This window comes from Colobus angolensis, unplaced genomic scaffold, assembly GCF_000951035.1.
Source record: "Colobus angolensis palliatus isolate OR3802 unplaced genomic scaffold, Cang.pa_1.0 Scaffold440, whole genome shotgun sequence".
NCBI classification, from domain to species: Eukaryota; Metazoa; Chordata; class Mammalia; order Primates; family Cercopithecidae; genus Colobus; species Colobus angolensis.
The window spans coordinates 471212-543300 of NW_012117822.1; the positions used below are offsets into that span (position 1 = coordinate 471212).

Sequence of the window (72089 nt, forward strand, 5' to 3'; positions counted from 1 at the left end):
AGTCTTTAATCCTTCCTGATTTTATTTTTGTATAAGGTGTAAGGAAGGAGTCCAGATTTAATTTTCTGCATATGGCTATCCAGTTATCCCAGCACCATTCTTTAAATATGGAATCCTTTCCCCATGCTTGTTTTTTTCAGGTTTTTCAAAGATCAGATAGTTGTAGATGCATGGTCTTGTTTCTGAGATCTCTATTCTGTTTCATTGGTCTGTGTGTCTGTTTTGGTACTAGTACCATGCTGTTTCAGTCACTGTAGCCTTATAGTATAGTTTGAAGTCAGGAAGCATGATGTCTCCAGCTTTGTTCTTTTTGCTTAGGATCATCTTGGCTATTTGGGCTCTTTTTTGGTTCCATATGATTTTTAAAGCAGTTTTTTCTAATTCTGTGAAGAAAGTCGATGGTATTTTAATGGGAATGGCACTGAATCTATAAATTACTTTGAGCAGTATAGTCATTTTTATGATATTGATTCTTCCTATCCACCAGCATGGAGTATTTTTTCCATTTGTTTGTGTCCTCTCCTGTTTCCTTGAGAAGTAGTTTGCAGTTTTCCTTGAAGAGGCCCTTCACATCTCTTATTAGCTGTATTCCTAAGTATTTTATTCTGTTTATAGCAATTGTGAATGGGAGTTCATTCATAATTTGGCTCTCTGTTTGCCTATTGTTAGTGTATAGGAATGCTTGTGATTTTTGCACATCAATTTTGTATCCTGAGACTTTGCTGAAGTTGCCCAGACTGCTGCTGATTTTGTATGACAACTCTGCATGCTATAACATAGCTATTTATTTTCTGAAGCTCTCTGATACATTTTCTTGAACTCAAAATCTTCAGTCTTGCAGAACATTTAACATTTTACTGTTTACCCTTTCAAATATCAAAATGGTAATATATCATATTAGGTAACCTGTTTTACAAGAGAATGAGACTTTCTGAAAATATGGTTCATCATGCACAAAATGAAATGAATGTAAGAGTCCTAGGTAAATATTTCTCAAGTGCAAGATTATCAAAGGAAGGGGAAAAAGAAGAATAAAGTAAATTATTTAAATTGGGACTGATTTCTAGATCACAGCAGATGGTAACCTAAGGGAAAGAGATGACTCACCATATCTATTTAGAGAAAGCCAGTGAACAGACTGTTACACATCCTCTTATGAGTTTGTTTGCCTGTGAACTGACCTAAGATATCTACCAAATTTATTAACTGTCTTATTGAAACAATGGCTTAGTACCAAAAGAGGCAGGAAATCACTGTTGACCATCTTTAAACACCCATCAAACTAAGGCCCAGGAAAGAAGACAGTTCCAAGGGAGTCATTTTCCAAGTTAGCAGCTGCTTATTTGCTTATATAGCTCAATCTTCTGCAGTGCTGTCCCCTATGAGAGCTGAGAACTTCAACCACGTCAATGGTTACACAGAACTTGCCTTTCTATCAGTTTCCATCATAACTCCAAGCACACCAAACATTTAATGAGATTCATAAGGTCGTGCTGCAGACCATGTTGCCCTTTTAGACTTGTTCCTTTCCTAAATCTTCACTTCCTATGCACATATTCTACATATGTCCCATGTTACCTCAAACCTTGGTACCATCACCCACCAACACATTTAGCATTCTAGTTAGGACACTCATGTGTCTTTTAGAAAGATTCATGGATTATGAGGTGCTTTTGGTGTTGATGTTGGAGTTCCACTCTGTCACCAGGCTGGAGTGCAGTGGCGCAATCTCAGCTCACTGCAACCTCTGCCTCCCAGGTTACATACCTGGGTTACCCACCCATACCTGTGAAAGGCGAACAGCCTGACTTTTTAAAATAGTCAGTGATTAATGCTGAAGATATAACCTATAGTTACAGAGCGGCTGGCTTGGTCTTTGAAATGTAAACAGTGATAATTTATGAATGGGTTAGTCATCTTCCCGTAAACATAAGAGATAAAAGCAAGACTATCCTGTGTCATATGTACCCTGTGTCATAACACATTCATGCTACTGCATTCCTTGTCTGTTGGAACATTCATTGATTAGTATTTATAGGTGTTTCTTGTAACAAAGTTTGGCTTTGGGCGTGGTCAGGTAAAAATAAAATTTAAAATATCATAAAACAACTATGTAGTGCCCAACAGAACCTTAGGAAATATTCTTTTCTTCATGTTTCTGCCCTGTTTTGTATTGCTCTTGTCTTATCTGGTAGAATTGTCATTCATGTCAAATAGTGAGCCTCATTATGATGAAAAATGAGTAGCCAAAATATACTCACATGGCACCAGAAGAACAGGGAGTTTGCCTTTTTCTAGCTTTTTAAAAAAGTTCAGTGAAGACAAGCTCAATCCAGCTGGGAATTCTGTGGGTCACAAGCATTATTGGTGCAGAACTGAAACCTTGGTGTAGAACAGACTCTCAGAAGATTTACATTCAAAGTTCACCTGGAAGGATATTTTTGTTTACATTGTTTTAAGGCTTTTCCTTTGAAGGTTATGATAGATGCTTAGTGATTTTTTATTTTGTTTTTTGTTTGTTTGTTTAAATCAGTGATACTGAAGTGATGTTGGAGCGTCAGAGTCTGGGGTAAATACCTGAGTTTTGTTGTCTCGCGCCAAGGAAATTGAGTACGCAGACACACAAAAAGTGAGTTTAGGAGTGGAGGTTTAATAGGCAAAAGAAAGGGAAAGGAGAATAGCTCTCTCTCCTGCAGAGAGAGAGGGGCACCTGTGTGGGACGTGTGGGACGTCCAGCCTGTAGCAAAGTGCACCGGATTTTGTAGACTGACTTGGCTTATTTTCATTATACATTCTTTAGACAGTTTATAATTTTTCTTTATCTTTATTTATTTTTAAGACAAGGTCTTATTCTTTTGTTCATGCTGGAGTGCAGTGGTGCAGTCACAGCTGACTGCAGCCTTGACACCACCAAGCTCAAGTGATCCTCCTACTTCAGCCTCCTAAGTAGCTGGGACTACAGGTGTATGCCACCATGACAAACTAATGTTTTATTGTTTGTAGAGATGGGGTCTCATTCTTTTGCCCAGGCTGGTGTTGAACTCCTGAACTCAAGCAATCTTCCCACCTTGGCCTCCCAAACTGTTGAAATTATTGGGGTGAGCCACTGTGCCTTGCCTTACATGGTTTTCATTTCTTCAGAATCAATGATCTGCGTCTGCAAAGCGTATGGATCACCACTGATTTACGGGGATTTGCCATTACTGAGTTGACTTGTAGACAGAAAAACAAACTGCCTTTGCTGAGCCATTTAATTTTTCCCCATATTTTTTTCTTTTGTGAAAGTCTTTAACTGAAGATCCCTGCTTTGCCTCTGGAATATGCCTGCAGTAGTTTTTGTTGAGAAATTTGAGTTTGGGAGCAACTGTTCCTGTGGGACTCTAGAAGAGCTGGTTGCTATTCCAACAGATACCTGAGTTTGGCCTTGTTTCAAAATTAGATTGCTGCAATCTAATTTAGAAGATGCAGGTGAAGTTTTCCTTTCAAGTTTTGCTGGTAATTGACACACGCCCAGACATTTCTGCCCATGAGCCATAACCTCCATTATCTTCATCCTCTTCTCCATCAGTTTTTAAAACAACCTAAATTACCCCGATAACTTTATCTTCTGATAGTTTTATCCCTCAATACTTATTTTTTTCAGTCTTGGTTCTGGAAAGGGGATTATGTCTCCTGTAAGTTGCTAACTACTTCTGATTCACATAAAAGTATAGTAGACCTCCCCTTCTCTGTGGGGATACATTCCAAGATCCCCAGTGGATGTCTGAAATCATACATAGTATTGAACATATACTATGTTTTTGTCCTAAACATACATATTTATAATAAAGTTTAATTTACAAATTTGGCAAAAGAGAAGATAATAACTAATAATAAAATAGAGCAATTATGTAACTATATGTTGTAATAAAGTTTATGTGACTGTAGTGTCTTGCTCTCTCTTAAAATATCTTACTGTACTGTACTCACCTATTTTCTGATTGTGGTTGACCACGGATAACTGAAACTTCACAAAGAGAAACGGGGGATAAGGGAGGACTACTGTACTGCTTTATACACCTGATTTGTGTATCTATTTAATTGGCAGCCTATCTTATTCCGTGGCAATTAACATTGAAACCTTTAAATAAGTACCACCACCTGCCTTTGGACTTGCAGATGCCCAATACGTCTCAAAAGAAAGAGGAGCAGCACCACAGGTAACATCACTGCAGGTTTTCCCGAGATGAGAGATCCTCCTGCACACAATGGAGGTCTCAGTCAATGAGGTCTTCGGGTTCCAGTTCAATATCAATCACACCCCTAGAGGGCGCTGCTTCCCTCGGCGGTTTCCTTGATGGTTTGCAGCTCAGGATCATATCTCCTTTTACCCCGGGAACCTGTGAAAATGCTGGACTCCTTTTGTTTCAGGGTCTGGAGCTGGAAATGACAAGGGGTAGCCCACATCTTCCTGTCTTCTGTCTTCTGCCATCACCTCACTAAAACTAACAAGCAAAATCAGAGCCAAATGACAAGACAAATTGCTTCAGGTTCTAGGAAGCCGCCCAGTTCAGTTCACTCTGTGGGTTCATAATAGGTTAAACAATTTCACTGAACTGTAACTTCAACAACTGTACCCTAAATCTGAAGTCTAACATCTTTGATAATAACGTAACTTCAGGCAAGAGTAGTTTCAGTGGGGAAATTTTCACAATGTCATCAGGAAGTTTTTCAGCTCCCAATTCTTGCAATTTCCCCTTACTGGCACAGTGGATCTTGAACCCAGGTTCAATATCAGGCTGGGCACCTGAGTCTCCTGTGTCCTGGAGTCACTGGCCCCAGCTCCCAGACCTTGAGCCAGCCATCAGCTGCATGTTCTGGCTAAAAGATTTTTAACATTAAATGTTTCTTAGATGTACTTTAGTAAGTTTTAAAAAATCACATTCTACCATGACCAATGGTTCTTTGTTTTGGAAAGATGCAAATAATTTCCAAACTGCCTTTTAAATCTCAACACTTTTAAAAATCAGCATTTAAAATATATGTGTTGCCCCAATGCATATAATAGAGAACTTGAGGAGTTCTTTTTTTTTTTTTTTTTTTTTTTTGAGACGGAGTCTCGCTCTGTCGCCCAGGCTGGAGTGCAGTGGCCGGATCTCAGCTCACTGCAAGCTCCGCCTCCCGGGTTTACGCCATTCTCCTGCCTCAGCCTCCCGAGTAGCTGGAACTACAGGCGCCCGCCACCTCGCCCGGCTAGTTTTTTCTATTTTTAGTAGAGATGGGGTTTCACCGTGTTAGCCAGGATGGTCTCGATCTCCTGACCTCGTGATCCGCCCGTCTCGGCCTCCCAAAGTGCTGGGATTACAGGCTTGAGCCACCGCGCCCGGCCGAGGAGTTCTTATAAGTAATAATGTTTATACCTAGTTCTCAAATTATGTTTTATTTTCACCATCTTCTTATAAATCCCTATTACTTGAAAATTAGATATCTGACTGGTAAAAGGAGTATCCAGATATGCAATGACTATTTTATCCATATTAAAAGAATAAATTTTCATGTTTGAGTTTTTACAATGTATAAAAAGTCACTCGTGGTATGGTAAAATATCAAGTACATGAATTAAATTGTGTTTGAGAGATTTTGGAACCAAACTTGGAAAAAACTTTGAAATATGATGGCTAAAGTTTTAATAGTTTTTGTATAGTTATTAGTCTAGATAAAAAGAATAAAATGCTTTAAAAAAATTGTTCTTTCATATATTTGCAAATGATTTAGTCTTCCATATTGGCTAGTATTTATTGAGTGCTGACTATGTGCCAAACATTTTACCTGCACCAATTCATTTAATCCTTAGCACAACTTTATGAGGCATGTACTCTTATTATCCCCATTTACTAGAGAGTTTAAGTATCTTGTTTAAAGAAGTCACACAGCGAGATAGCAGTTAGACTTTCTATGACTCAGGCTTCCTGACTTCAGTGTCTGTGCACTTGTTTTCATTATGTCTGTAGTAGCTCATGTCTCTTACCCTTCAAATGCACTTACCTATGAATGTTACATTGGAAATATCCACTCAGTTACCTCTAAAGTATAAAGTCAATGAAGAAAGGATGCTCCTTGATCTTATTCTTATTTAAGAGATAGTATAACTTTGTATTAAGAACACAAACTCTAGAAGCAGACTGCCTGAGTTTACATCTCAACAATGTGACCTTGACCAAGCTACTCAGCCTAGAAGTGTCATGATTTGTTTTACAAAACAAGGATGATAATTATCATAGCACCTACCACTTAATAGATTTTGAGAATCAAGTGAGTTAGTACATACTACTTGGAACAGCGCCTGATACCACAGTAAACTTCATAAGCCTTTTCTTTTTGATATTATTCAATATGAAGGCACAAGTTGCTTCTTGCAAAGTACAAACCTTTCAAGTGTCCATGCTAATCATAGTTAACAATCATTAAAACAACAGCCCAGATTGAAGCGGTGGGAACAAAAAGGGAGAAAAGTGGTGTTTAATGCTTCTTCCACCACTTAGAGGCCGAGTTATTCAACTTCTCTAGGACACAGTATCAACAAAGAAAGGACACTAAACTACTTTTCTGAGGCAGACTGAGCCAGTTTTCTTGCAGTCTCTCTCAGGCCTATGATATTTATTATTTTCACTGATTTCTTTTATTTGCCTATGTGTATTTGCTGAGCATCTGTCATGTGCAAGGCACAGTGCTAGAAGCTCCACAAGATGAAAAAAAATGAAATAGGATGTAACTACATGGATCTCTTGAGACTACTGGTGATAGTGACCCATAAAGCTCGGGGAGTCTGCCCTCTAGTTGGGGGAGGATGTGGCAAGTCACAGTCACCGTTAACAGGCTGCAGTAGCAGAGGAGAAGTGCAGTCTGTGCCAGTTCAGAGGAGGTAGGAAGCATAATGAGTGGGGAGCATTAGGAAAAGACTTCAAGGTGGAGATGCCATTTAAACTGAGCTTTAGGAGTTAGATAAGGGACATTCTGGCTGGAAGAGAATAGAGTTGGAGGTAGGGAGATGGGAAAGCGTAGTGTCTTCATGAAACAGTGGTCTTCCAATTTGGATGAAATGAAGAATACTGGAAGATAAAGCTAATTTAGATTCAGAAGTCAGGTTAAGAAGATTAGTTTGCTTATGAAGAAAGAGAAAACCTTTAAGTTTTTAGCATGGGTGTGAAGGTTTATAGCTCCACTTTAGGAAGATTAAATCAACTTAGTATGTTGACTCCTTTCGAGTCCAGGAGCTTGAGAGAATCCTGGTACCACTGATGGAAAATAGGAAATCTAGAGGAGCTGGTTTGCTTCTCTCACTACCAAATTCAGATTTATATGTATTTAATTTGAAGAACTGTAGAAATGTTGGACCGGACTTTAGGAGAAGGGACAGAGGAGAGGAAACAGAGGAAACAGAGCCAGGTACGACCTCAGGGATGTACACATGGAATTAGTTGGCAGGAAAGAGAAGCCAGTTAGGAAAGAGAGAAGCAGCAATCAGTGGAAGCAGTGGAAAAGCAGTTCTGTGTTTGGGGGTAGAGGAGAAAGAACTGCAGAAATAAATGAAGACCCATTAAATTGTAAGCTTCTTGAGAGTACAGGTTGCTGAGGTTGTTGTAAGACAATCTGTTTATTTAAATATTTCCCACGACAGGCATGGTACAGTGTTTCTCACATTCTTGGCACTCCGTGAATGTTGACTTAGATCTATATTGTGCAGTGCCACACAAGGTTTGAGGAGAGTAAAGACTGAAAAGACCATTTGTCTTTATGATCAGGAGATCTTTGGTTATTGCTCCTGTATTGTGATTTTCCAGCCTTTCTGTTTTAAGAAATATAAAGAACAAAGATATTATTTGTATAAAAGATTAAGGCATATACAACATTGTGTCCAAGCCATGTGTTCTGTTGGACCATGAATGTAAAAATGCTTTGTTTTGTAATAGCACATATTGTCCCTCAGCACCCTGCTTGTTTGTATGAACGTCAGTATGTTTGAGAATGTGTGCAGGAAGGTGGAGGTAACCAAGCTGTCCATATCTAGAAAAGTCCAGTGTGGTGGGTGCACACAATGAAATAGTAAGCCACATCAAATGCCCTGTACTAGGTGGAATATGGTAACGCAGTTGTATCTTGTAAACATCATGTCCAGTGAAAAGCAGTAAGAAACACAAATGAGTAAAAAATATAGTAAGTGAGAAGTATAACAGAAGTAAAAAGTAAAAAAAAAAAAAAAGCACCTTAGTATAATATCAGTGTAAATAAAAACAAACTTAAAATAACACTATTCAGCATAACACAAAGACACATACATAGCCAAAGACATATTCATTAAAGTGGATGTCTCCTGGGGGTAGTGAGAGAATAAACATTGGAATCAGGATGAAGGGGAAAATCAGACAAAACAAGAGAAGGACCTTGAAAAGATCAATGATGAGGTATGTGATTAATTCATGTTTTATACTAAACATCAAAAGAATGAAGGGAATATGTGGTGGAAGTGTTTTTTGTTTTTTCAAATCTCAAAACACAATGCAATAAAAGGTTCAAATAATGACAGTAATACCATGTAGGTTTAATATTTATTATGCTCATTGGCAAACAAAAACACAGAAACAATATAAATTATCTATAGTAAAATTCATGCATATCATAAGGGCTAGTAATTTGTACTTCAACTATATGGCTTAAAGTGACATTAGGTGTGTTGGGGACAGCAAGAAGGGTGGGGCTACTCATCGTAGTAGCAATAGAAGAGTACACAGGGTGCCACCCACAGGTTCTTCCAACACAAAGAAGCTTCCAACTGGTAGAACTCAACTAATACTTAAGACTGTCATCTAAGGCATTACTAACACTTGTGACTATTTTCTAGGGCATCGGATATTAGGCAATTAGCAAGCAGGAATACAGTACTTACATTAGCATTCTAGCTCAATAGTTACATTTGTTACTCCTTAGCAATAAACATGTGTGTTCTAGCAAATTCATCTGCTACCCATTCAAATAATGAGATTATCTCTCATCAAAGTGAAGTCCAACTTGAACATATCTGCAAAAATATCCCCAATATATAATAATTGGCAGAAAATATGAATAGAGGATAAAAGATAGTTTACTTTTGTATAGCATGCAGGAACCATGATTTCACATGTAGTGAAATCAATCAGATTTCTGCTTCTTTCTCATTCTTTTTAAATTGAAAATTAGAACCGGCAAATTGTGCACCCCCACCCCCACCCCATCGCATTGAAAGCCTCACTGAAGGTCTGGAGAGACAAGGCTCAAGGTGGTATCTTTTCGCCTTGACGGCTGTCAACAACAAATAATTCCGTTTGTTCCATCGACAGTTTCTTAAACCTGTCTTGAAAAGAACAACAGTTATCTTCATCCTCTGTCTCAGAGATGACCTCCATCTTCTGAATGATCAGTTTAATGACCTCATGCTGCTTTTTCAGGAGAAAAGTGAGTTCCTTCAGCCTAAAAGGTCATACACATTTCATGAATTTATTTTCAGTTCTTCTTTTAGCCCTTCTGAATGTGGGAAGGTATAGGTTTTAACCTCGTGGTAGTCACAATCCTTCCAGGAAACACACATTTTTGAAGTCTAAATCATTTTTCCCAAAGTTACACTGTTAGTTCATGACTAGTTTATTTTTGTTACCAGTTTACAGATAAGAAACTATTACAGGAAAAGCTTAAGCAGCTTGCGCAGGGTCACAGTTACTAAGTAAATAGTTGAATAGGGGTTTGAACTCAGGTAAACTAACAGTAAAACCCTCAGGTTTAATTACCACCCACCACATAGTTACTCCAAAGATCTTCAAAAGCTTTCAGAGGTTTGCTTTATGAATTCAGATGAAGAACACAGTTTATGATACTGCCTCCAAAAGAAAGGAAATCAGAATTTTAATTTTTATTCACTTATTACTGGTGATAGTGGCAAATAAGTTGTTGGTTCTCAAAAATGCCTCATGACTCTCAATACACTACCTACAGCCATCAATAAAGCATGTCTTAATATGTACAAAATAAATAAAAACCAATATAAAATATAACCTTATACTGCACAGTATTATTTATGAGTTTTAAATTTCTCAAGTTCAGAGAGAAGGAAAAATGTGTACTGGTATTTCTGCTTTAATATTTCAATTTCTAGAGATGTATTAGCATTTGGTATTTCTTGTCTTATTTCTTGAGTGGAAAATAAAAAATAGAATAGACTCTGTGGGATTAAAAAATAATAGTTACTAAAATCGAATTCAATTCAGGAATTATTTCTTAAGCATGTTCCAAAATTCAACCACCACTGGCACAAATATGCATAAAGCACAGCTACACCCTCAAGGAGCAGATTGTGGAATCTGCGAAGAGAAACAGGCATGTGAAGAACGAGCTATGAAATGAAGTAATACTTTTTATCAGAGGAAAAAATGTACAAATAGAAAAGGAGTAAATTAAGGTAGGAAATTGTTTAGAAAGGGGCTTAGCTGAATTGTTCTATGCATTTTCATGAGAAATGCCCATCACTGAAGGTGGTATTCCATACGAGATTCATTGTTAATTATCTAAAACTGCACTGCACATTATCCCATACAACTCAACCAATCAATGAAGTTTCACCTGGATAAATTTCTGAAATGTTATTTTAATACATTTTGTCTTACTTTAGCATCTTTTAAACCATAGGTTGACTTGAGAGGGTCAAGGGCAGATGTGAAATGACCAGGAATGAGGTAATTCTAGGAGTCCAAGCAAGAGAAAATGGTGACTTGCACAGTCCATCCAGAAAGTCAAATGGGCCAGACTGAGCGGAGAAGGAGGTGGAGGTGACAGGTCAGGGGTGGCTGGTTTGCACAAGCAATGGTCTTGCTTAGTCTTTGATCACTTCATATACTTTCTACAGTGAACATTCCAACTGTGTGTGTGTGTGTGTGTGTGTGTGTGTGTGTGTGTGTGTGTGTGTGTGTGTGAGACAGAGAGACAGTTAGGCTTTTTGTCCCCAACCAAATCTCATCCTGAATTATAATCCCCATAATTCTAATTATCCCCAAATGTCAAGGGAGAGACCAGGTGGAGGTAATTGGATCCTGGGGGCAGTTTCCTGCACACTGGTCTCATGATAGTGAGTGAGATCTCATGAGATCTGATGGTTTTATAAGTGTCTGGTAGTTTCTCCTGCATTCATTCTCCATCCTCCACCTTGTGAAGAAGGCCCCTTGCTTCCCCTTTGCCTCTGTCATGACTATAAGTTTCCTGAGGCCTCCCAGCCATGTGGAACTGTGTCAATTAAACCCCTTCCCTTTATAAACTACCTAGTCTCAGGCAGTTCTTCATAGCAGTGTGAAAATGGACTAATACAGTAAATTGGTACCGGGGAGAGTGGGGTACTGCCATAAAGATACCTGAAAATGTGGAAGTGACTTTGGAATTGGGTAACAGGTAGTGGTTGGAACAGTTTGGAGGGCACAGAAAACAAGAAGAGGTGGAAAAGTGTGGACTTGTTGAATGACTTTGACCAAAATGCTGATAGTGATATGGACAATGAAGTCCAGGCTGAGAAGGTCTCAGATGGAGATGAGGAACTTAGGAACTGGAATGAAGGTGCTTCTTACTATGCTTTAGCATAGGGACTGTCAGCATGTTGCCCCTGCCCTAGAGATCTGTGAAACTTTGAGAGATGATTTAGAGTATCTGGCAGAAGAAATTTTGAAGCAGTAAAGCATTCAAGAGGTACCCCGCATGCTCTTAAAAGCATTCAGTTTTAGTCATCCACGAAGAGATGGCTTGGAATCGGAACCCATATTTAAAAGGGAAGTGGGCATAAAAATTTGGAAAATTTGCAGCCTGATAATGTGATAGAAAAGAAAAACCTATTTTCTGGGGACGAATTCCAGCCAGCTGCAGAAATTTGCATAAGCAATGAGGAGCCAAGTGTTAATCCCCAAGACAATGGGGAAAATGTTTCCAGGGCATGCCGGAGGTCTTTACGGTAGCACCGCCAATCAGGCCCAGAGGCCTAGAAGGAAAACACAGTTTTGTGAGCCAGGTCTGGGGCCTTGCTGCTTTGTGCAGTCTTGGAACTTTGTCCCTCACGACCCACTTGTGGCTAAAAGGGGCCAAAGTACAGCTCAAACCTTTGCTTCAGATGGTGCAAGCTCTAAGCCTTGGCAGGTTTACATGTTGTGTTGGGCCTGCAAGTACAAAGAAGTCAAGAACTGAGGTCTGGGAACCTCCGTTTAGATTTCAGATGATGTACGGAAATGCCTGAATATCCAGCCAGAAGTTTGCTGCAGAGGCAAAGCTCTCACGAAGAACTTCCTGCTAGGGCAGTGCTGAAGGGCAATGTGGGGTAGGAACCCCAACACCGAGTCCCCACTGGGGTACTGCATAGTGGAGCTGCGAGAAGAGCGCCACCATCCCCCAGACCAGAGAATGGTAGATCCACTGACAGCTTGTACCACATACCTGGAAAAGCTGCAGAAACTCAATGCCAGCCTGTGAAAGCAACTGGGAGGGGTGCTGTAACCTGTAAAGCCTTAGGGATGGAGCTGCCCAAGGCTATGGGAGCCTACCTCTCGCATCAGTGTGACCTAGATGTGAGACACCAAGTTGAGTCACATGGAACTTTAAGGTTTAATGACTGCCCAACCAGATTTCAGACTTACATGGGATCTGTAGCCCCTCCGTTTTGGTTAATTTCTACCATTTGAAACAGGAATTCTTACCCAATGCCCGTACCCTCATTGTATCTTGGAAGTAACTAATTTGCTTTTGATTTTACAGGCCCCTACGCAGAAGGACTTGCCTTGTCTCAGATGAGACTTTGGACATGGACTTTTGTGTTGATGCTGGAATAAATTATGACTTTGGAGGACTGTTGGGAAGACATGATTTGTTTTAAAATGTGAAAGGGACATGAGATTTGACAGGGGCCAGGGCTGGAAAGACATGGTTAGGGTTTGTTTTTCCACCTAAATCTCATCTTGAATTATAATCCCCATAATCCCCATAATGCCCACATGTCAAGGCAGAGACCAAGTGAAGGTAATTGGATGATAGGTGCAGTTTCCCTCATGCTGTTCTCATGATAGTGAGTGAATTCTCACAAGATCTAATGGTTTTATAAGTGTTTGGTAGTTCCTCCTGCATTCATTCTCCTTCCTGCTGCCTGTGAGAAGGTGCCTTGCTTCCCCTTTGCCTTTCACCATAATAGTAAGTTTCCTGAGGTCTCCCAAGCCATGTGGAACTGTGAGTCAATTAAACCTCTTTCCTTTATAAACTACCCAATCTCAGGCAGTTCTTTATATCAGTGTGAAAATGGATTAATACAGAGTGTGTGTGTTTGTGTGTGTGTAAATGTGTGTTCTTTATTGTATATTATAAACACTTAGCTGTACATACACACATATATATCTACACAGAAATGTAAGTGACATGTGACTAGGAAAAACAAATAAAGTATATCTTTGCTGTAATAAAAGATACTGAAAGGGTAAGGTTGGTCCCCTACCCATCTACTCTTACAGGGACAGTGTGTATTTAACACAGATGCTATGGATGAGCCTCCCAAAAGATGAGGGCAAATTTCACCCTCTTGTCACTTAGTCCTTTCACATCTTAAGTTAATCATATTCATTTTTTTAAAGCATAGCTATTTCTTTCGCATTGGCAGAGATGGCTCAAAGTCTATAAAATGACCCCCTTAGGGATAACACAAGGAATGGATGTCAAGCAGTGTCAGGTTATTGATGTTATTTGTTATGTGTACTTACAAATAATGTCCCACCACATCTGGGTTTGTTGGGATATATGGTGGTGGATTTCTGATCCACTTTGCGTATGCAACAGCATGACAGCATTGTTTCTAAGCTGGTACGAAGTTCCACCTAAAATGCATTTTGGATTTATTAACAGAATCATTAATTAGTATCTGAAATTCTTATATGGCATAGAGGCAATCATTAGTACAGCAAAATGAAAACTGATTCCTACTTCCTGACTTCTGGACAGCAGCTGGGCTGACCTCTCACTTTCATTTCAGAGGATTCTATGAGAGCATTAAATGACCCTGTAGTAAATGCATGCTACATGTCCCCTTCTGCTGTGAGCTCAGACATAGGTTTCAGAATGGATGCAGAGAGTTGCTTAAGAAACAACTCAGGGGAAGTAGCAGAATGGCTTCCTGGTTTTCCAGTTGATGCTGCTTTTGATCCAAAACAAGGCACAGATAACAGGGGGGTACTAGGATTTGTGCTGTTTACTTTCAGGGAGCAAAGTAAACAAAATATAGCATTGCACTTTTCAGCTCAACTCCACTGGTACTGCAACTGAGTGAGCTTCCCCAAGATATTTTCTTTGGTACTATTGCTTGTATTATTCTTTTTATTTATTCCCCAATGTATTTTAAAGAGGTATTAGGGCATTTATGAGGTATTGCTGACATACCTACCAAGAAGTTTATACATCCCCTCTCCATATTGACATACCTGGAGTCCTAAACATCATCTTTGTGACACTAATAACCTGCCATTAGCTCTTCCTACCTTCGATCTTTCCCCACTAAACCAAGATAATAGCAGATCACCATAAACACCATTTTCATTGTGGAAGAGCTGATAATAACCCTCCACTAACTTACAAAGTAACTTGAAGCACTTCATCCTTTACTGCCTTTGGTAAGGTTATTCTCTGCTAGTTTTGAATAAACCCCCCTGTCATCTGGAATGATTTAATTGCCCATTAACATGAATGATCCTTACAGGCAAGGGGACCTTGGGCCAGTGCCTTGGCCATTCTCCCGGTTCCGATGTGGCCCTTTGCTCTTGCTGGCCCCTCCTTTCAGGATGGTATTGATGTCCTGTTAGATCCCAACCATCTTTCAACACTGACTCATCTCACCCCCTCCATGTAGCATTCCCTTATTTTTGCATTTTTTCTGTACCGCATAATCATTTAACTGTTTTTGTTCTCTAAATGTTCAGATCGCTCTGTATCTCTGCATAATATACAGCCATGTTGTGCAGTGTAGAATTTAAGAATGGTTCTCGGTTGATTTTCGATATTTCATTTTATCAATGCCTAGCTGGTGTGCTAAGTAGACACAGTTGACTTAATAGTCAAGGATCACATCCCTCTGTTTCCTCTGGGCTCTCATGCTAAGTTGTATTGCCCTTTGTATACTATATGTATTGAAACATTGTTTTTCAATAAATAAATGCTAATGTATGGCTGAATGAATAACAGAGAAGAAAACTGTGACAAATAAAAGTGAAGAAGAAACAAGAATGAAGAGAAAGTTATATCATAACATGATTTTTCTCTCTCTCAAACTGGCCAAAATTTCTTAATGCGCATAGTCAACTGGTCACCAAATATCCTTGAAGCATCAAAAATGCCCATTTGAATTTGAAATTTAAAGACATTTCAGTCAAGAACAGGAAAATAACTTGGTGTTGTATTACAGAAAAGTACCTCACAACATTCAATAGCTGAGGACCTAGCCAAGAAACTTTGACACCAAATTTTACATCAAATTGTCCATAAAAATGAGAGAGATGTCACAAGAGAACAAAACCACATAGATTCTGTTAAAACTTCAGCATAAATCATGCTGTGGGGACCTTGTGATTCCCTGCACAAAACAGAAGAAGCTCCTTTAAACAGCATGGATAGGATGCCAGTGACGCTCTTGATCTAACAGCTAGCTACCTGGGTGGCCACAGGTTAACATAACAAAAGATGCTCAGGAAATTTCTTAATTTCTCTACTAAAATTTTTCTAGGACATTTTTTCATCATCTTTGATTACAGCAGGTATAACAGATAACTTGCAAACAGACACACAGGATGTGACTCCTCAAGATTCAGAAAACATCCATGCTAAATAACTGTGCTCTCAGAAAAGGAAGTAATTATAACTGTGTTAATTTCAGTAAGTTTAAATTAGATGTAATGCAGACAATGCCTAATTTAGGATGGTTCAACTCATGCTTTTTTGACTTTATGATGGTGTGAAAGTGATACACATTCAGTAGAATCTATACTTCAAATTTTAAACTTTGATCTGTTCTGGGCTAGTGGTATGTGGTACTCTCCTGGGATGCCGGCCAGTGGCAGCGAACCACAGAACCCAGTCAGCCACATGATCAGGAGGGTAAACAGTCCAACTCTACGGTATAAGCGGTGTAAATTTATAACTGGCTTTCTTACAAAATTCCCATTTTTGACTTACAGTATTTTTAACTTATGGTGGCTTTACCAGAACATAATACTATCATAAGTGGGGAAGCACTGCACTTACCTGCATAGCTATCCTCTTCAAAGATGCATGTTTCTGGACCTCAGCAATGTCACCAACTGCCAAACCAATCTGAATTATGACACAAAATTAAATCATTACAGTTGAAGGCCCACCTAAAAATGCATGTAAGGTCTGTCTTAGTCCATTCAGGCTGCTATGACAAAATATTTTAGCTTGGGTAATTTATAAATAGCATAAAGTAATTGCTTACAGTTCTGCAGGCTGGGAAGTTCAAAATCAAGACTTGGGCAGAACTGGTTTCTCGTGAGACCCCATTCCTCATAGGTGGCATCTTCTATGTGTTCCCATATGGCAGAAGGGCAAAGGAGCTAATGAGCTCCCTCATAGTTCTTTTATAAGGGAACCAATTCCATTCATGAGGGCTCTCCCCTCCCGGCCTAATCACCTCCCAAAGGCCCCACCTTCTAATGCCATCTTCTTGGTGATTAGGTTTATATATATATATATATATATAGTGTATATATATATAGTATATATATATATATAGTGTATATATATAGTATATATATATAGTGTGTGTGTGTGTGTATATATATATATATATATATATAGGATGGGACATAAAAATTCGAACCATAGCAAGGTCTCTGTGGCTAAAGTGGGAGAGTGGGCAGATGATCTACTAGTAGTAGCTGCAGAATACTTTGGTAATACACCTTACAGAAAACTACAAGGCCTATATACCTCTGCAACGGTGATGGTCACATTTGGAAGTTCAGTACTCTTAAGTGTTATGAAAACTTAAGACACACAAATTAATCTGAAATTCATTTAAGATAATCTGTTATTTTTTGAAAGGACAGGGATGATGTGATATCACATGCAATTGGGTGTAGCCACACAACATGGTGGGAAACTCCAAGAGTTTAGTAACTAAGGTAGACAAGAGGGATTTAACAACATGGAAAAAAATACGAAACTGAGAGAATGATACATATTATATCTTACATATGTTCAGAAGGAAAACATATACTATAGGGGCAGGAGAGGCTCTGGTGAGAAACCAGAAATGTATGGCTAGATAGAATTAGGTGGGGGGAAGCTGTTAGCTCAGTTCTACTCAATCTGATGAATTCGCTCATTTCACTCACTCATTTATTTTTCTGGTACTTAGTTCCTGCCTTTGCTGAGCCAGCATCTTGCATGCTGCACCAGAAAGAAACATCAGTGACTGCTCTTGAGGAGCTCAAAGTCCAGTAAACTCTATGAGACGAGGGATCTGTCAAGCTCACCACTGTATGCCCAGTGCTTAGTATAGAGCAGGGCACATAATAGGTAAACAAAACAGACACAGAATGAATGAAGAGAGGGAGAATATATTCGAGGGCTTGCAAACTAGCACTGAGAACTGGATATAGCCAGGAAATAGGTTTTACTGGGCAGGATAACATTTTTTTGGTTTTTCATTTGCAAGTCTTCAGCCGGGTATTCTCACCAATTTACAACAGTCCCCATGAAAACCAAACATCTTTGATTTTTGCCAGGCGTGGCAGCTCACATCTGTAATCTCAGCACTTTGGGAGGCTGAGGTGGGAGGATCCCTTGAGCCTAGGAATTCCAGACCAGCCTGAGCAACACGGTGAAATCCCATCTCTACAAAAATACAAAAATTAGCTGGGCATGGCGGTGAGCACCTGTAGTTGCAGCTACTAGGTAGGCTGAGGTCTGGGAGGATCATCTGAGACTGGGAGGTAGAAGCTTCAGTGAGCCATGATCACTCCACTGCACTCCAGCCTGGGTCAGAGGCTGAAATGCTATCTCAAAAAAATAACCCCAAAGCTAACCATCTCATTCCTGCTGCTTCACATATTTTAGAAACTTACCTGGGGTCTGAAGACACTTGAGCTTGTAAGCCATAGAAGAGATCAGTTATGAACTTTTAATGGTCACTAACATTTATCAAATGCTTATCATGTGCCAAGTACTGTTTTAAGTCCCTTGTATTAGCTGATTTAATCTTTGCAATAATCTAGAAAGTAGGTTTCATTATTATTATCTGTTTGTATCCTCAAAGCTATGGTAACACAAGGAAAGAGCACCCAACAGAGTAAGGTAATTGGAAGTCTACCCCAAAGAAATGATACTTGTGCAGTTTTGAAAGCATAGCATTAACCCGTGGTGGGAGGATTTCCAGGCAAAAGGAAGAGCCTATACAGAGTCTAGGCAGCATGAAGGAAAGTGTGGCACACTCAGGGAGTGTGCATTTCTGGGTAGTTGGGAAAGATCTTGGTAAGATCCAGCTCACAGAGACCTTTGCCTGCTATGCTGATGGGTTTGGACTGAATTAAAGCTTTTGAAGAGGTATGGAAAAAATATTTAAAAGAGCCACTGATGGGTTCAATTTTTCATTAACAGAACATCACTCTGGTGACCATTTGTAGGAAGAATGAGACGAAGCAGTGACATAAGGTGGAGATGCTCTTGAGGCTGCTGCAGCAATTTGGATGAGGAACCATGACAGTCCAAGCCAAATGGAAGCAGATGTGAAAGCCCAAGAATTATTGAAAGAACTGACGAAAAATGTGGGAGAGTGAAATAGAGACTATCTGCCAATGATCTGAGTAGGATGACTAGGAGATTTTACTGAGAGGCAGTGGAGATTCTGGAGGAAAGATAACATTAGTCTTGGCTCTGTTGGTTTGATTTTCCTCCAGGATATCCAGGTAGAAATGCACAATGGCTGCTGGATGTGTGGATCTTCAGAATGGGCCAACCTGCACTACTGCTAAGCCCAATTTTCTTCTGGATAATTATCTTCCAAAACATAAACAATTATCAGAGAAGAATGTGGGCTTTATGTCATTCTCCATTATTCCTATGGCCATCCTTTGTTTTTCTAGGTCACCAAAATAAAACTCTGGAGTTGATCAAATAAGTGGATCAAAATACTTATGAGCCTGAATAATTTTTTTCTTCCCAGAAGCACTAACTAGCACATTCCCTGGTACATAGTCAGACTCAGAGAAAGCGTGTGGAATATGTGCATGTGTGCCTAAATGGATAAAGGAAAAACAGGCATGAAAATGCCAATAAGGGTTCTCCATAGACTTAGAGTGGGATGCACCTTTGCCCACATCAGCCAACATGTTCATGGCTTGAGCAGATTCTCTAGAGAATTCCATGTGGAAGGGCACTCTCATGTCTGCTGATACTGTCTAGGCTTTGACTGGGTTCAAGGTGACATCTGAACATCACAGACGCCCTCTGCATGAGAGACTTCCCCACTTGAATCTCTGGTCAATGATAAATTCAAGCATAGAGGCAATAAGTTCCATAAAATCTCTACCTCACCTCTGACCCTCTCTCCAACTCCAAAGCATCACATAGCTTCATCTTTATTGCTTTTCCCTGCTTCTTAATTCTTCATAGCATTCATCACCCCCATGACATTATGCTACACAGTTGTTTGTTTATTTAACTTCCTATTTTGTAATCACACTAGGACTGAATATTGGTTTGCTTTCTTCACCACTGTTTCCCAGAACTTGCAACAGTTCATGGTATTTAGTAGATTCTCAGTATTTGCCAAGTGCATGCATCTTTGCACGCCCTGAGCCTCCTGATGTGCCTGGTGCTCCCCAGGCACCAAAGGAGTGTTGAATGAATAGATTTTGTAGTATATCCTTTCTCATCTCCCCGGTGGAGAAAGGTTAAAGAAGTTAAAAATAATTATCATTATAAAATGTTTCAAATGATCAACAAAGAGAAAATACAAGAAAAAACTACTTACAACTAAATTCATGAGGACAATTGGGGCAAATACAGTGAAGGAGATCAGCTGTGCAAAGGACAGAACTGGATACGCCAATTTATTCTTCAGAAATGGTTCTAGGAAGGACTCTTAACAATTGATATTTCCTTGTATCATGATGAAGTTCTGTATTATAGACAGCAATGGAGACTAAAGGCATCCTGAAAACAGACAGTGAGGTAAAAGTGAAATGCAAAGTGTATACAATGAAAAAATGTTTCCTGGAGAGTAGAATGATAAAATTATATTCAGAATACTTTTTAAAATTCATAGGTATATAGCTCCTGAAATGCAGTGATAAAATATTAATAAACAGTGGCAAAGTCATCAAAAGTATATTTTCTGCATAAAGAATAAATCATCATGCACTTTACATAAACTTTTTTTTTTTGAGATGGAGTTTTGCTCTTTTTGCCCAGGTTGGAGTGCAATGGTGTGATCTCAGCTCACTGCAACTTCTGCCTCAGCCTCCCAAGTAGCTGGAATTATAGGCGTGAGCCACCGTGCCCGGCCTAAACTTTTTGACAATGGAAAACATTACTTAACAAGACCCTACCTTTTCGTAGGGTTCAAAAAAGGAAAATGATTGTTCTAAAATCATTTAAAAGATATAGCAGATGAAAAATACTAAAGTATTAAAATACTGTTGTTATGTAATTATAAATTTTCTAGACTATTTAGATTTACATATAAATATATATTTCCATAATTCACAGTGACAAAATCAACTACTGATACAGCTGCCTTGCCTGTAAATTCAGGAGTATGTAAAAGCTAAGTCCAAAAGCCCAAAGAAGGAAGCAAAATACAACTGCAGACTTCAACGAAGTTTTACAGATTACCTCCAACATAACAATGAAAATTTCACATTTCTCAAACCTAGGAAAATGAAAAAATAAAATTTATACTCACTTTTTTGTCAAAGTGTATTCATACAGTGAAAATATTTGTCATGTATTAAATTAGGTATTAGATTTCATAGATAGATCATTGAGGCCGATTATTTTGAAAAAGAAAACATTAATTGAATAATCCTATCTCATTTTCAATGTGTTAATCAAACTTATTTTTTCTTACTATTGTTATCTAGTTTTAGATCCAGGGTCATGCTTTGTCACCAATGTTGGAGCACTGTGGTGTGATCATGGCTCACATGATGATCATGTGATGATCATGGCTCATGCAACTCTGGCCTCTGAGGTTCAGGTGATCCTCCTGCCTTAGCTTCCCAAGAGCTGGGACCACAAGCATGTGCCACCAAACCTGGCTAATTATTGTATATTTTGTAGAGAAAGGATTTTGCCACGTTGCCCATGCTGGTCTCAAACTCTTGGGCTCAAGCAATCAGCCTTTCAAAGTGCTGGGATTATAGGGGTGAGCTACTGTGCCTGTCCCTAAGGTTATCTTAAATCATTTTACCACTTGGCAACTGGACATTACTTCAACTGAAGTAGGAAAGACAAATAACAGCTCCCCAATATCAAAGAAAATGGTACCAAATTGGTAATCAAGAAATTAGAGAGATTAATGGTATGCTACATCAAGCAGAGATATAACTGAGTTCATGAACTGGAAGACACCTAATGCAGGGTATACAACATATGATTTGTATTTGATCCTTTTATCTCCTTCAGTTTTCTTTTCTACCCACTGCATCCTATATTGGGAAATGTCTGGATAGATAATGGGTTTGGTTTGTCATCTGGCCACTAACTTGTACTTTGCATTTGGCAAAGACAACTTGTTAAAAGAGGAAATCACAATCTTATAAAGCTGAAAGGGACTTCAGCTAAGTTCACAGAGATGTCTAGTAACTCACCAAAGTCACTAATAATCCTCTTATTCCTTAGCCACTGCCTTTCTTACCATACCACATCCTCTCCAAGAGGGCACGCTCACCTTTGTGTCACTGTGCTCCTGACACAGCAATGCAGACGACATCGTAGAAAAAGCATGCCCCCCGGAGTCAGAAAGACTTTGATTAAATTACCTATGTCATGACCAACTAGCTGAGATCTTCAGCAAGTTACTGAACTCAGTACTTCAGCTTCTTTTAGACAATGCGAGTAACAACATTGGCCTCGAGTAACAATATTGGCCTCGTTATGGGAAAGATTATGTGAAATAACATGAAACTGTCAGAGGCTGGGGGACTCAACCTTTTTTCTCTCTCTAGAATTAAATTATTTGGGCTTATTTTTTCTTTTATACCACTTTGATCCCACATACTATCTATCAGTTCACTTTGAGTATTTTAATGCAAAGTAAATGCTTACATATAATATGAGGTAAAACAAGAATAGCTAACACTTTTTGCATTTATTCTCCCCATTTAATCTATATTTGTCTATATCAGTGTTCTTGACCTGGGCTCCCCAGATGACCCAGGAGACATCTGGCATTGTCTGCATACATTTTTGATTGACACAACTGGAGTGGGGTGGATACTAGTGGTATCTAGTGGGTAGAAGCCAGGAGCCAGGAATGCTGCTAAGCATTTTACAATATACAACACAGTTTCGCTCCACAAACAAAAAAAAAAAAAAGAAGGAGAAGGAGAAGGAAGAGGAAGAAGAAGAAGAAAAGAAGGGGAAGAAGGGGAAGGAGAAGGGGAAGGGGAAAGGGAAGGGGAAAGAGAAGGAGGAGGAGGAGAAGGAGAAGGAGAAGAAGGAAATGGAGAAGGAGAAAGAGAAGGAGAAGAAAGAATTATCTGGCCACAAAATTCAATAGTGCCGAGTTTGAGAAACCCTAGTCTACATTCTAAACTCTGGAATCATGCTCCAGCCTTTCCTTAATAGGGTATACAAAAACTTCACATTTTGAAAAAACTGGAAAAGGAATAAGCCAGTTTCAAATTTACACCACTTACAATAGTTTTTCTTCTGATACCAAAAATGCTTAAAGATGGGGAAATCATTAAAGCTTGTTTATCTTCAAAGATACAATAAGAAATTAATCCAATAGAAATAAACAGCAATTGCTCCACATTGCCACTGCAGATGGGCTGGTATTTCAGTGAACAAGGGTAGCACAAAAATGAGGCCCATCGTGTTGATAATCCATTCAATACTATTGTTAATATCCATAAAGTAATTCCTTTTCTGGGATAGAAAAGAATAAAAAAATTACCACATATAGAGACCTTACATCTATGGATGATTATATATATGTACCCAGTAATAAAATTTTTCTAGCTTGACAGCCATCTGGGGAGAATTTTAGGACCAAGGAGTAACCTCACGACATCCTGGATTGACCTCAGAGCCCCTGGGGTATAGATTGGTGTTGGAGATGGCCCAGAGTCCTCTGTTAACCCGGTGTTGTTGGAGTCTGTTGCCTAAGGAAATCTTACAAAATGCTGGGATTTCCCTGTGGAGACCACTCTGCAATGATAAAAATGCAAAGAATTATTGTCATCAAATTTATAAATGCAAATATCTATGTGCTTATATGATGCAACAAAGAAAATTTTCACACAAAGTGAGTTGTTGTATAAAAGACATATGATTTATAAAAGTAATATTCATGAAAATATACAAAAATAATTATAAAAGACTTTCAACCTCCATACTGAGAAATGAAGGATCCATATCATTTATCAACCAAAGGGAGGACCTGCAGATAATTTATATACTTGGTTCTGATCTGAACTTGGCTCACTCATTAAAAAAGTAGAAGATAAAGTAAAAATTATGCTACAAAAAGTTCCAAAATTGTATTGAAACTTAGAATTTTATTTAAAAGAAAAGAATTTCTGCTAGAATTCAAAGAAAGACCAATTTGAAATGGAGTCTTGGGCCAGATGACTTCTTTATAAACTTTTACATTAAAAATTATCAAGTTCAAAATCTAACCATTATGTTAGCAAAATGTTTAAAAACTATGGAAGAGAAAAGACTGAAACATCACTCATAATAACCATTTGTAGCCAGGCAGATCTTTATGGACTAGTAAAAGTGGAACATCTCTTTTATAGATATATATAAATATATCAAACAGGCAGTGACCTTACCCAAAATCATGTGATTTCTACATTTTGAAACATTTATGCTTGGTATTTCTAATCTATATGTTAGTCAAACTATGTGAATTTATTATGACATAATATTATCTCAAGTAATAGCTTACCAATTAATTTATGTTCTGCATATTAAAATATTTGCAACTTTAGAAATGCAAAATGTATTTCATACCTGTTGAAAATGTGAACCACTTCTTTGACATATCCTAATATACATGAGCAAAAAACTAAAATCATACGAATTGTTATTAGACTTGAATTCTAAAACAAAAAAGGATAAGGCACATAGTTATGAGGAATATAAAACACTTTAACATTTCCATAATTTTCACTACTAATTTTTTTACTTATTTTGCTTAATTTATACTGTCTACGTTTGAATTAAACAGAAAATTTAAATGATGCAAATACTCATTTACTAGAGACGAACACACCCACATTTCATAAGGTCCTTATTAAGAGAAGTTCAAAAATTGCCAATGGAATTATAAAAGAGTATGAATCTGTAGACCTACATAAAATTTTCATTGTGGTAAAATACATATAACATATAAAATTTGCCATTTTAAAAGTGTTACATTTTACATGTACATTTACATTTTAAAATATAAAATTCAGTGGCAATAAGTGTATTCACAATATTATACCACCATCACCATTATCTAGTTCCATAACTTTTTCATCTTTTCAAATGGAAATCACATACCTAGAAAGCATCTCTCCCCATTCCCATGCCCCACAGTCCCTGGCAACTACAAATGTGCTTTCTTGTAGACCTATTTTAAAGTTATACACTTCAGCATTTAAGCTAGCATCTAATAGATGTCAATTCTCTTTAAATTAGTTTACAAAATAATTAACTGACCTGTTTGTTTATATTCCCTCTCATTCCACAAAGGATTTTAGAAGAAATTCATACCATATACAAATTTTTACAGGCTATCTATAGTAATCAAAGTCTTGATATTTCAGATTTATTATGGTTTAGTATTCCTAAGAAAAAACACACTTTTTATAATCCTGTATTTTAAAAAGTTAAAATTTGAAACTACTGTGTTATCTAGTATTTCTGAATAATCACTAGTTTTATTGATGATTCCAGCAGCACTGAAAGCCATTCCTGGTTTTATTCTAACAAGAAAGGTCATAGGTATGAGACCAAGACAGTAAAATCTTAGATTTATCATATGGGCTATAAATCCATAAGCCAACTTACAAAAAAATAAGCAAACCTCAGAATTGAGTCATTTTAAACAAAAATATTTACTTAAGATACCTGTGAGAAAAGTGGTAGTGATCCCTTACAGAAACCTAGTTTGGAAATTAAGTGAAGTTTGAAATCAAGTAAATCCTCTAATTCACCTTTTTCATTTTCAGAAAAGGAATCTCAAGTTCTGAGGAAATTATGACTTAACAAATTAATGAAAGAGTAGGGTCTTTAGCCCACATAATCAGACACAAAGATGAACGCTCTTCCCAGAACACACCTCTCACTTCTATGTCCACTACACTATAGGCTCCAAAGTGCCTCTCCATGTTTGACATAATAGTTCCTTCCCATTCCCCAAATAGTCCATTTAATGTTAAAGATAAACAAATTGTAGGCTCTAGGAAGTTTCTTCATGTCTTATATAATAATTTTCCCCCACCTCCTAAATATTTCATTGAATGACAAAGCTAAACAATGCCAGTATTTCAAAAACAATAGTTGCCTTTGATGCTTATTCTTTTTAAAGTATAAAACATTAAAATAACAAAATCGAAAACATTAAAATACCATTAAAACATAATTGTTTTGAAGACTTTTAAATAGATTCAATAGGCACAACATTAAACAATAAATACTACTGAATACCCACCATTTTATGAGTAAATACTCTTTACACACAGGATGATGGAGAAGCTTTGTGCGGTTATATTGTAGCACTGCTTGAGAAATAAAGAAAGAGTAATAAAAATACAATAATAATAAACTAATGAGTATAAACTAATATTTTTATTGTCTGGTTTTATAACTTTATTTTGATATTGTAAAAGTGACATTTATTTTAGTAAACTGGAAAAATTAAAAATTATGTCAAGATTAAAAAAGCAGAATCAGTTTGCACAAGTACAATTATTTGACACAGTTTGTCACTTTAGATGTCTGACTGCTTAAGATAACATAAGTTTATTAATCTTATATAGGGTTACAACAGGAAATGAGATTAAAGGTAAATTATCAAGATTTATATCCTCATTCTGTCCTTGAAGGAATTCAGGCTTATCTTTCTAAAGTTTTTATATAATAGAATACACATGAATATCTGTTAAGTTAAATCTAGATTATAAATTTTCATTAGAATTATTTGTAACTACTAGTATTTAGTTAAAAATTAGTTTTTAATTATTCAAGAAATACATAGAGGGACAAATGTCAATAAAGTAGCAAAACAGGAAGTCCCAGACCCTCCTTCCTCCATAGAGATATGTAATTAAAAACAATACACAGACCATTACCTTTGTGAGCAATGCAGAACCCAGTTAATAGATTCCTAAACTCTAGGTGAGCTGGTAGCCAAAGAACCATTATCAAAGATAGTAGAAAAATTTATGGCCTTTACTCACAACAGTTCTTCCCTCTGGCACACCACAGTGTCACTGGGAAAAAAGCTTCCAACTTCTGGCTTCTCCCTGGAATAAGAGAAAGAAAAGAGTGGAAGATCCATCCAATGTTCTGACTTCTGAGAGGCTACCCAAGAAAATGATTTTTATCTTGCCTGAATCTAAGCTCTGAAAGGAATAAGTGCCCAGAGGGGATCACTGATAACAAAGTAGGTCACTGGGACTTAGCCTAGTGCCAGAGAAGATACAGTGTCACAGACAGATACTAGGCAGTGTCCCAGTATCATGACTTGCTACAGTACCAGAGAGGCTGTAGTACCACAGACATATACTGGGGGGAGGTCCTAAATAAAGAGAGGTAAGCCTCTTCAACTAGATTACAAGCACAAGCCCAGAGAAGATGAATCCCTAGAAAAGGCTTGAGAGGTGTCCAGCATTTGTAGCCAGGCAGAAGAAACGATGAGTGAATTCAAAGACAGGATATTCAAAATTATCAAGTCAGAACAGCAAAAAGAAAAAAGAATGAAGAAAAGTGAAGAGAATCTAAGGGATTTAAAGAAAACAACAGAACAGCATACACATTATGAGACGTTCCAGAGGAGAAAAAGAAGATGGAGGATTAGAAAGCCTATTTGAATAAATAATGACCGAAAATCTCCCAAATCTGAGAAAAGAAATGAACACACACATTCAAAGAAGCTCAAAGAACTTCAACTAGCATAAATTTAAAGTGAGCTATTCTGAGACACATTATAATCAAACTGTCAAAATTCAGACAGAGACAATTTTGAAATCAGCAAGAGAAAAGCAAGCTATCACATACAAGGTAACTCCAATATGATTATCAGCAAATTTCTAAGCAGAAACATTGCAGGCTAGAAGACAGTGGAATGATATATCCAAACTACTGACAGAAAATAAAATGATAACCAAGAATATTATAACTGGTAAAAACTTTTTGGTCCTTTAAAAATAAAGGAGAAATAAGCTTTTCCCAGGTAAACAAAGGGTGAGAAAGTGCATCACCACTAGATTGGCCCTATAAAAAAATGCTGAAGAGAGTTCTTCAAGTTGAAATGAAAAAAATGCTAAACAGCAACACAAAATCATACAAAAGTATAAAACTCTCTGATAAAGGTCAATATAGAGACAATTATAGAATTCTGTCATAAATGAAAAAATTATTTTTAAATCTGGCATAAAAGTAAACAATAGCATAGAAAGTAACTCTAAATCTATGTTAATGAATATGCAATTAAGAGGCAGTATTACGCATCATCAAGAACATAAAAGTGGTCGTGGATGGAGTAATACAAAGGAGTAGAGTTTTTCTATGCAGTTGAAGTTAAATTGTTATCAGTTTAAAATATATTCTTACACATTTAAGATATTTGATATAATTGCAATGTTAACTGATAAGAAAATATGTATATAATATGCATGAAAGGAAACAGTAAGGGAATCAAAACATATCACTACAAGAAAAATATCAATGAAACACAAAAGAAGGCAGCAAGATAAAAGAGGCGAAAGTGCCACCACATACTGAAAACAATTAATGAAGTGGCAATAGTAAGTTATTTCCCGTCAGTAACTACTTTAAAAGTAAATTGGTTAAAGCCTCCTTTTAAAATACAAAGATTGACTGAATGGATAAAACACAGGATTCAACTATATGCTGTCTACAAGAGACTCAGTTTAGCTATAAGAACAACACACTGAAAGTGAAAGGATGGAAAAATATTCCATCCTTTCACATATTCCATGCAAATAAGTAGTATGTAGTATTTCTTTAAAAAGATAAGGAATATGTGGTATGTACATACAACGGAATATTATTCAGCCTTAAAAAAGAAGAAAGTTATGTCACATGCTTTAACAGGGATGAACCTTGAGAAGATTATGGTAAATGAAATAAGCAAGTCACAGAAGTACGAATACTTTAAGATTCCACTTACATGAAGTACTTAAATTAGTGAAAATCACAGAAACAAAAATAGAAAGTAGTTTCCAAGGGCTGCGGTAAGGATGAGGGGGAAATTAGCTTTAATAAGTATAGGGTTTCAATTTTGCAACATGAAAGAATTCCAGACATTTATTGAGTAACAGTGTGAAAATAATTAACACTTCTGAACTGTACATTTAAAGACAGTTAAGACCGTAAATTTAGCTTTATGTTTTTTGCCACAATCAAAAAAGAAAAGAAATACATAAACAAATTCTTTTTTAAAATACTGAAACATTGGGTAAGGCCCTACTTCTCACTGCACCTATGCCCCAATTCTGGGCATGATGTCATTTCCCCAGTAGTATCATCATTACTAACTTGTTATTCATCCTCCCAAATCCTTTTCTATATTTCTGAACACAAACATCCATGTACAAAAACTTACATGTAGTTATAGAAAATATGATTACTTTGTATTTACGTTTTTACTCAACTTATGTCTTCCACTTGCTTATTTATTCAACATAATAGCCTGGAAATATATCAAAGTTATTTAAAGATTATCAGTAACATTGTTTTTAAATACTGCTTCATATTCTACTGTATGGATATAGCAGTTTATTTAGACTGTCCTTTATTTAGACTGTTGATTAATACCACTACTGTTTAACATTTTGCAAGTAAAAATGATGCAGCCAGGATGGTCTTCTTAGCCCCTGGAGAATATTTTTTTTTAATTTGATAAGTTATATCTTTTATTTCTGGAAAATTCTCAGACATTATTCTGCTCAATTTTTCTCTCCATCTTTCTCTCTCTTTAAAAATAAAAAAAAAAAATCATCTTTCTCGAACAACTTTTTGGTAGAAGTTAGGGTTTCTTGTTTTAGCTTCATTGTATTAACTTTGATTTGTTTGTAGTTTTCAAAATTATTTCACCAAACAACTTCTACATTTTTGCACTGAATACCCACCTACATTTTGGAAAACCTTCTGCTGTAATTTTCATCAGCACTGTATTAGACTTTTTCTATTTTGGTGTTCATAAAAATCCTCTGAGAGGCTTATTTAAAAATTAAATTCCTAGCTCTAATCCCAAATATTCTGGGTTAGTAGGTCTAAGATGGGCCTTAGGAACCTTCATTTTAATAAACGAACCACAATAATTATGATTCAAGCAGCCAGAGATTACAGTTTAAAAACTAGTACTGTGTCAGCAACTGAATATTTCTAAGTTCACTGTTTTTATTTTCAGCTTATTCCTACCCCAACCATTTGAAAAGTAATTGAGATATATTTGTATACAATATTCTTGGGGAATTAAAGAACCCCCTGTTGCAAATATTCATTGTCAGTTGGATGCCCAGTGGAACCCATAAAGCTACATATCTAGCTATTCTTGGGGGGAAAAAAAACCTGGCAGGATCTAACTATTGTATTTTGAGATCTCAACTAAATTTCCATGTAGATGTGACTTTTTTTCCATTTAAAATTAATGTTTTTCTCAAGCTAAAATGAAAAATTTGGAAACATATTTGTAAGAGGAATTCATTTAATTAAAATGTTACTAATATTCAAAAACTATACTAGAGACACATACACATAGTTGTTTTCCATGTGCGTTCACTAAAAAAATCCTCTTATTATGTTTCAAAATCTTGTAACTCTGCTTTTAAACTAATAACAAATATGGCAAACCTACCCCTTAAGGTATATAAGTACAATGTAAGTTTAAATAGCACCCAAATGAGGAGTAAATAAGACAAAGTATCCAACGTGTTTGTAGCTGTGCTAATAGAGTTTCTAAGGAAACTCTACTCTTGCATGAACCATTAATGAAAATATCCTCTCACTGGCTCCTGTTTGTCTTAATCTCAGTATCTGATTTCTTATGTTCTCCTGTTTGGTTCATCTGACTTTCAAACTTTCTATGCAAAATAATTTCCCATCAGGCCATTTGCCTTCCTGAAGAGCCCCACTCAGCTCACTTATATCTAAGGTAAGGTTTGCTAAGTTATTAAGACATCATAAAATCTCGTGCTGGTTTGACACTGAGTGCATTGTATTTATCCAAGTGAGCGTATTTAATTTAAATTATACTTGCCCATTGTTATATATTGTCTATTTCTTTTTAGATGCCACATAGATCTTATTTCCTCCTATCCTTATTCTGATGGTGGAGACCAAAAAAAAAAAAAAAAGATACATTTTCTTTCTGATAGAAGTATTGCCTATTTTAAAAATTAAAATTAAGAAACACATACATATGCAACAATTGTTATAACTGCGGTGTAGTTACTATTAGATCACTGGACTATTGATTATGAACTATACAAATAGCAAAATGTAACATACTCCAGGAGAGCTAAAGTTCTCACAGCAAAGGTGAGTCAGTTGCCATCATCAGTGTTGAGGGCCTAAAATCCCCATGAGTCTGCATCCTTCACACTCCAAGTGCTGAGTAAGCCTTGTAGATTTAACTGGTGATGGCTGCTGCCATGGTCTGTACCAAAGACTTCAGTGTAGAGAAATGAACTCATTGAAGTTGAATGAAAATTCCTCACTGGCCTTGAGCAGTGTTGCCCAATAGAACTTTCTGCAGTGACAAAAATGTCTTCTACCTGTGGTGTTCAATATAAGAGCTGCAAGTCAAATGGGCTACTGAGCACTTGAAATGTGTCTAGTGTGACTGAAAAAATTATAAACTTCATTTAATTTTAACTAGTTTTAATTCAGGTAGCCACATGTGACTAGTGGCTCCCATATTAGATAATACGAGTCTAGATGAAAATTTGCAAATCCAGTCCTCAAATCTGTTTTGTTTGCATGCACACAATTTTACTTTGCTGTCAATATTTACGCAAGTATGGGCTGCTGTAAGCATTCAGTGTATGAAGTGACTTCAGAATTCACACCAAGAGTGGCAGCTCTTATTTCTATATTGAAAGGACTTAGGATTAGTGTCCAGAAGCTACATGAAATTAATAACCAATCTTCTCTTCCTCCAGAAAGCACAGGCCTTTGCAGTATCTTGGAGGGGAGCTTGTTGCCACCCAAAATCCAGACACTGAAGGAAAAAGGGCCCAAACTCTACACTTTTGGTCAGAGATGCCCAGAATAAGGTTGTATGCCAAACACAGTCAGCATTTTCATAGACATATTTTTAGAAATTAGTTAAGTGGTCCTTAGTTTTAAAAATGGTAACTCTTCTGAATAGAAATAAAACCAAAGACATTCATGATTGGGCTTTAATGTTTCTGGCTGAACATTATCATCTTCTGAGGGTAGGCCTTAACTTATGTAATGGCAATTGAACTAGACATAGTCTTTATTCTATCTGCATTTGTGTCTGAAATTGTTTTGAGGAGGTCTCAAAATTCTTTACATAGATTGAAACTTGGGGTACTCTCTTGTTCTGCTTCTGCAGAAGCAGAAGGAAATAATATTTATTTCTTGTGTGTATTTCAATGTAAATTAACTGTAAAAAAGCTATAAAGCATTTATATGCTTATGACAACCCTAAGATAAATGTGTCATATAGAATATGAAGAGTTACCTCCACGAGGTCTATTTGTGCACCATTGTCCAGGCACATTTTGATCATTTCCAAGTCACCATTTTGCACAGCCAGGTGGAGAGGACTGGCTTTCCCATTATTCACAAAGTTGATGTGAGACCGTCTGCTATACCCATGCTCTTCACCTTTATAAGAAAATAGCATTCAACATAGCAAATATATAAAATAAATAATAGGGAGGGTTTTTTATTTTTATTTTTTAAAAAGGAAGGACACTGAGACACATACAAGCCTATGGTAAATTTGGTTAAATATTTTTCAAATTAATAGCACCCACCAGAGTAGACTTATTTATAGTGTATATATGGAAAAGCCTCTACTCACCAAGCTTTAATATTATTTCCATGCATTCTTTGGAACCCGAAAGTACAGCCTGATGAATAGGAAAAACATCCAAATGTATTTGATTTACATGGCTTAGCTCCTTTGTTAAGCTGAAGAAAAGACAAAACTAAAAATGACACCAGTTAAACCCCAAATCACAAACTACATTGTATGTCTATGTAAAAGTACATACAGAGCTTTATATATTATAAAATCTAAGCATGAAAGTAATTTTGAACTAAGCAAAGATTCTGAAATAGGGACATTTTATATCTTCCAAAGAAGTAACAGTATAGATGCAAAAATATAAACCTTGATACCCCAGCAAACTAAAGTCAACATATTTTTCAATGCAATTAATAAAAATTTCAAAGACATTATCATGACTTCTATACCCATTTTCAATTTCTTATGCAAATAAAATGACAATGTTTCCCAAATGCTTTTCCATTTATGTAAAATTAATAAATGAATATGCCAGCAGTCTTGTTAAGCCATGAAAATCAAGTATTTTCACTAATAATAGTTCTTCACTAAAAAGGCATTAGAACTAAGTGTTATATTACGTTGATAATCTGAGCCAATCATTTTAAACTACCATTTTCTATAGATCATTAACCTTTAGTTTTATCTTAAGTACTTTTAATTATTTCAAAAGGAAATATTTTGAGTAAACAGAAATGTGTGTAGAATCAAATACCACCTGCAATCTCAGCTTTTAGAGATAGTTTAGTTTCTATAATATATAATAGCTCAGAAATAATATAGTCCAGAAATGGAAGGTGTACTTTACAAAATTATATTATTAAAGAATATTGTTGGCCAGGCACGTTGGCTCCTGCCTGTAATCCCAGCACTTTGGGGGGCCGAGGTGGGTGGATCACCCGAGGTCAGGAATTCGAGACCAGCCTGGCTAACATGGCAAAACCCCATCTCTACTAAAAATACAAAAATTTGTGGTGGCGCGCTCCTGTAGTCCCAGCTACTCAGGAGGGTAAGGCAGGAGAATCGCTTGAACCCGGGAGGTGGAGGCTGCAGTGAGCCAAGATGTGTCACTGTACTCCAGCCTGGGTGACAGAGTGAAACTCCATCTCAAAATAATAATAATGATAATAAAAAGAATATTGTTAAGTAAAAGCTTTTTGAGCAGTATTATCATACACTATACACATAAAAATTAAATTTGCAAGGAAGTCAGACTTTAAAAATACGTTGTTTTCTGGAGGACTTTCAACTTTACTATTTCTTTATACCAATTTTCCTTTGGTTAATTTAAGGTTCTTTTCCTAAATTATTGGTTTGAGGGTTAATTAATTTATTTTTATTCTCTTTATCATTTATTCTCTTTTTGGTCCAATCATGAAAGCTTAGAGTATTTACCTGTCTCTAAGTACATCTAGTAAAAGTGCTAAAACATATATGTATGGTACATTTAAACATTAGGCAAATATTTTAAAATTATTTTATCTCATTTTCTTACTCTCTGGGATGGCAAAGAGGCAAAATCAAGTGGTAAAAATAAAGATCCTGGTCTGGATAACATGCAAGTGATTAAGGAATATTTGAAACAAGGCTATTTGCTGGGATTCTAACAGCACACTCAGATAGAGCACTGCCAGAAGCAGGAGGAAGTCATGTAGACAAGCATCTCCATCGCTTCACTGGACCACACCAGGAAGCCTCACCGGAGACAAGGCTGGCTCTACTCTCAGGCATGTGGCTAAGAACCTTTGTCACTTCATCACTCAGGGCACTGTTTTTGGGAACACGTGGCCATAATTTCTTCAGGTCTTCAGGAGTGGCTGTGTTTCCTTTGGCTTTTATTTTACAGGCCCGATAAGTCTGGAACTGACTATATTCATCTTTCCTTTGACAATTCAGAAGCTCAGAATCAAATGTACGAACCATCTTTATAACCTACAGGCCATTATACTTTGTATTTTGCATTCTATCTTGACCACCAGCTTCATCTTAATTTTTCCTGCCTATCTTTTCTTTTCACTTTGAATTTCTCATGGTTTTCATTACTGCTTTCCTATTAGTCTTCTATAAGCAATCTCAGATCCACTTAAGGCAGGGAGTGCATATACAAAAACACATAGAACAATTTTTTTTTCTGACATAGTTTCTGTATTTTATGTTTTTCTAAGGAGAAAAACTTAACAGCTTTTGTAAATAATAATAATCCATGTTGTATTCATGAAAAGATAAAGAAAGCAGAAAGATATGAAAAATATACAAACCAAAATCTGCAGTGCTTCACTATTATTTTTGGTGCATGCAATCATCACAGCTGTGTTTCCATTTTCTCCTTCCAAATTAACATCAGTACTTCTATGCTCGAGCAAGACCTACAAAAAAGTGGAGAATAATTGTCAAAATTTTACAGATTTCCAAATAAAGTACTTGTCTTCCACTAGATTTTAAATTCTCAGATGCCAGGGACCATGTCTATTTATCTTTTTTCTTCCTTCTCCCACACAATCTAGCACAACATTCTGCACACTGTGGGTACTAAGTAAATTTCTCAAATAGATGAAATAACCATGATTTCAATGTCACAACAATTAAGGTGATAATGAGTTGTGGCATTGTAAATAGAGTAAGAATTGTAGATACTAGTTATCATAGCTTCACTTAATACTTCTGACTTGTATTAGTGAAGCTATGTTAACTAATATTTTCAGAAAAATAAATTTATGGAGCCATTTAGAATGTGTTAGCAGTGAAGGAGGAAGTCAGGAAGGGAAGAAGGAAGAAAGTAAGAGAGACAGAGAGGAAGGAGGGAGGCAGGAAGGAAATGGTTTCTTTTCCCCTTCTAGTCTAGGTAAAATTTTTCTTTTACCTAGATTGCAAGCATCCTAGGAAATGTCAATGGAAACTCTATTCTCTTCAGTAAACAAAACAGAGTTTTGCATAACACTTTGGTATGGCTTAACTCAATGAATTCAAACTTGGTCTGGAATGGAAACTTTTTCTGCAATGTAAGAAATTAGCATCCTGGCCAAGCACAGTGGTTCCTGCCTGTAATCTTAGCACTTTCGGAGGTTGAGGCAGATGGATCATTTGGGGTCAGGAGTTCGAGACCAGCCTGGCCAACATGATGAAACCCTATCTCTACTAAAAATACAAAAATTAGCTGGGCTTGATGGCACAAGCCTGTAGTCCCAGGTACTTGGGAGGCTGAGGCAGGAGAATTGTTTGAACCCAGGAGGCAGAGGTTGCAGTAGCTGAGATCATGCCACCTCACTCCAGCCTGGGAGACAGTGCGAGAAAAAAAAAAGAAGAAAGAGAGAAAGAGAGAGAGAGAGAAGGAGAGAGGGAGAGAAGGAGAGAGGGAGAGAAGAAGAGAGGGCGGAAGGAAGGAAGGAAGGAAGGAAGGAAGGAAGGAAGGGAAAGAGAAAGGGAGAGAAGGAGAGAGGGTGGAAGGAAGGAAGGGAAAGAGAGAGAAAGAGAGAGAAGAAATTAGCATCCTGATAAAATGGTCAAGTAATTTTTCTGATGAAATTTCACTGAAGACCTGTTACTGCCTCATCTGGTTGATGGCCAGCTGAATTTTGCCCAAGTATCTATAGATCTTTGACAAGTCTTTCTTTAATATTCAATGTAATAAAATTATCTCATCTAAATATCTTATCAAATCTTTAAACTGGCCTACTAGAGGCTTTTTCTCTTGCAGAAAGACTATGACAAACAATGGCATGTCCTTATAATTAAATAATGTTAAAAGAATTTATTAAATAAGCTGTTTCTCAAAAATATTGACTTCTTTAAAAAAGTATACAACTTTTTACCAGAGCCTCTTGTTAACAGAACATTCCCCATGTGAGTGTCAGTAAATGAATTAGGTTTACTAATTAGCTCTGCTCATAAATGAAAATTAAACTGAGATTTTAGTACATAAAAATATGTGGGAAAATGATGGAGGAATTAAAGGGAAATGAGAACACAAGGTTCCTTCCATGGACTATAGGCACCTTTGCATTCTGTTCTTAAGAAGCTGTAGATTCATATGGAAAATAACCTATCAAAGAAGAGGCTTTTCTCTCTTTGCCCTCCTAGAATCATAGACTATAAATGTGTAGCATTTATTAGGCTGTTATTACTGTGCCACCAAAAGCACAATCTTTCAAAAAGCTGTGTTAAATTGTATGTGGCAGGGATCCCAGAGACAGCAACTAAACTGTGCAGCTACTTCAAATTCAGTCATGACCAGGCAAGTCCAGAAGGTTCGGAGGTGAGCTCTCCACAGGTCCTTTTGATGAGAATCTGGAAAGCCTCATGGAAGGGTCAAACAACTGGATACTTTGAAGTAAAGCCCCAAGGACTAAGGCCTGCAGGCCACTGAGAGACAAAACCACCCCCTAATCCCCAGGCCAATGTGTCCCAGGGAATATTATGCATACCATAAATCATTGTGCAAGAACTTGAAGTGATGCGTGAATGACAGTTTTTTACTTTACAACCATTATAGGCAGCAGAGGAAGGTTTGAGGGAAGGTCAGTGGAGCAGTCCATAGAGCAGCTTCTAAACTGGCAGGGGCTGGGTGGGTACAGGCTGGAACATGGGCATAACTGGGAGAGGCAGGTAGAGAGGATTGCTGTTTGCAAGCATGAGGGGAGACATTCCAAAATACCTTCTCCTCCTTCTATTCCTGTCATCTCTGGTGAGCCAGAGGAGTTTGAAAATATTTTTACACATAGTCGTGGTTGATAAGACCAAGTAGGGGAGAGTCAGTTTTACTTAGAACTCTATTTTTCAGCTTGTTCTGGTGTCATCAGAAAAATTTGTTTTATGTCCATCACTGAATTTATGAATCAGTTAGGAGCTTTATTTTCTATTTCTATGTGATACCTACCTTTCTGTATTTGTTGGTCTAGAGATTTCTGCTTTCTAATTAACAATAGTCATTCAACAGTTATCTGCCTTCAGTTCCCAAACCACATTTTCAGAGCCAATATTAATTGAGTTAATAGGCATGTGTTCTTGAAAAGAGCCTTCAGAGGGAGCAAGAGATCCATGAGGAAATATGTGACATCTCTGTGGGAGTCCCTGCAGTCACTAGTAGCCCAACCCAGATGGTATGGAAACAGCACTTAGCTCATGAATAATGCAGATATTTAATAAAACAACAACAACAAAGCAGCTTGTTTCCAGAGGACTTTCTAGTATCCTCTTCAGGGAGCCATTCTGACCTATCTCATAGCTACTGAGAGTTCAGCTCGCCCCTTCTCAGTCAGCCAGAACTCCTATTTACTCATTCGTTCATCATTTGCCACCACAGTGCTGAGGAATACGAGATATTTGGATTAACAAGACACAACCCTCCTTCAAGGATAATTACCCAGTGGGCAAAAAAAGCACATGAATATTTGATTCCAATATAATGTGTTAAGAATTTTGATAGAGCCATATACAAGGTACAGTAGGAAAGCAGAAAGTGGCTCCTCTCATACCCTTCAGGTCAAATGTAAAGGAGTCAAGGTCTCAGAAGGCTGAGAGAAAGGTCTTTGGGCTAAAGGGAGCTGGAAACTAATGCATCTCATTGGTGATTTATAGAGAAGCTGGTTTTCTTGGAACGTACCACAATAGCCAAATCATTATTCACAATAATATTTCTATAGGAAAATTTATTATAAGTTCCAAATAATCTACCTTAGAAATGAACTTCTGGAACATGATCCATTTGTAAATTCCATTCTTCATCAGTTAAGCATGTTTGTATTCTAGTGTATCTGACAGACTTTGAGACGTAGTTTAAAAGCCATGGCCTAATTCTTATCCTTTAGCAATTTTCCAGGATTTCCTCTACTTGACCAAGCTTACTCTTATACCTTGAAAACCAATAAGATGTTTCCCAATGGTACTGTCATGTCTTCAGCGAACTGATCTTTTCAATAGGCCATACACTCTAACTAAAACAGCAAATCATAATTAAGTTTTCTGCTTTCATTGAGGCTCTCATTACCTTCTTCTTTTGTCATTAAATCGGTCAGGTAAAAGTGATAAAGCCTAAACTTGAAAACATAAAGATGAAAACAAAATTCCTTAGTCTTGCAGTTTTACTTGTGATGTACCATTAGGCAAGCTATTCAAATTCTTTTGGCACCTCAGCATACTCAGCTATGAAATGAGAATCCTAGTATTTTATTAGATCTTTCTTCATAGAGGGCTTATTTAGATGAGAATTTAATAAACGAACACACACAAAGTTCTTAAAAAGTGCTTGGTAAATAAGAACTATTCAATAAAGTTAGAACTAATCATCATTATCATCATTAGTTGGTGAGAAGTAGAGCAAAAGTAATTATTATATATTGTTTGACCTGGAAGCTTAGAAGGTGCTCATCCTGGCGCAGGCAGAGAGAGCTGGATCTGGGTCCCAGCACCTGCACCACCAGTCAGGCCCATCAGAGCCGGCCAGTAGCCTTACCTTCATCACCTCGTTGTGCGTGCCCCTGCACAGCTAAGTGGAGGGGCGCCATCATGTTGAAGTTTCGGAGGTTTGGGTTTGCTCCTCTGCTGAGAAGAAACTTAACGCTTTCAATTTGGTTTTCTTCTACAGCACAGTGCAGAAGGCTATTTCCATAATCATCCATAATAATTGTATTCAGTACTAGAAAAAGAAACCAAAATATGGATTAGATTTTGCTTGGACTGTATTCAACACCTCCTGAGTGCCTATCCACTCCAAACTCAGTGCCAAGTGCAACTGACATCAGCTGCATCTTTCCTATGGTAATTAAAAACATAGCTTCAATTCTCATGAAACATTTAATGGGCACCTAATGGGAATATATAGAAGCATGGTACTGACTTTATCAAGTGAGTTAAATTTCTATCGGTAGCATTTATAAGAAAAAGATCCTCCTATTGCTACATGTTTTTATCTATATGAGTTCGGGTATTGTGATAAAATATTGAGATTATGTAAAAGAAAGAACTATATACTGGGCACTCTACGAAGTTCACGTGACCATTATTTCATTCAAGCCCCAACAGCCTGCCGGGCATCACCATGACAAATGTTCAGAAGGAGGAAGATGCTGAGGTCCAGAGAGGTTAAAAGTCTTGCCAACATCACAGAGCCAGTATGGAGGTATGAAAGTTACCATGCCTCTCTGAACCTCAGCTTTCTCATGTTCAAAATTCATAAAAAATATTCATATGTCTACACACACACACACACACACACACAGAGAGAGAGAGAGAGAGAGAGAGAAAGACCTTGCAATGTTATAGTGTTACTGGGACAATAGTATTAAATCGTATCTTTAAAGATCACAGCAGAGTGCCTGGCCTGTAGGAATGGCTCTGAAAATGTTAATAAGAAAAAAAACACACCACTAATAAACCACAAAACTAGAATTTGAGCTTGAGCCCCTGATGCCACACCTGGTTTCCACAAATTGTTACAATATGATATATGGCACTATGTACCCTGTGAGCTCAGCATATAAGTAATATGTCCTTTCATCCTGCAAAGTCCTATAGCTATTCTAAAATGGACATGTCTGTCTGCTGTATCAACCTTGTGAATTAGTGGCAGTGTATCTTTAAAGTCCAGGAAGGGAGAAAAAGTATTCTCTCATAAATATGATTTGGGGACCATCTATGGTACTTGGAACCATATAGCCACCTTTCCTGTTTCTCTCCTTTTTAAAATATATCTCTCCACTATTCCTTTCATTCATCTAAGTGCTTCATTCTAAACAACACACACACACATGCAGGAGCACACACACACACATGCATGGGCACACCCACACATACACACATCTCTTGACTGTTTTGTCTGATCAAGAAGAATCACTCCATTCATCATTCCATTTGGCACCAAACTTAAACAGAGATCTATATTTACAAACTCCCATTCACTAATTAAGTAACTTGAATTTTGCTTTTATCCTCATCACTTTTCAGAAATCATTTTTACAGAGGTCACTGGGGCCTTCTAATGTAGCGGCTTGATCGTGATCTCCTTCCTACTAGATCTCTTTGTGGCCAGAGCTTCTTCTAACTCTTCTGTCCCAGTAATTTCGCCCATGACTTGAGTATCATCAATCTTTTATCCATTGCTATCTTCATCTTTTTCTGGCTTTTCCTCTGCCATCTCTCTTGATGTTTGTACTCTACTCTTAGCTACCTTAACTAGCAATTTTGTGATCCCCTAAAGTATTTTCATGCATTTCCACTGTCTCGTCAACTTCCTATGCAATCATGCTCCTGTAGGGCAGCCCCTTTCATTCTACATTTCTGGATATTTCCAGATATTGTAGAAGATTGTAGATAATGCCTGCTGGATATTTCCAAGTGGATGTCCCCTGGGCCTTTCAAACTCACTGTGACCAAATCTCACACCTTGGCACTCACTTCCTTTCTGTTTTCTCATATTCTTCCTTTTGGGGGATGTTTATATTATTAGCCTAATCTCCTAAATTTAAGAATTTCAAAGTCAGTTCCAACTCCCTGCCTCTTTCTCTTCCCATTTACTCTGCTGTTAGGTACTATTGACTTTACACTCCATTATCTCTTGAACCTCTCCCTGTCTCCTTATTGTAGCCTCACAACCCTGGTGAACTCTTATCCTCTGTTTACTATCAAAATAACTTTTTAGCTTGGCTTCCACTTCTAATCCATCTTCTACAATATTGACGGAATTATCTTATATAGTGCAGGTCTTATCACACCACCTCACTGCCTCCATCTCTGGGGCATCCACCTCCCTCATTGCCTTCAGTTGAACTGCTTAAACAAGGCAGAGTGTACAAGGCTGGCTCTGGAAAACATTACTGTGGGGGGATATTACACCTTCTTGAAGTGTCAATTTGCTTCAATGATAATAATTTAGGTGTAGAATAACCTCAATGGAAAGAGGTTAATAACCTCAATGGAATGAATAGAAGAGTGCATAAATATATGTGCATTTTTACAGTCTATCTAAAAATTCAAATAAAGTCTGTGCTTGTTGTGGGGTGTCCTAGATCTCTGCACTATGCTTTGCTATATTTCAGTAGAAGAAGTTGAGGAGTGCTGGTGTGTAGGAAAACCCACATTTCGAAGTGAAATATACAAGCTCTTTATAATTGAAACTAATTACCCTTAAGAATCACTTTGTTCCACTCTTTCCAGTGAATTGAATGGGTTGAAGGATTTCTAGAAGATGCATTGTAATGTTTTGTTACCTCCAGGAAGGAAATCTTCAGGGAACATCTCCATCCACTCAAATTGACCTTTTCCTACAGCATATTGGGAAGGGAAGGTGTTCATGTCATCACAATTGTTTAATATCTTTTGTTTCTTAAAGTTTTGTAATCCATATGCACTTCCTTCAAAATCCACCTAGAGGTATTTAAACACCATTACAACAACCAAACATATGCAAAACTTATGACTAAAAGTTAATCATTTTATAGCCTTAAATAATTTATTATCCAACATTCTTTATTGTGCTTATAATAAAGTAAAAGTGTTTCTTGAAATATACACAAAATATTTACAGATACAAAGAAGGTATGAAAAAATGCCCCTAAATTGTCCAGTATATGAAATAAATGCTTTTATTTTTTGACCATAAACTCATATATGCTTAGAAATAAAAGGCCTTCTTCTTTGTTGCCAAGCAAATGTGGAAATCTTCCCCAAACAAATGAATCAGATACTTGCTTTAATTCTACCATTGATCATAACTAGTCACATATGCCACATGATAATATACGCGTTCAAACTCTAGTTTGTTATTTTAAGGATAACTAGAGCATTTCTCACTACTGAAGAGAAAAGCTATCAATTAAAATGATGTATTAAAGTATTTAACGTACCTTAATATAGCTAAGAAATGATTTAGGATATGAGGATTTATTCAGTAAATGTCAAATTGGAATAAATAAAACTTAATTTCTTAAATTTTTGAACTTTGGATTTTGCTTCTAGAATCAAAGAACAGTACTTAACAAATCACTCTTCTATGGTAGTCTCTTAAACTGAGATATGTTACTTTTTAACTTATAAAAAAGAATTCTATATAAGCTACATATGGCTTTAGTGACTACAGGATATGACAATGAGCATCCAACCACTTCCAAATTTACACATATTCAGTAATAAATGTAAAATGGGATTATTGTAGAAATAGGGTATGCTCCATATCTCATGCTATCAAAGAAAATGTTGATCTAAATCTGTTTGGAAGTGTTCTGGCACTTCAATTTGATACGTGATTTGGGTAATAAAGGGATTGTGCTGCCCACTCCCTAGTGCCAGAAAGAGCAGTTTAGGATGTCTGTTCAGCAATGTGCTGTCAGCACAAACCCAATTCCACACTCTTGAGAGGGAGTACTGGGTTCAGATGCTCACAAGACACTATTGAATTCACAATGACAAAATAGCATCTAAATACTTCACATGAGCATATCAGATGTACTAGATCTTCTCAATTACTACCTGACATATTGTCAGGCTTTGAAAAGATTTCTTAAAGTTCTGAAAGTAAGCCAAGGATGTCACTTAGACAAGTTATATATTCATTTAATGTAGTTTCATCTTGTCACAGAGTCACTTCAGATTCCTTGTGATTCTGAACTATGTGATTAGATTCAGAACATAATAGACTAGATCACTTTTAGGTAAGCTAATTCTAACTAAACCCCTTAAAACAGAAATACCATACATATCTGTTTTAGGTTGCTTTAATGAAACACATATAAACAGCAATGTGGCCAAAAGGTTGGAAACTAAGGTGAGAGATAACAATTGGAAGGTCAAATGGTAAAGTATTCACTGTCTTGAAAGAAAATAACTGGAAAAGGCTAAGAGCATCAGTCCAATGGTTCTTTTTCCACATTTCTCATCTTGTAAGTTTTCTGTGATCCTTCAGTTTTGTTAGTGTTCCTGAGATACTGTGTATGCGCTGGAGAAAATATGTTATACAGCTTTTCTTTTAAATTAGGAAACCACCAAAAACCCTCTAGAGTTCAAAAAGCCCTTCACAGTATTATATATGTTTCTTGGTACTGAGTACAACCACTGAGATTTTTACAAGATGATCTGAAAGTACCACAGTTAATGAAATAAAATATATAAATCCCTCAATCTGCAAACTAGAATAAAAATAAATAAATAAAAAGCCTTAAACAGGCCAGGCGCAGTGACTCACGCCTGTAAGCCACTTTGGCAGGCCAAGGCAGGCGGATCACAAGGTCAGGGGATTGAGACCATCCTGGCAAACATGGTGAAACCCCGTCTCTACTAAAAATACAAAAAATTAGCAGGGCATGGTGTCCGGTGCCTGTAGTCCCAGCTACTCGAGAGGCTGAGGCAGGAGGATGGCGTGAACCCGGGAGGCGGAACTTGCAGTGAGCTGAGATCGTGCCACTGCACTGCAGCCTGGGCGACAGAGCAAGACTTTGTCTCAGGAAAAATAAAAAAAATTTTAAAAAGCCTTAAATAGCATAAGTGGTTCTACTTAGGCAGTAAATCTAAATAAGGACAATTAGAAACATAAAGAAAAATAATTTTGAGACTTGGTGCTGAGAAATCCCTCAGCACATATCTCTAGAAAATGAAACCACAGGCCAGGCATGGTGGCTCACACCTGTAATCTCAGCACTTTGAGAGGCTGAGGCAGGTGGATCATGAGGTCAAGAGATCGAGACCAACCTGGCCAACATGTTGAAACCCCTTCTCTACTAAAAATACAAAAATTAGCCAGGCGTGGTAGTGTGCACCTGTAGTCCCAGCTACTCAGGAGGCTGAGAGGCAGGAGAATTGCTTGATCCCAGGAGGCAGAGGCTGCAGTGAGCTGAGATCATGCCACTGCACTCCAGCCTGGGAGACAGTGTGAGAAAAAAAAAGGAGAGAGAGAGAGGGAGGGAGGAAGGGAGGGAGGAAGGAAGGAAACCACATGGGTGATACTAGAAATTTAAAATTTCTTACTGTCCCATATTGATTGTAAAGATACTATCCTAGAGGGTGAAATCCATTCGTGACTCAGTTTTCTGGAGTAAGCCACAAGGCCACAGTTACCTTGCTAATATTAAGAAGGACAAAAAATGTCTGTGGTCAAGGTGGACATGCCAACAGACTCACCTTCGGAGGCCTGGCTACTTGGTGTGTGTGATTTACTATACATGCATGCCAGATTCACACACACAGCTGGCAACAGTGCCAACTTGTGCGACCTATTTAGAGAGGAATTTGGCAATTTCTACCAAACTTAAGGCTGTATGTACCTCTTGACCCTGCTAGGACTTTAACGTACTGACAGTCCTGCAAAAGTATCAATGGAAAGACAGACAGAGAAGCCACGTCTACACTGACAGACACACTCAGTCAGGTGCATAATAGCAAAACAAAGCAAACACAAAGCAGCTTGAGTGTCCATCAGTGCAAGACCGGTTAAATAAATCATGATCTATTAATACAGTGGTAAGAGGTAACAATGTGCTAGCAGCCCTCACTCTTGGCACCTCCTCGGCCTCAGCATCCACTCTAGCAGCAGGGCTTTAACAGCCCTTCAGCCCCCCACTGCACTGTGGGTGCCCCTCTCTGGGCTGTCCGAGGCCAGAGCCGGCTCCCTCTGCTTGCTGGGGAGGTGTGGAGGGAGAGGTGCGGGTGGGAACCGGGGCTTCACTCAGTGCTCACAGGCCAGTGGAGTTCTGGGTGGGCGGGGACTCTGGGGCCCCACACTCAGAGCAGCCGGCCTGCACCGGCAGTGAGGGACTTAGCACCTGGGCCAGCAGCTCCAGAGGGTGCACCGGGGGTCCCCTGGCAGTGCTGGCCCACCAGTGCTGTGCTTGAATTTTCAGTGGGCCTCAGCTGCCTCCCTGAGGGGCAGGGCTCCGGACCTGCAGCCAGCCATGCCCAAGCCTCCCCCTACCCCAGTCACTGTGGGCTCCTGTGCATCCGGAGCCTCCCCCATGGGCACCGCCCCCTGCTCCGTGGCGCCCGGTCCCATCGACCACCCAAGGGCTGAGGAGTGCAGGTGAGGCTCTGGACTGGCAGGCAGCTTCGCAGGCAGGCAGCCCCAGTGCGGGATCCACTAGGTGAAGCCAGCTGGGCTCCTGAGTCTAGTGGGGACTTGGAAAATTTTTATGTCTAGCTAAGGAATTGTAAATACACCAATCAGCACTCTGTCAAAATGGACCAATCAGCAGTCTGTAAAGTGGACCAATCAGCTCTCTGTAAAATAGACCAATCAGCTCTCTGTAAAATGGACCAATCAGCAGGATGTGGGTGGGATCAGTTCAGGCTGCAGGTGCCAGCCAGTGGGAACCTGATTGGGTCTCATCAACACTGTGGAAGCTTTATTGTTTAGCTCTTTACAATAAATCTTGCTGCTACTCACTCTTTGGGTCCACCCTGCCTTTAAGAGCTGTAACACTCACGGAAAAGGTCTGCAGCTTCACTCCTGAAGCCCGGCCACCACAAACCTATGGGGAAGAAGGAACAACTCCGGAGGCACTGCCTTTAAGAGCTGTAACACTTACCATGAGGGTCTGCAGCTTCACTCCTGACAGCCAGACCATGAATCTACCAGAAGGAAGAAGATCTAGACACATCTGAACATCTGAAGGAACAAACTCCAGACACACCAGCTTTAAGAACCGTAACACTCACTGCGAGGGTCCCCGACTTTATTCTTGAAGTCAGTGAGACCAGGAACCCACCAATTCTGGACACAGTGGGATATTATGAAGCTGGTGAGAACTGGTAAATTTCCAAGTGCTGATTTATATTTTGGTGTATTCCAAAATACATTTTGTGAGTAAATCAAAGTGGAAATCTGTGTTCATACTTTTGCAAATAAAAAAAGAACTATTAACATGTGCGTTTTCGTGTAAGCATTTTTTTTAACCTGGAAAATTCCTAAGAAATTGTTAACATGATTCCACTGTTGAAAGAGATTTGTGAGGAGGGTTTGGAGAGTCTTTTTAATGTTGTCTCAACATTTTAAAAGAGCCCCTTTTTCCTGCTGACAATCTGATGAAATCCAGTGGTGGACTCTGAGCACCCAACAGCGTTTATCCCTCAGACTACACCATCAGGTAGTAGCTAGTGCGGCCTTCAGGGCCCAAGAACTGCATAAGAAACAAGTACCTATGGTAGAGCCTCAGGCCACTCATCCATCTTCAAAAGGTCACCTCCTCCACAGCATTTCCTGACGCCCGCAACCCCGAAGAAGGAATTCGCCCGTCCTGCCTCCATTTTACAGGGGACATTTTCTCTGGTTTCTCTGTTTCACTCTGTTAGACCAGAAGCCTTCTCAACCCCCAAAACTCTTAAATAGCTATCCGACAACAACCAGACACAGCCATTCAGCTCCTTGGTTCTAAACAAAATCTACAAAAAAGTTCAAGTGAAACGGCACACATTCCAAATTGTCCTGATTTTAGGCAGCTGCCCGATTTGTGCCAAATGATACAGATACTTTTTGAGTAGGTTTCCCTGGACTACAGTCGTCCAGGAACAAGAACAGATTGGGCAGACAAGCAAACGAAATAAAGCAGGCGCTGTGTGGACGCATCATTAGCAGGGTCTCCTCTAGGACTGTGAACACCCCCCCGAAAGCCTGCAACCCCCTGGCCACTCCAGGCTTTCTCCAAACCAAGGGCTGCTCGCAAGGAAACCTAGAGCCGACCCCGACCAGACTTCAGAAACCGTCCAGACCCTGGAGCCTCCAGGGTACCTTAAGCGATACCTTGCAGTCCTCCGCATTGTATGGCACAACCTCATGGACAATCGCCCGGGGGCTCCTTCTTTTCTCCAGGGCGCCGCATCTTCCTCGGGCTGCGCTTCATTGACGCCACTTGGTGCAGCGCCGGCACCTGGGGCGAGACAGCGAGGTCACCTGGCTAGGCGCTGGCGTCCGCGCGAGCCGGAGCGCTGCGGTGCTGCAGCTCATAGGCAGCGAAAAACTCGCTCTGCGGGAACCCTGGAGAACTTCTGGAAGTTCTCAGGCCCGCGCTACTTACAGTGCAGGAAGCAGGCGGGGCCTGCAGAGGAGGTAGAAACACAGACCTCCTTCGCAAAGAGGGCCGCGGTGCCGCGTCTGCCGGGGACTCGCCCTTTCCGCAGCAAAGTGAGTAGCCGGTCCCGCTGTCCTGCAGCTGCAGCAGCACACTCACAGAGTCAAGCGTGTCAGTTCGGTGTGGATGCAGCGAATTTGTTATAATAAACACACTAAAAGCCCGCTTGCCTCGCCCTGCCGCCCCCCCCCCGCCCCCACCAACGATGTGTGTGTGTGTGTGTGTGTTTGTGTAAAGAGAGGACGAGAGAATGACAAGGTACGTTGGAAAGTTTTTTTAGTTTTCAGGATTTTTTCCAACTAAAATTCTATGGACCTGTGTTTCCCTCCATGTGCACCTCCTTCTGGGGGCCTCTTTGATAAGGAAATAAGGTTTTTAGCAAAACTTCTCATTTCAAACATTTGGGAGAACAGCTAAACCCTAGCACTTGTTTGAGGGACCAGATTAAGTCCTCGTGAATCTCAGGTCCCATTTCCTGGATAATAATATTGATCCCGTTATGCTTTGGTGTTTAAGGGTGGTTAATAAAAAAGTTAGGTTAAAGGTAAGCCACTGCTGACTGATATGTTTGTTTGCCCCCAGCTTTGTTTGAGAGACTTACCTTCATAGGTCTGCTCTGCATACGTGTCAATTGTGTAAAATAAAAGGCGTTCCCTCTCAATCGAAGAGGCTGGTTCTACTTTTATGTAGAGACAAGGGAGCCTCTGAAACTGTTGGCAGTAAGTTGAAGTTTACAAGGCTAGAAAACAAGAAACCTTCTTTCTGAGGCTGATTATACCTTGCGCAGGACATAACGTAGCTTTGACAGTCTTTTGCTTTGACAGACTGTGCTTCCTGAAGGCCCTGGATTGTCATATTCTCCTGCTCATATCCAGCACTTAGCACAAGACCCCCGTGGATCCAGGACCTGGCATAGAGGTGCACTCAGTAACGGTTTGTGGACTGTCTGACCTAGGGGCTATGGTGGGCTGAGCTTAGGGCTAGGCAGAATGGGCATGATGATGTTGATGCCATGAAAGGTCCCCCCAAATCTTCCAGTGGTTATGGCAGGCTGCCATCAATTCCACCCCTGAAGTGGAATTCCTTGGAAGGATTATATTGAACTTAACCACATCATGAGTCCATGGGTATGACTTGCTGGAGGATACAGGTGTTCAGCTTCACCCTCTCACACTTTTCCCACCAGCATCTTTGTTCAGGGTGTACAGAATAGGAATCACTTGCACAACTTGCTATGATTTGGTTGAAGGAGGTAATGCATTTGGAGAAACCAGTAAAGAAAAGAATCAGAGGGATGGGTAAAGAGAATAACTCTCATTGAGCCACTGCTGTCTACCTGACATTTTCCATACACCGGGTTCATGCTTTAAAATGGAAATACCTCATAGGAGTATGACGACTGTTTATTCTTTATCATTGATTACTCCGATCAATTGCTTTTCTCACAACACTTAGCTGGAAAGGGTCACTAAGGCAAAAAGGGAATAAAGAGGCTGTTCAAAGTGGTCATTTTGGAAGCTGGGGCAGAAGGCGTGTCATCAGATGGCTCTGTTGGCCCTTAGAGACCAGGGAGGGAGGTGGTGCAGGGAACTCCAGCAATAGAGGTTGGAGGAGAATGCTGGGAGAAAAGTGGCTCCAGGTCAACAGCACACCTCCTTTGTAACATCCCCTGGAGTCAGCTGCCAGCACAGAACGATGCTTTCTGCATTCTTGCTTCTGTACCCTATTTACATCCCCAAAGCATGTATTCTTTTAAATTTGTCTTCTCCAGCTTTAACACTGAAAAATATAGATGGTTAGTATTACAGAACTGAATGTTTGTATATATATATATATATATATATATAGAGAGAGAGAGAGAGAGAGAGAGAGAGAGAGGTATGTTTGTTTCTAGACCCCTATCTTCTTCTATTGATCAATATCCCTATATTTAAGCCAATACCATATGGTCTTGATTTATATATTCAGATTATTACCCTTGTCAGATGGGTAGTATGATGGTTAATATTAGGTGTCAACTTGACTAGATTGAAGGATGCCTTGGTGGCTGATGAAGCATTATTTCTGGGTATGTCTGTTGCATTGAGTCTATAGGTCCATTGGGTGAGAAGGGTCATTTTTAAAATATTAAGTCTTCTGATACATACATGGCATATTTTTGGTTTATGTAGATCTATCTTGATTCTCTTGGTAGTGTTTTGTAGTTTTCCATGTACAGTTCATGCATATTTTTGTTAAATGTATTGCTAAGTATTTTATGAGTTTTAAACTATTTTAAATGGAATGGTTTTTTGTTTGTTTGTTTTTGTTTTGTTTTGTTTTGAGATGGAGTCTCATTCCAGGCTGGAGTGCAGTGGTGTGATCTTGGCTCACTGCAACCTCCGCCTCCTGAGTTCAAACGATTCTCCTGCCTCAGCCTCCCAAGTAGCTGGGACTACAGGTGCGTACCACCATGCCCGGCTAATTTTTGTATTTTTAGTAGAGATGGGGTTTCACCATATTGGTCAGGCTCATCTTGAACTCCTGACTTCATGATCCACCGGCCTTTGCCTCCCAAAGTGCTGGGAAAGTGCTGGGATATAGGCATAAGCCACCACACCCAGCCAGAATGTATGCCTAGTGACTTTGAGACCCTTTGTGTGATAGCTGCCTTTAATGAGGGGCCATTGTCACTTTGTAGGTACTTAGGTAGATGAAAGCAGAGAATTATTTCATTAAATAACACTTTTATTACCTTAGAGGCCTTTTCTGTACAGCATGGAAATGCCTCTACCCAGTTAGTGAAAGTATCTACCCATACCAGGAGATACTGGATGCCCTTCCTCTTTGGCATATGGGTGAAGTCTATCTGCCAGTGCTCCCCTCAATAGCTTCCCATCTTTTGTGTTTGAAGAGGAAGGAGCCACCTGTTGAGGGGTTTATTTTTAAGACAGACTTCACCAGCATTAACAACCTATTTTACTGTTTTCAATAAATTATCTCCTGGAAACAATCTCCGGGCACATTGGTAAGTTTTATCCTTTCCCAAGTGAAAAGCTTGGTTTAGGATCTTTCCACTGGTTGAAGGTGGGCAAGTAGAGCTTGCCATCCTATGACTGTAGACATCCAGAGGGTTAGAAATTGTACCCTCGACAGATAGTGAATTCTACCTCTGCAGGGAGTACTGGGGCTTAATTTCTTTTATGAAGCCTTCACAAGTTAGAGGGACTTTATGTGTGTTGAGGCCCTGAAGCTTTCTTGACACTGACTTGGCTGCCTGATTAGCTAACTTGTTTCCTTTGGCTATTTCATCTGTTCCCTTCTCATGACCCTTAGAATACATCGCTGCTACCTCTTGTGGATGGGAAACCGAAGATAATAATTGGTAAATTTCCTGATAGTATTTTATAGGAGATCCATTAGTCGTAAGAAACTGTCTTTTTTTCTAAATGGCAGCATGAGCATGAAGAGCTAAGAAAGCATATTTGAAGTCAGTGTAAATGTTAGTTACATAGTTACATTTCCCTTGCTTAATTCAAGTGCCTTTGTAAGAGCTATCAGTTCAGCTAGTTGAGTGCTTGTGCCTGGAGAGAGAGGTGCACGTTCAGTAAGGTCATTCAAAATGACTACTTCATATCCTGCCTTATAGACCTCTTGTTCCACAAAGGAACTTCCATCTGTAAAGAGGTTCCAGTCTGGAGTTTCTAGGGGAGTTTCCCTAATGTCCTCTCTGACTGCATAGGTTTGTACCGTGACTCATTTACAGTCATGTTCAGGTTCCCATTTCATCAGGGAGGAAAGTGGCTGGGTTTAAGCAAGAAAAGTTTTTTACTGAACTGATGATCCCTCTAAGAGGAGAGCCCGATGTTTAAGCAGCCATTTGTCTGTCAGCCAAAGGCTTCCCATAGAAGACAGCAATCCCACTACATCACCTGGGGTGTAAACAGTTAAGACATTTCCCAGGGTTAATATGATGGGCTCTGGTACCAGCAGGACCACTCCAGCAATTGCTCAGAGGCATGCTTGCCATCCTTTAGCCACCAAATCAAGTTTCTTGCTCAAGTAGCCCACTGGCTGTTGAGCTGGTCCTCAAACTTGAGTTAAAACTTCAAAGACCATTTCCTTCTTTTCTGATACATAAAGATTGAAGGTCCTCCTACGGGGAGGCTGATGGCTAGTGCCTTAAGTAAGGCTTGTTTTAGCTGGCTAAAGGCCTTTTGAGACTCAGGTTCTCAGGTTGGGAAATGGCTTTTAGCCACTTGAGTTTCTTTTTTGAGGTGATATAAAAGATTGAATGCCTATTTCACCATACCCAGGTGTCCATAGTCTGCAAAATCCTGTAATGCTCCAAAATTCTCTTATTTGCTTGAGGGTTTTAGGGAGGGGGAGGTTGGAAATGGGCTTAATTCTTTCTTCCCCTAATGCTCCGGTCCTTCAGACAACTCTAAACCCAGGTACTTTACTGAGGTTTGGCAATGCTGGGCCTTGGGTTTTGAAACCTTATATTCTGTCGAGTAAGAAATTAAGAAGAGCTTCAGTGCCTTCTGCAGAAGCTTCCTCAGTGGGGTCACAGAACAGAAGGTCATCTACATATTGCAAGACCCTGACCTGAGGATGGGAAAACACAGAGAGGTCCTTTGATAACAATGAGGACTGTCTTGAAATCCCTGAGGCAGCACCATCTACGCTAACTGGGTGTTTTGGCCAGAGGGATCTTTGAAAGCAATCAGATAGTGAGAGTCATGATGTAATGGAATACAGAAAAAGGAATCCTTTAGATCTAGGACCATGAATCATTTAGTTCCCTCAGGTATTTGAGTCAGCAAGGCATAAGGACTAGGGACCATCAGATGAATTAGAATTATGGCCTCATTAATGAGTCAGAGGTCCTGAACTAGTCTCCATTCCCCATTGGATTTTTGTAATCCTAATATTGGGATGTTGCAGGGGCTGTTACAGAGTTTGAAGAAGCCTGGCAATTAAGGTTATTAATAATGGCTTCTAGCCCTTTCCTAGCCTCTGGCTTTAGGGAACATTATCTCTGGTTAGGAAAAGAAGTATAATCCTTAACATGGATTCAGACTCTTAGTGGTTATAGCTCAACCTATTCTTCCTCGAGTTACCCACACTTCTGGATTAATATCAGCTTCCACCAGCGGGAAACAAAGAGTTTGTTCTCAGGCTATAAGGATGCTTGCCCCCATGTGAGCTAAAATGTCTCTACCTAATAAAGGAGTGGAACTTTCAGTCATGATTAGGAAGGCATGTGTGAATAATAGGTCTCCCCAGTTACAACAAAGGGGTTGAGTAAAACATTGGGTTAAAATCTTTCTTAAGATGCCTATCACAGTTGTATTACAAGAAGGGAAGCCTCGATAAGAGACAAGAAGAGAGGCTGGCTCCGGTGTTCAAAATGAGGTCCACCCTCCTTCCTTCAATTTCCAGAATCACCTGGGACTCCTGAGCAATAATGCAGTTTGAGCCACTGGAGCCGGGAGTTTGAGCCCCAGGACCCATCAGTCCTAATGGACCATCCATGAGACCGGTTCTGAACCTAGTGACTTCCATCTCTAGGGGCAGTCCAATCTCCAGTGGTCACTGCCACAGGCTGGACATGGTTGAGGTGGGTATTTCTTTTCTTTTTTTGCTGTCTTGGCACTGCTTCTTAAAGTTCCTTGACTTCCCACACTGGTAGCAACTAGCAGATGCGTCTTGGGGATCCTGGACTTGGCAAGCCTACAAAGTAGCTACTAGAGCCTCTGTCTTTCGCTTTTGTTTCCTGTCTTTCTCTGGGGCCTCCTCTTGGTCCCTATTATAAAGACAGAGAAGGTTACTCTCATCAGGTTTTCCGAGATGATATCTGGTCCTATATTATCCTTCTGTAGCTTTCTTCTAATATCAGGAGCTGCCTGTGTAATAACAGTGTTCTTTAGGATTAACTGTTCCTCAACTGACACAAGGCATAAGGAGGAGTGTTTTATTGGTGCCTCTCTCAGCCTTTCCATAAAGACTGTGGGATTCTCATCTGGCTTTTGCATTATCCTGAACAGTAGAGTAAATAAGAGGTTTGGCCCTTGTTCTTCATAGGCCCTGCAATATGCACATTAAAACATGTTTTCTTTTCCATTTATCTGTGAAGTCTTTGGGGTTCCAATCAGGGTTGTCAAGAGGTACTGCCTCTTTTCCTGTTGAGAATGGAGAGTCTCCTATTTCTTCTCCTTCCCTATATTCTTTTTTCCTTTTTGGCCTGCTATGTGAGACATACTGCTTTCTCCAAACTTCTCTTCTGTCTGCAGAACTGCCTGTCTCTCAGCTGTTATTAAGGTTTGGCTTATGAGCAGCATAACATCTCTTCACGAGAGGTCAAACACCTGAGTTAAAGTTTGGAAAGCTTCCATATACCTATTGAGGGTCAGAAAATCAACCTAAGTCTTCCTTTATTTGCCTAAGGTCCTGCAATGAGAATGGAACTTGAACACTAGTGGCATCACCTCCATTGGGCATTTCCTATAGAGATAAGAGTGAGGCTGGGTTGACTGTGCAACTTTTGCAAAGGTTTAGTAAGAAGGCCATACCCTTGTACAAAAGAAAATGAGCCACTTTTTTTTTCAAAGTCTTGGTGTCCCAGTGCTTCAGAATGCACTGCAGAGGGGTGCAGGCAAAGACGGTTTGTTACCCATCTAGAAAGGGAAGTGAGAAAAAGGAGTTCTTTTAATATCCCTTCTTTCCTTAGAAATGGCCCAGGATGGAGGGGAAGACAGTAGGGGCATACCCCCAACTGTTTCCCCTCCTTGGTTTCCTGAGCTCAGCATCCATTAAAGGTGTTCCCCATGGATGCAGACATGACCCTCAGCCATGGAACCAGAAGCAACTGGGATTAGTCACCTTCACCCACGTGACTCTAGTCCTCTGCTAGTAATTTCCCTTTGACTCCCTAGGCTTGTGTAATCTGTGTGGCTCTCTGATAGATGGACTATGTAGCAACTGTATTTGGGCAAGGCCCCTTAATAGAGGGAGTGTATTGGGTTGAGCTCTATATTCTGCTATTATGGTCTGGACTAAAGTATTTACTCTTAGACAGTGGCTCTGGTTAGCTTTCAAAAGTAAAATCTCCTTACTATTTAAATAGTGTTTTAATTAGAGGCAGAATAGGTGCCTTAAAAGAATGTAGGGACTAGATGCAGGTTTTCCTGCTGATGGGACAGCACTGAGACTAAAATTTGGCTTTGGAGGACATTTTCCTCCTCATTATTGAATTTTTCCATTCAAAGAAGGAGCATAAATCCTGGTTTCTAGTAGTAGGGTGCAAAAAGAGAGGAGTATTGGGAAGATAGAGTATTTCAGCACTGTTAACAGGGTCACCAGGGCATGTGAACTTTGTACGTGTAATGACCCAAGAAGCCACTGCATTCCTCACCCGTACTCAAACCTATACAACACTGAGGAACATAGCGTGGGGAAGACTGGGAAATAGATTTCACTTAGATGCCAACATATAGGGGACAAAAATATCTGCTAATATTTATAAACGCTTTCACCAGATGGATGGAGGCTTTCCCAAAGGACAGAAAAGGAATTAGAAGTGTCCACATTCTTATGCAAAGGGATAATTTCAAGGTTTGGATTACTAAAATGTCCAACCAGTAATAACATACCCTCCTTCACAGCTAAAGTGATCTAGCAGATTTCCTCAGCCTTGGACATTACACATTATCTTCACTCCTGAATACCTCAATCCTTGTTAAGCTAAAAAAAACCTAACCATGTTTCTGAAAGGACATCAGAGAAACTCTGTCAAGAGACTTCACAGGCCTGGATTTCTCTCCCACCAGTAAACCTTTTACATGTGAAAATGGCTCCAAAGAGAACTCTAAAATTAACTTTAAACCTCCTGTTTGATGAAGACATACATACAATGCTCACCAATATTATCAACCTAGGCCGGGTTCAAAAAACCCTTGTGTGTGTGTGTGTGTGTGTGTGTATTCCATTATATATATGATATGTAATATTATATATATAATATTCCATTATATATGATATGTAATATTATATATAATATTCCATTATATATGATATGTAATATTACAATATTCCATTGTATATGATATGTAATATATATAGTCCATTATATATGATATGTAATATTATATAATATTCCATTGTATATGATATGTAATATTATATATATAATATTCCATTGCATATATATATATTCCAATGGAATATTCAACTTCAGAAAACAAAAAGATTCTGACACATGCTACAACATGGATAAAATTTGAAGACACTATACTAAGTGAAATAAACCACTTAGAAAAACAGTTGTATGAATGCAGTTATATGAGGTATGAAGAGTAGTCAAATTGATAAAGACAGAAAGTAAAATGGCAGTTTTCAGGGACTGAAGGAAGAGGAGGTTGGATAATTTCTGTTTAATGGAAATGAAATTTCAGTTTGTAAGATGAAAAGAGTTCTGCAGATTGGTAGCATAAAATGTGAATTTACTTAATGCTACTGTATATTTAATGATATACAGTATTTAATGATAAAATTGTACATGTGTTTTATCAAATTTTTTTAAAACTAGAAAACTGGATCATAGTACTAAGAAAATAGGTCATTTATCTTGATTGTCAACATGCTTTGAGACTTCTGACTATTATTTAAGGTTCAGCTTCAGAACAGCTTGATGGGTGAGGGAGAGGGGAAAGGGTTAAAAATTACCTATTGATGTTACAGCAGGTAGCTAATCGGCATAATCAGGGCAGGGGAGGGCTCCCCGACCCACTCAGGAATGTAAGGCAATGATCAGGTAATGGTCATGTGGTCATTAAGCTCTCTCTGTAAAATGGCTGGTTGCAGCCAGCACCAGGGAAAGGCAGTCTCTCAATAGATAGAAAACACCTAAAGTTGGTGATCAGAAGCTTACCAATAAGATCTCAAGAGTTGGGCAAATAGGATCATGCATGCACACTAAGAGGAAAAATGTTGGAGTTGCAATGAAATATGACCCTTCTCTGTGAACATTCAGTTGGTAAGGGAAGAACACCTCAAGTGAGAATGCATACAAGTCCAGTAAACACATTGTGCATGTGTCTCCTCCCAGGTCACTGTACATGCAAGGCACTGTACATGCAAGGCCACTGTATACAGGCCACTGTACATGCAAGGCAGCCCACTCAAAGGGAAGAATCAGGGAAGAGGGGATGCAAGATCCCAGAAGCATGTCACGTACCTTGGTTTAAACCCATTTCCTCCTTCCTCCTCCCTAAAATCTTCATGTAACTAAGAGAATTTGGGGGCATTACAGGATTTTGCAGACTATGTATACCTGAGTACTGTAAGATAGCTCGTCACTTATGTCACCTCATGAAATAAACTCAAGTGGCTAAAACTCATTTCCTCACCTGGGAAACTGAAGCACAAAAGGCCTTTAACCAGTTAAAACAAGCCTCACTTAAGGTACCAGCTCTCACACTTCCAATAGGGAAAGCCATCAATCTTTTTTTTATCAGCAAAAATGGGAATGGCCCTGGGAGATGTAACTCAAGCTCAAGGACAAGTTCAACAGCCAGCGGGCTACCTGAGTAAGGAATTTGATTTGGTGGCTAAAGGATAGCCAGCATGACTCTAGGCAATTGCTGCGGTGATCCTGCTGGTACCAGAGGCCAGCAAGTTAACATTGGGAAATGGCTTAACTGTTTACACCCCACGTATTGTAGCAGAATGCTGTCCCCTACAGGTAGCCTTTGGCTAACAGACAGCTGACTCCTTAAATACCAGGCTGTACTTTTAGTGGGGTCTAGAGTTCAATTAAAATTGTGTTCACACTTCAACCCAGTCACTTTCCTCTCTGAGGAAATTGGGGCGCCTGAACATGACTTTGAACAAATTGTTGTACAGACCTCTGCAGCCAGGTAGAATTTCAGGAAAACTCCCTTAGAAAATCCAGACGGGACCCTCTTCACAGATGGAAGTTCCTTTGTAGAGCAAGGTCTCCATAAGGCAGGATATGCAATAGCCACTCTAAATGATGTTATTGAAAGTGCTCTCCTGTCTCCAGGAACAAGTGCTCAATTTGCAGAACTGATAGCTCTTACAAGAGCACTTCAAAGAAGCAAGGGAAAGGTAGGTAACATTTACACTGACTCCTTGTATGCTTTCTTAGTTCTTCATGCTCATGCTGCCATTTGAAAGAAAAGACACTTTCTTACTACTTATGGATCCCCTATAAAATATCATCAGGAAATTAACAGGTTATTATCCTCAATTTTCCTTCCAGGAGAATTAGCAGTGATGTGTTCTCAGAAACATCAGAAGGAAACAGATGAAATAGCAAAGGAAAATAAGTTAGCTGATGAGACAGCCAAGTCATTGTCAAGAAAGCCTAAGGGCCTCAACACTCTTAAAGCCCCTCTAATCTGGATAGAATCTCTAAGAGAAATTAAGCCTCAGTACACCCCTACAGGGATAGAATGGGCCACTTCTCAGGGGTACATTTTTTACTCCTTAGGATGGCTACATTCAGAGAATGGCAAACTCCACTTGCCAGCCTCCAGAAAGTAGAAAGTCCTTAAGATCCTTCACCAAACTTTTCACTTGGGTAAGGATAAAACTTACTATGTCCAGAAACTGTTTTCAGGAGAGAACTTATTAAAAAGAGTCCAACAGGCTGCTAATGCTTGTGAAGTCTGTCTTAAGAACAATCCCCTCAACAGGCAGCTCCTTCCTCATCAAATACAAAGGATAGGATTCTATCCAGCAGAGGACTGGCACATAGACTTTGCCCACATGCCAAAGATGAAGGGCATCCAGTACCTCCTTGTATGGGTAGATATGTTCACCAACTGGGTAGAAGCATTTCCATGCTATACAGAAAAGGCCTCTAAGGTAATGAAAGTGTTACTTAATGAAATAACTCCCTAAGTTATTTAGGTCTACTACTCCTAAGTAGTACTTAGGTCTACCTAAGTACCTCCAAAGTGACAACAGCCCATTGTTTAAGGCAGCCATCACACATGGGGTCTCAAAGGCACTAGCCAAACAGTACCATTTCTATTATGCTAGGAGATCCCGTCCTCAGGAAAGGTAGAGAAGACAAATGATACCATCAGAGACACTTCAGAAAACTGTCCGAAGAAGCTCATCATCCTTGGGTCAATCTTCTTCCCATAATTTTACTGCAGGTAAGAAATACCCCTTCAAAGTAGGTGTGGGCCCTTTTGAAATGCTGTATGGATGGCCTTTCCTTCCAAATGATTTTCCAGTAGACCAAGAGACCTCTGAATTGGTTAAGCATACAACCTCCCTAGCTCACTTCTAACAGGAATTAATACAAGTAGCAGAAGTCCAGCCACGAGAAATAGAACAACCTTTTATTAAACCAGGAGATTTGGTATTGATAAAGGCTCTCCTCTCTCTATCTTCTTCCATAAACCCAAACTGGGAAGGGCCTTACAGTTTCCTTTCAACCCCATCAGTGGTAAAATTTACAGAAATTAACTTCTGTATATGTTACAATCGAGTCAAATCTTGGAAAGCTGAGGGAGCAGCCCTGGATGGCCCAGAGGGATATCGTGGATATCAATGTGAAGAGATAGGGGATCATTAGCTGAAAACCATAAAAGATAAGTAAATGAGTGAGAGCTACTTGTCCTACTCAGTCTAACCCCTACCTTGCCAGATACTTTCAGTCATTTCTACCTTTCCTATCAAGATTCACCATTAGATATTAGAACTTCTTTTTCATGCATACTTTTAGGGACATTTTGATTATCCATGGGATTACATTTGTGACTTTATAGACACCCAAAGGGAAATTCTATATCTTCACGAGTAAAATTTTAGATGAAAATTATTTACTGAACCATACTTGAAGAAGTTACTATACTCACTCTACTATTTGCAGAAGGACTATGCACTTTGCCACATACAATGTCAAATTCCAGAAGGAAAATTCTAATTGCTGTAATATTCTGCCTAATTTCCACCTTTATGGTAGAACTAATAATTATAGAAATGATTTAGCCAAAGTTAACACTAAAGGTACTCTATTCACCCAGTCCAATGCCACTTATCAAAAAAAAAAAACAACAAAAAAAATTGCTTTTATATCAATGCTTCTGGTAAAGTACAGCGACGTCTGGTGGAGGCAAACCAGTATTACAACCCTTCAGAATGGCTAACAGGTATCAAACTCTTCTGTCATGGTTGTGTCCTATGGTACCCCCACTAATTGTGGTAATCCTAATATTCATATCTGAACCCTATATTCAAAACCTTCTTCTTTTCACCTAGAAGCTATTAAACTCCAAATAGTGCTGCAGATGGAACCACACATGGACATGACTTTCTTTCAAGGACCCTTTGATCAACCCCAGGATGAGCCTTAGCTGCTGTTCCCTACACAGTGCTCCTCTCTAGCAGGAAGTAGTCAGAAAGAGTCATCATCCATCCTCCCCTAACAGCAGTTAGGATTTACACTCCTGAGGGGGAAATATGATACAGAAGTAGAAAGAAATTATTTACGCAGATAGTGAGGGGAAAAGAGTCCTCCACAGAATTTCTTTTCTGATGAAAAGTGACTCACAACATTGTTTTTTTCTAACAAAAAGCAGCCTAAAATATCAAGCTACAAACTTACATAAGCAAGCTGGAAGCTTACACTGGGGAATGACAGCAGCTGCACCAATAGAAAAAGGCTAGCTAGGGGCCAGCCACGTATAACATGGAGGCTCCATCTTCCCTTTTTTCATTACCATGTGTTCAGTAAGAAAAAAAAATAGCCAACATGGTGCAGCTGAAGCAGAGACCTACCTGCATAATAAATGTTTAGGGTGGGAGGTACCAGAGATTGTGCCTTGTGAAAATAAAACACATGATCTAACCACTTTCTTCATGGCATATATAAATCACACACCACCTCTTCACTAGCTCATTGATAAAATGCCAGGCATTTCACCATGGAACCAGCAACCCATTTTTCCAGCACAACTCTCTGCAGCAGAGGGCTATTTTCTTTCTCTTGCTATTAAAATTCTGCTGTCAACCTCACCCTTTCTGTGTCAGTGTTTATTCTCCATGGCTGTAAGACAACAAATCTCCGGTGTTACACTAGACAGTGAGGCTGCTTCAATAGCAGACCCCAAATATAAGAATATTTTACCCTGACATATGTTTCTTTGATATATTTTGAAATGACCTTGCAAAACTGTCTTTAGAACATTGCCATTAATGCAGCCAGGCCATACCATTCTAGGACTTTTCCAGATCTAGGAGAGATTAAATGAGATTAAATGAGAGGCTGACGCTTTTAACATCTGAAAAGAGACATTTGCCACCTATACTCTCTGAAGGCTGCTACCAATGAGGCTTCTTCTGCATAACAAGAAACTTGGCCTCCACAAACCCCCTATCTTAAATCAAGCATTCCTTTCTACTGACTTCAAGTCTCTTTAGACAAAACTTAACTCTTTCAAACAATTACCAATCAGAAAATCTTTGAATCCACCTATGACCTGTAGCCATCCCCCTTGAAGATATCTCACCTCCAAACTTGAACCAATACATTCCTTCCATGTATTTATTCATGCTTTTATCTACAATTCATGTCTCCCTAAGTTGTATAAAATCAAATTGTAACCCAGTTACCTCAGGCATACTATCTCAGGACCTCTTATAGTCACTCATATTGCCTCAGAATAAACCTCTTTAAATATTATACAGAGATTTTTTAATCAACAGACTATTTCATAAGTCTTGTAAAATTATCTGGTTGTTTAAAACATGCACATGTATAACTTTGATAAAAATAAGAATATAATTATCTAAAATATTGCCACATTTATAGCACTATTCACCTTTGCCAAAATTGTAGCCATCCTACAGAAATTAAAGTGATTCTTATTTTCCATATTGGGAAAAAAATGTTTCCACCAATTTCTGGATCTGTAGCAGGACCAGCCGCAGACAAAACTCCTCAGACACTGAGTTAAAGAAAGGAAGGGCTTTATTTGGCCAGGAGCATCAGCAAGACTCATGTCTCAAAAACTGAGCTCTCTGAGTGAGCAATTCCCGTCCCTCTTAAGGGTTTACAACTCTAAGGGAGTCTGCGTGACAGGGTCATGATCAATTGAGCAAGCAGAGGGTACGTGACTAGGGGCTGCATGCACTGGTAATTAGAATAGAACAGAACAGGACAGGCATTTTCACAGTGCTTTTCCATACAACATCTGTAATCTATAGATAACATAACTGATTAGGTCAGGGCTCGATCTTTAACTACCAGGCCCAGGATGTGGCGCTGGGCTGTCTGCCTGTGGATTTCACTTCTGCCTTTTAGTTTTTACTTCTTCTTTCTTTGGAGGCAGAAATTGGGCATAAGACAACATGAGGGGTGGTCTCCTCCCTTAGATCTTGTGGATGTTTGCCACCCAACTGACTTCTAAATCCTCTGTTTCTCCTTGCAGCCAATTTTCTTTACATAAGTAGACAAGGAATAATAAACATGGGTAACTTTAAACGGAAATAATATAATAACCTGTGGATGACAATAACACGGTGCCAACTGAAATTTCCTGGAAAATTTAAACATTCAAGAACATACATCACAGATTGTGCTCTGACAAATTAAGAAAATCCAATCCACACTCTTAATATTGTTTACTTCCATGGCAAATGTTTCTAGACATAGAATGGGTAAAGAGAGAAAAAAGAAATAACAGTTAAACCTTGAGCTGTGACCAGTGTTAAGTTGTATGCCATCCTGAATTTAAATATGCCAATGCGGAGGCTTTAGAATAGAAGAAGCCAAAGAAAGCCCTCGTGAAAGAATTCTGACACCCAAAGTAAGGAGTTGGTTTATCCATACTGATTTGATGAAAAACTAATTTTATAATAAAGCACATTAATTTTTTCTAGTCCTTTGTACAGAGATGCACTTTAGGATTATAGACCAGTTTTACCCCAATAGAGAAGAAAGAGGTAGTGATTGATATGGGGAAGCAGAATTCCCGCCAAATTACAGGTTCTCAGGGTACAGTCATTTTTATCTGCCTGATCAAAGGACAAAATTTCAGTAGAGGGTCCCAGTAGGGGCAGCAGCATGAGCTGGCTGCATGTCCTGTTGCTTCAGACCATCCTGTTGAGCTGGCTTTGTAATCTTCTTACAGAGCCACCAGGCTGTGGTCCTGCCTTCTACCTGCACTGCTGGGCAACCAAGGGCAGGACCAGGTTCTAGGGGAGGAATACCCAGGCAATGAAAGTCTGGAGCACCCCATGCAAAAATAATACAAATCCTTTAAAACAGCATATATAAAATAAATCACAACATATATATTAAACATACAATGGTGCTGAAATGTTGCAATATTCTAGAGTTGTGAGGTTTTATCAACTATCTAAGCTTTGTATTTAAAGCTTACAGGCCTTATTCTAAGAATGCTTAATCCAGTGCTGGGAATCATGTAATTGTATCAAGCAGTGAACAAATAAATAAATTAATGATCAGATTTGTTTAAAAATGTGTATCTCCTTGGATCACTGCTGACCAACCTAACCTCTCCTGCCTTCCTGTATCCTGCCTAGCCTCAGCTGCCTCTCTTTCCTTGTCTTAGACATCAACTCCAAGCCACCAGTTCTTAATTTTGCCTGCACTTTGGTATCCTCTGGCAATTTAAAAATATAGATGTCGTGGTCCTGCTCCTGGATATTTCAATTTGGTTGGTCATAGGTGTGACTCTTTTTTTTTTTTTTTTAATTATACTTTAAGTTCTAGGGTACATGTGCATAACGTGCAGGTTTGTTACATATGTATACTTGTGCCATGTTGGTGTGCTGCACCCATCAACTCGTCAGCACCCATCAACTCGTCATTTACATCAGGTATAACTCCCAGTGCAATCCCTCCCCCCTCCCCCATCCCCGTGATAGGCCCCGGTGTGTGATGTTCCCCTTCCCAAGTCCAAGTGATCTCATTGTTCAGTTCCCACCTATGAGTGAGAACACGTGGTGTTTGGTTTTCTGTTCTTGTGATAGTTTGCTGAGAATGATGGTTTCCATCTGCATCCATGTCCCTACAAAGGACACAAACTCATCCTTTTTTATGGCTGCATAGTATTCCATGGTGTATATGTGCCACATTTTCTTAACCCAGTCTGTCACTGATGGACATTTGGGTTGATTCCAAGTCTTTGCTATTGTGAATAGTGCCGCAATAAACATACGTGTGCATGTGTCTTTATAGCAGCATGATTTATAATCCTTTGGGTATATACCCAGTAATGGGATGGCTGGGTCATATGGTACTTCTAGTTCTAGATCCTTGAGGAATCGCCATACTGTTTTCCATAATGGTTGAACTAGTTTACAATCCCACCAACACTGTAAAAGTGTTCCTATTTCTCCACATCCTCTCCAGCACCTGTTGTTTCCTGACTTTTTAATGATTGCCATTCTAACTGGTGTGAGATGGTATCTCATTGTGGTTTTGATTTGCATTTCTCTCATGGCCAGTGATGATGAGCATTTTTTCATGTGTCTGTTGGCTGTATGAATGTCTTCTTTTGAGAAATGTCTGTTCATATCCTTTGCCCACTTTTTGATGGGGTTGTTTGTTTTTTTCTTGTAAATTTGTTTGAGTTCTTTGTAGGTTCTGGATATTAGCCCTTTGTCAGATGACTAGATTGCAAAAATTTTCTCCCATTCTGTATGTTGCCTGTTCACTCTGATGGTAGTTTCTTTTGCTGCGCAGAAGCTCTTTAGTTTAATTAGATCCCATTTGTCAATTTTGGCTTTTGTTGCCATTGCTTTTGGTGTTTTAGACATGAAGTCCTTGCCTATGCCTATGTCCTGAATGGTATTACCTAGGTTTTCTTCTAGAGTTTTTATGGTATTAGGTCTAACATTTAAGTCTCTAATCCATCTTGAATTAATTTTTGTATAAGGAGTAAGAAAAGGATCCAGTTTCAGCTTTCTACTTATGGCTAGCCAATTTTCCCTTTTAAAACACCCCACAGTTCGTATGATGCAGCCCAAGTTGGAAATGATGTCTTCCTTACATTAACTGAGGACCTTGGTTCTGGTGTCTTCCTCACACTGACTGAGGACCTCGGTTCTGATGTCTGCCTCGGCACCTGCATCCCACCTGCTTCCCACCTGCTTTTCACCTCTATAATCCTCATAATCTTATCAGGAGCTGCTCATTCTGGCCAGAAGGAGGCCTAATACAAGCTGCTTGTGTGCACATCAGTGACACATGCCAGCAGTGAGAGGCTCAGTCCCTCCATCCCAGATGTCTGAGAGACAGCTTTCGAATCTCTGCTTCCCATGCATTGAGCCACCTAGGAGGGTTTTATGTAACCACATACAATAGGGGGTTGTTCTTCTCCAGGATGGCCTCTCCTAGGGTAGACAATAGTCCATCTTCTTCTCTCATGGTGGGCTTGTCCCTTCCTGTCCTCGCCCCATACCACCCTCACCCTTTTGAAGCAGAGCCTATGTGTAAATTCTGTAAATTATGCTTAAAATCAGTCATTCTCAAGGTGAAAGCAGATTTCTCTTGAGGATATGGCTATTTAGATTGTGCTACTGGCTTTGTCTCATAAAGAGAAACAGTTAAGGTTGTGCGCATATTTGCTTCAGTTCCACGTATTAGGAAGACCATACTGTCTTACCTGCAGCTCTGCTACCACCTCCTGGCCACCTGTAGAATAACAGCTTTTTCAGCTCCTGCTGAAAAGCTTCTGTTTTTCTTGGACATCATTACCTTATACTTTGCATTTCTTTCTCATTTTCCTTCCCGTCATATTCTCACCACTACTCTTCTAGACTTTGATTATACTATTTAATTGCTCTTATAGATTCATGTGGCAAAGCTGAGAATTTATTTTCATTATAGAGCTGGCCAACTATATCAGTTATTTGGGGTCACACACACGCGCGCACACACACACATACGCACACTCTCTCACAAAAAGACAATTAGCCATTTGCACTTTGCTGCCAGTTAAGCAGGCACTTGGTATCCATAGGCAATGCACCAGCTGGCCCCACCATGCTTGAATCAGCCAGGTCAGCAGCATCCTCCACCTGGCCAGCATCCCCATGTGTATTATTTGTCTATTCTTGCATTGGTATAAAGAAATACCTGAGAGTGGGTAGTTTCTAAAGTAAAGAGGTTTAATTGACTCACAGTTCTGCGGGTTGTACAGGAAGCATAGTGGCTTCTGCTTCTAGGGAGGCCTCAGGAAACTTACAATCATGGTGGAAGGCAAAGGGGAAGCAAACACATTTTACATAATGGGAGTAGAAAGGAAGAGAGAGAGGGGAGAGGTGCTACACCAGATCTCGTGAGAACCCTATCATGAGAACAGCACTATAGGAATGGTGCTGAAGCATTAGAAGCTGCCTCCATGATCCAATCACCTCCCACAAAGACCCACCTCCAGCACTGGGTCTTTCTTTTCTTTTCTCTTTTCTCTTTACCCTTCCCCTTCACCTTCCCCTTCCCTTTCCCTTTGAGAAAGATCTCCTGACCTCCTAGGCTTCAAGCAATCCTCCCAACTCAGCTTCCCTGGTAATTGGGAGAACAAGTGCGCACCATGCCTCGTTAATTTTTTTTTTTGTAGAGACGGGGTTTCATTTCCCTATATTGCTTGCCCAGGCTTGCCTGGAACTACTGAGCTCTATTGATCTGCCTGCCTCTGCTTCCCAAAGGGCTGAAATTACAGGTGTGACTCACCATGCCTTTTCCAGATTTGGATGGGGACACAGATCCAAACCATATCACCATGGTAGCCATTGTCTCATGATCAAAGGAAGTATTAAATACCATAGCAAATACCATACCAGAATTAAATACCATATTTGGTGAATTCCTACTTTCATCTTTTAAATCATTTCCATGATAGATATTAATTTCATTTTAATGTTTTGTGATTATTATTAATGTTTATCAGTAGAAGCTAGCATTACTGCTTTCCAATATAAAGAATGATTTCTTAAAAACCATAAATTTAAGGAGATACTTTTACTTTTTAGCCTACTTTTTTTTTTCTCAGTAAAAGAGTATTTTGGGGCCCACTGACCTCTCACTTTATGCCATTGAACTATGTAACCACTTTAGATCATTGGTTTGGATTAGAGATGGTAAAAAATATTTTCTTCCTAAAAGCAAAGTATGTCTTGGTACATATAAGGTTTATATCATTGGGCAGATTTTGAGAAAGTAAATGCAAAATTAAAACGATTAATTCAATTTTCCTAGTTAACCAGATGATGGCAGCATATCCACATTTTATCAACAGTGAACACAAGGAACGGGGACTCACCTCTACTTAGTCAATACTGCTAAATACTAATTTCCTGTAATTATCTCCAAATAATTTCAGTTTTCAAAGTATTTTAGTAACAATACTGTAATATTTTATATCATAAACATAGAACTGAGTAAATACTGAGACCACATCTTTAATTTGCCTACAGGTGAGCTGCATTTTGATTCCGTGGCTCCTTTCTTGGGCAATAACAGACCCATCAATTATTTTCTACATTAGCAATGTCCAGTAGGACTTTCTATCATGTATCTGTGCTGTTCAATATGGTAGCTACTAGGATCATAACCAAATGTGGCTATTGAGCACTTGAAATGTGTTGGTGCTACTAGTACTACTAGTACGTAGTGCCACTGGAGTTACTGAGGAATTCAGTTTTAATTTCATCTGAATTAATTCAAATATATATAGTCATGTATGATAGCAACTATTGTTACTGGAGAACACAGTGCTAGTTGACACAAATGACTTACCCAACAAGTCAGCCTGTTTCTCAAACTGATTAATTGCTACTTTGTGGGTAAAAGCTTGCTCAATACAAGCATATCTAATCAGAGGCTATTAAAGTTAAACTTTTGTTGGGAGTTCCCAGTCTCATTCTTGACCCAACTCTTGATCAAATTCTCTCCAATTCTACTAGTTCTTTCTAAGGCTCACTTCCCTCGTGCCACACCTCAACCCATGTCTTCCTGACTCTTCTGTGAGCTGATGGATACTTTTTGTGTCCTATAAGACCTCCCATTCATGTTCCACCTTTGGACTATGGGCCTCTATATTCCACACATTCTCCTGGGTTATCCCACTCACTTCATGGTTTTAATTTCTATCCCTGAGCTGCTGACTTCCAAATCTGTAGCAGCAGCCTTGACCTTGGCAATACTTCTTAACGCCAGATCCAAAGTCTTCATGGACATCTTCACCTGGAAAGCTACCACATAAAATATCCATAACTAAGCTTACATTCCTCTAAGTCTACTTTTCCTGTAAGCTATATTTCCATTACAATCCATCAGTTACCCAAGTCAGATACTGAGTCAACCATCTCAAGTTTTTCTCCTTCACTTTCCCCACATTCTATTAATTTTGGCTCCTGATAATTTCTAATTCCATCTCCCATCTCTCCATCCTTATGGCTATTGCCCTGTTCAGTCTTCATCATCTCTCTCCTGCTGCAATGGTTCACTTGATGGTTTCCTTATTTTGTTTTGTCTGCCTCAAATCCTTTCTCCCCACAGCCACATATTTCTAAAGACATCTTTGCCACCGAATACTCTCCCATGGCTCTTGCACTGCTTAAGGGTTAAGACCAGAGCTCTTACACTGTTCACCATGACCTGCTCCATGTAATGACCCAGCCTCAACCCCCACTACTCCAGTCTCTCACTCTGCCCTGTCATGCTTTCAATGGCTTGTGACTCCCTGGACACACTACTGTGTTTCCCATCTGTCTTTTCATACCTCTCAGGTTTTATCCATTCTCCTCCATCCACTAGAAATAGTCTCTGCTCACCCTCCCTTCTTTGCTGGCTAAGAACTATTTATTCAGGCACAATTCAAGCAGCATTTCCTCTAGGAAACTTCCATTCAATTTCCAGACTAGATAAAATTACCTTACACAGCCTTTTTGCATATCTTTGTCTTTGTAATTATAACTGTTGATTTTCTCTCTCAGCTGCTTGAATGCAAGAATTTTCTCTTATTCAATGATTGCAGGCAGTTGATGCTCAAAAGTTTTACCAAACTTTTGCATGAAATTCACATTGAATTGTAAGAACTGTTTCTCCATTGTAGTAGGTGTATTTAAAAAGTATAGTGAGTGTACATAGAAGAAAATTGTGACTAGCTCTGAATACAACTTTCTATATCCAAATTGTCCCAAGCTCTCTACAGTAACTTGCCAATCATAATGGATACGTTTTTTCACAAAATCATCCTAAGTGGCCTGTAGCTCAACTCAAATACCTGCTTTGAAAATGAACATTCGAAGTCAATGCTACCGAATAATGCCAATGAGAAAGCATGAAAAACACACTTTAAAAGATGAATTTTCAGTTTCCTTTTATCAATGTTGTTCAAAGCCTGATTCTGAGGACTTAATCTTGGCCTCCCCTGTGCTTTGTTGGGCTTGTCAATTCTTTAGTAGATGGATCCTTGTGATTAGGACTAAACCCAGCGCATGGATCATTGAGCTACCTCAGTGTCTACAGCCTCATGGCCTACCTCATACTGTGCTCTGGGTGCTAAACATCCCATCCAAGCCTGAAATCCAGTCTCCACATACAGATCTCCATCTCTCTGGACCACTTTCACTATGCAAAAATCAACCACTTACAAGAATGAGTTGATTTGGTGAGTGATATATGGAAGAACCAATTTCTCTTCTAGATTAAAAGTCAAAACAATTAAAATTTTGCTCTCCCTAAGGCATTACATTTAGATGATCTCCTCCTCCAGTTAGAAGCATGGTGGTTAAAAAGGAAATGTGATTTTCTATCAATTTCATTGAATTGAATTTTCCCTCAGGTGTGGTGCTTTCCAATTTACAAACTCTTAGACCTTCCAGATTGTAGTCACACTACAACTGTGAGCTAGTACTTTACTGAATGATGTCACTATGTGACTAGTATTACACCATCACTATTAAGGAATCTTGGGTAAAGATCACTGATATTTTAGGAAATCATCCCAAAATTAGAGACATGTACATATGTACAAAAATAGTTATAAATTATTTTGAATCAGTAAATAATTTGTCAAACATTTTTATAATCTGACCAATTTTTATAATATTCTTGTCTGAGTCCGATTGTGGGGCTATAACAAAATGCCTGAGACTGAATAACTTATAAACAACAGAAACTTATTTCTCACAGTTCTGGGGGCTGGGAAATCCGAGATCAAGGCACTGGCAGGTTGATGGTTGATAAGGGTTGCCCTCTCTGCTTCCAAGATTCAGCTTTGTTGCTGCATCCTTCAGAAGGGATGAATACTATATCTTCACATGGCAAAAACTCTTTTATAAGGCATTAATCCATTAGCCCACATGGTCTAACTCCCTCCTGAAGTCTGCACTTCTTTTTTCTGTTGCCTTGGGAACCAAGTTTCAACATGAATTTTGAGTGGAGCACAAACATTTAAACCATAGCAATTGTCTCTGATTTATTTTTATTTTTATTTTTTTATTTTTTTTAAGGTAGGCTACTTAGGCTACTTAAAAGTCTGTTTGGTTCCTTAATACTCACATTAAGACGCTTTTATCAGAGTTCTACAAAACTGTAATGGCATTAAGCAGAATTCTCATGAAGTCATTTCTTTCCCATGTCGTATATATTTAAAGGCAAATTGATTACAGATGATGAATGTGGAACACTAATCTCTCATTTAAAAACTCAGTAACTGAGAAGAACAAGTTATTTAGCAGAAATATTCAGTGAAGTTGCACTCTTTTGAGAGAGAAAAACTAGCTTTGACTCCATGTAGCTTTCTGCTCCACCCATCTGTAGTTGTAAAAGGGGGAAAGGCACAAAGCAGAATCAATTATTGTTCCTTGCAGGAAACTAGAAATTCAATCCACTTGACCTGCTTGACTCACTCATTGAAATTATACCCTTTGTAAAATGTATTTTTTAGTCTTCAGTTTTCTGTGCAGTTTTATAAACCAACCTGCGATACAAATTTTGACTCAAGAAGCTCGTATTTCTTTCTTTTTTTAAATTTTGTTAAGATACAAGATCTTACTCTGTCACCCAGGCTGCAGTGAGGTGGCACAATCATAGCTAAATGCAGCCACAAACTTCTGGCTTCAAATGATCCTCCTGCTTTAGCCTCCCAAGTAGCTGGGACTACAGGTATGTGCCACCATGCCTGGCTAATATTTTTTAACTTTTTGGTAGATAAATGGTCTCACTATGTTGCCTAGGCTAGTCTCAAACTCCTGGCCTCAAGCAATCCTATTGCCTTAGCTTTCCAAAGCACTGGGATTATAGGTAGGAACCATTGTGCCTGGCCAAACAGCTCATGTTTCTTAAAATACTTTGCTTTTAAATGCTGGACACAACTTTACAAAGCATATTTAAATATATCTTAGATAGCATGAATGCACAGGCCCTCTACACCTTAGACAAACAGCTCACATGTGTCATGGACAGAGACTATTTAAAATATTTTGTTCTTCTTTGCAAAGGAAAAACCAGTGCTGCTATTCCCTTCCACGTGAAGGGGCTCAGTTGGTGTAATTCCAAGACTGAGCCTCCCTCTGCTCCTTTGCTCAGTTTATCCCCAGGAGGTGGAAGACTCCTCTGACTACTAAGTGTCAACTTTGAGGAGGATACATTTCAGGAAGGATGAATGGAGCTTGCTTGGCTCAGCTCTGTCTTCTTCCTCTTGGAGTAAGGGTGTGTAGCAAGCTCCCATTTCCCTCTGCACTCCCAAGCTCTGGCACTGCCTGTCAGCCTGGCTTTCACGAGCTGTGCATTTGCCCTCTGAACTAAACTTTAGTCTCCAACTAAGCCTTTGTCATAATACATTTTATGTCTTACTCCACATTTCATTTCTCAGCTTATTCAGATATCCAGCTGAGATAAAAGTGTGTGTTTTTGTTTTAGGACCTGTCACATACCTCAGAACTTAGTGCATGAACAAGGAACACTGACAAATATAAACAGAAGAGGGGAATTTGTGGAAGATAGGCTGTTAGTGGGAGCAAGGTTTTCTGGCTTTAGACGTTGAACTTCACTGTATAAACAGTAATTGACCTTCACACTTTCTACAGGATCATGAAAGGTCAGATGAGCTTTTAAAATTGTGTAGTGGCCTATGGTGATTTCTTACAATTTAATTTAATTTAAAGTTCTGGGATACATGTGCAGGATGTGCAGGCTTGTTACCCAGGTAAACGTGTGCCATAGTAGTTTGCTGCACCCATCAACCCATTGCCTAGACATTAAGCCCCACACGCATTCGCTATTTATCCTGATGCTCTCCCTCCCCCTGTCCCCACCCACGACAGACTCCAGTGTGGCGTTCCCCTCCCTGTATCCATGTGTTATCATTGTTCACCTCTCACTTATATGTGAGAACATGCAGTGTTTGGTTCTCTGTTCCTACATTAATTTGCTGAGGATAATTCACAATAGCAAATACATGGAATCAACCCAAATGCCTATCAATGATAGATTGGATAAAGAAAATGTGATACATATA

At 39.0% G+C, this 72089-nt stretch overlaps 1 protein-coding gene across 1 annotated transcript; it reads right to left on the reverse strand.

The window, feature by feature from the left end:
- Nucleotides 1-4302: 4302 nt before the first annotated feature.
- LOC105522838 (transient receptor potential cation channel subfamily A member 1-like) lies at nt 4303-47346 on the reverse strand. The gene is given in 22 exon segments (XM_011957433.1): nt 4303-4419; nt 9266-9338; nt 9340-9483; nt 10131-10228; nt 13779-13892; nt 16306-16374; nt 20057-20227; nt 20827-20960; nt 23013-23184; nt 24276-24359; nt 25151-25309; nt 25954-26024; nt 29626-29677; nt 32204-32349; nt 32549-32612; nt 32614-32658; nt 34792-34899; nt 38982-39005; nt 39007-39164; nt 41734-41890; nt 47235-47288; nt 47290-47346. Coding segments are annotated over 22 exon segments (2271 nt in total).
- Between the last annotated feature and the right edge of the window lie 24743 nt (nt 47347-72089).